Here is a 72,089-nt window from a genome sequence, read left to right as displayed (position 1 = left end):
TCATTCCTCGATACTTCGCACGCCCCTGCCACCTAAATAATTCTACACTGTCACCCTTTTTGTTGTGTTAAACCATATCATAGAGTGCCATGAGTGAAGGCGCTCGCTCTACACATGAACATATACATGAGATGACGCTGGTGATGTTTGGTTCTACAGGCAGGGCCCCGCACTCTATTCACAGTCTCCGTAGCAGTAGCAGCAGGAGCAGCAGAAGAGACGTCCGAAGAATGCGCCCACCGCTTTCCGCAGGCCGCCAGCTGGCGGCTCCTCTCCTACGCCAGTTACCCGGCCCTGCCACCCACTGCCCATCTCGGCAGCGGCGGCGGCCGCTCCCTCCGCGTGGCCCGGCTCGGCTCGGCAGGAGCCGGATCTGGCCGTCTCCCGGTAGGGGTGGAGCAGCTTGGCCGGCAGGGGGGTCACGGGGACAGCTCCCGGATCCGGCGCCGGGGACATCTCCCGCCTCTCAACTGCCGGCCGGGGCAGGGTGGTGTCCCTAACCATGGCTGTCGCTGAGCGGGGGCCAATGACGTCCGCCAGAACAGCATCTGAGGTCACTGCCGCCGCTGCTGGTGGTGATGGTGGTGATGGTTCCGCCTTGCTGGACTTCTTCCGACGGGCCTTATCCCCGCTCTTGGAGGAAGGCGGTCGTTGCCGGCAGTCGGATGGGACACCCGGTTCTGGACGTTCGGCTTCTGTAATCGCCCCTGGGGCGAGGGTAGCGGGAGAGTTGGCAGCTGCTGCTGCTGTCTCCTCCGAAGTCATCCAGGGGTGCATGAGAGCATCTTGTGGAGTAATTCTCTCGTCCGGGCTCCAGCTAAACAAACGAGATGAACGAAGTGCAGTGGACACTGACAATACATTTCTGTGGGATGCTAATTTGCTGGTATCAAGATGATGAAAAATAATAAAAAGGCGTCAACCTTTCTGGCAATACAAGTGTTGAGATGTTCAAACACCAAATAAATAAGGCATCAAGTCTAAATAATGTTGTATATATAGGGCTTTGTCCATTTTTTATATTAACAATGATTTTGCCAATTTTTTTTTATCAATCGTGGTGTCACTTGGGGCAAAAGGGGGTGATTCAAAGCCCCTCCCCTCACAAACAACCAGGCAACCGGAGTCAAGCCATGAAAGGTAATAAAACCCAAAACAAAGAGGAAAAGGGGGGGGAAATCTACATGACTTCAAAGGCCCCTTTTTTAAGAGACAACCAGGTGCCACGAGCACAGGCGAATTCTAAAATAATTTTCCCTTTCGTTGCTCTTAATCCAACGGTTAAATTTCAGAACTTAGCGACAACTGAGTCGACATCATAGACTGTCAACACACTCACGATTTAAAAAAAAACACCAGACTATAATCTACCTAGTGGGTTACCACTTCTCATACATATCATATTAATACTAACGTTATTCACGTAAATTATATTACATCTTGTCGTTTACGTGACTTTACAAAAAAACAAGGAATATGAATTCCAGCAGTCAAGAAGCTTAACCGAAACTTAGTTACAGTGAGGGAAAAAAGTATTTGATCCCTGCTGATTTTGTATGTTTGCCCACTGACAAAGAAATGATCAGTCTATAAATTTAATGGTAGGTTTATTTGAACAGTGAGAGACAGAATAACAACAAAAAAATCCAGAAAAAAGCATGTCAAAAATGTTATGAATTGATTTATATTTGAATGAGGGAAATAAGTATTTGACCCCTTTGCAAAACATGACTTAGTACTTGGTGGCAAAACCCTTGTTGGCAATCACAGAGGTCAGACGTTTATTGTAGTTGGCTACCAGGTTTGCACACATCTCAGGAGGGATTTTGTCCCACTCCTCTTTGCAGATCTTCTCCAAGTCATTAAGGTTTCGAGGCTGACGTTTGGAAACTCGAACCTTCAGCTCCCTCCACAGATTTTCTATGGGATTAAGGTCTGGAGACTGGCTAGGCCACTCCAGGACCTTAATGTGCTTCTTCTTGAGCCACTCCTTTGTTGCCTTGGCCGTGTGTTTTGGGTCATTGTCATGCTGGAATACCCATCCACGACCCATTTTCAATGCCCTGGCTGAGGGAAGGAGGTTCTCACCCAAGATTTGACGGTACATTGCCCCGTCCATCGTCCCTTTGATGCGGTGAAGTTGTCCTGTCCCCTTAGCAGAAAAACACCCCCAAAGCATAATGTTTCCACCTCCATGTTTGACGGTGGGGATGGTGTTCCTGGGGTCATAGGCAGCATTCCTCCTCCTCCAAACACGGCGAGTGGAGTTGATGCCAAAGAGCTCCATTTTGGTCTCATCTGACCACAACACTTTCACCCAGTTGTCCTCTGAATCATTCAGATGTTCATTGGCAAACTTCAGACGGGCATGTATATGTGCTTTGTTGAGCAGGGGGACCTTGCGGGCGCTGCAGGATTTCAGTCCTTCACGGCATAGTGTGTTACCAATTTTTTTCTTGGTGACTATGGTCCCAGCTGCCTTGAGATCATTGACAGGATCCTCCCGTGTAGTTCTGGGCTATGATCATTGCAACTCCACGAGGTGAGATCTTGCATGGAGCCCCAGGCCGAGGGAGATTGACAGTTATTTTGTGTTTCTTCCATTTGCGAATAATCGCACCAACTGTTGTCACCTTCTCACCAAGTTGCTTGGCAATGGTCTTGTAGCCCATTCCAGCCTTGTGTAGGTCTACAATCTTGTCCCTGACATCCTTGGAGAGCTCTTTGGTCTTGGCCATGGCGGAGAGTTTGGAATCTGATTGATTGATTGCTTCTGTGGACAGGTGTCTTTTATACAGGTAACAAGCTGAGATTAGGAGCACTCCCTTTAAGAGTGTGCTCCTAATCTCAGCTCGTTACCTGTATAAAAGACACCTGGGAGACAGAAATCTTTCTGATTGAGAGGGGGTCAAATACTTATTTCCCTCATTAAAATGCAAATTTTTGACATGCGTTTTTCTGGATTTTGTTGTTGTTATTCTGTCTCTCACTGTTGAAATAAACCTACTATTAAAATTATAGACTGATCATTTCTTTGTCAGTGGGCAAACGTACACAAACTCAGGACGTAAAAATATTACTCTAGTATAACAGCACGGATCCCCGGATACAGACGGGGGGACGAAATTAATAAACCCTAAGAAATACGTGGTGATGATAATGTTAAATCACAAATCTTGGGAACTATAAACCAAATAATAATTATGCAGTATTAAACTGGGGGGGCAGCCAGAAGAGATGAGGCGAGGTGGGTCGATCACGTGACCAAGATAAATGTATCCTAGAGAGAAAGAGAGCCGCCTTTGTCTTCCAGCAGCACGTGATAAGAATTTGCATATGCAGGCAGAGGGAATCTCCTCTTAAAAATAAAAATCAAACACCACGATGGAAACACTACTGCAACATACCTTGCGTCACGTACAGAATCATAACTACAGGTGGTACGGTATCAAACTATGAGGTAAAATAAATGTTTAACTTCAAAAGCCTCCACACACCCTTTGTGTGAGGCAATAGACCGGGAGGGAAGAGCAGGGGGGAGAGGACTCGACCGGACAGGGGGAACCCCCCTCCCTCCAGATTAATTAGTGCAGAGGGTGAGAAAGGACGCACTCGGGGGCAATCAGGAGCATCTGTTTCCTTTTGATGGCGGGATGGCTTGAGGAAGACGACAGGGAACCATGCCTTGATGAAACTCATTACCTCAATAAACATGACCCACACACGGACACAAGTACAACCCCCCCACAACACAGCGAAAGCAAAGGAAGTTCCGGTCGTTTGTGAGAAGGCGAGCCGAGGTGGGCGAAATTCCACATATAACCAGGGACAAGAAGACACACAGCAGCTCGGAAGAGGACAGCAAGCCATCTCCAGGGCATTGCCTCGAGATCAACAATGTGTGTGGTGCATCGCAGAGAAGAGGGGCGAGGTGATGCTCTGTGCTGAGTTCGGCATGGACCGACAGAATATTGCTGAAAATTATTCTCAGCATCAAGCAATCAACCTCGAGAAAGGGCGGAGAGGGCCAAGCATCGACCAAGCCAGCAGTGCAGAAGACCAGCTGCACGCGCAATCGGCACCGCCAGAGAGAAACGGAGCAAGAGAGAGTGCGCAGCAGCGCCACCAGCGCCACCAAGCAAGGGTGCCAGCTGCCAGCGGACAAGCGTTGTGCCGACTCGGCTCATCCAGCAGGGGAAAGTTTCAGTTTTCAGTTTCATTTATTTTGTATAGCCCTGCGAGCCATTCTGCTCTTGAATCGGGTGCAACCGCAACAAACAAAAAACATAAACAAGAAAACATCTTAAAGAGCCTGACCAGCTGCCCATGAGCAAGAGTGTCAGCGCCAGCGAGTGCACCGTGGGTTCGACCCACACGCACACCGTCCAGCACCAGTTGGGAACCAAGACAAGAGTGAGGAACTGCAGCCAGCGGACGAGCTGCGGATCATCGCGCACCAATGGCGAGCGTCGTGCCGACTCTTCCACCCAGCTGTGGACAGAACTGTGGCTGCCCGTGTGAAAGAAAGAGTGCTAAGCTGCCCGTATGATACACACACCCTCACACCCTCACCGCTCCGCAGGGAACAAACACATTTTTGATACAAGGGATGCCCAACCCCGGCGTCTGCTTAATGCAAAGAATTAACGCAAGAAGACCAACAACACTCACACATTAACACATACAAGAAGACTCACGATAAGTGCGTCAACTATTAGCTGATAATGAAGAACATTGCGGCCCATTGAGTTACGTGGATATGGTCATTTAGAAGTATTTTAGTCGTTCGTTTTGTTTTATTGCATAATCTTACCAAGAATTACTTGATAACTACTCTTGCCTTCGGGACATGTTTCTTTATTGCCGCTCGTATGAATATCGTTGTATGAATTTTTAAGGACTTTTCCTCTCGCCTTGTATGCTCGCGTACTCTGAGGAATAATCAATTGTACTGTTACCCACTTAACAACGTGATCATTGAGGGTTAAATGTATGGATCAATGAAGGGAACAGCTCCTGGAGTACTGTGTTGACAATTTCAAGCATAAGAATTTGCATATTAGAGTGTTAAGGTTTTGTTTGGAAATTAAAATTGCTTAACACAGAAGTCTTCTTTGGTTCTTCGGTAAAGTCACGTAGAATGAGAATAAAATAATAAAATAAAATAACACAATAAAATTATCATGACGTTTCGGCCACAACACAAGTGGCCTTCTTCAGGTGAAAGGAACAAACCTGTCGGGACGACAGAGCTTCAATGAATGCTGTTAAGATTCGCAGCGTCTTTTAAGCTGGTTGAGAGAAGTGAGGCACCTGGACAAAGGGGTTTACATATCAAATAGGAGAATTTAGCATTGAAATAGCTGAGGGATTAGCTTGTGACTGGTCACAGAAATGGCTATGTTAAAGTCAAAGCCTACACATCCACAGAGGCACCTAGTACAAATCAAACAGGAGAATTTAGCATTGAAATAGCTGAGGCATTAGCTTGTGACTGGTCACAGAAATAGATGTTAAAGTCAAAGCCTACACATCCACAGAGGCACCTCGTACATGGACGCCAAAGGGGCTGCAACAACTCAACTATCATACTGTAAACCTATGTGAAAAAACCTAAGTCTAAATTACATCAATATAATAAATGTACTCAACATATTCTTCAATAAGCTGAGCTATTAACAGCAACTGGGTATACACTACACTATATAATGAATACCATATAGTAAACCAATAAAAACTAAAATATAAACTACCTCAATGTTATCAATAAACTCTATATATTCTCCAAACAGCTAAGCTACCAACAATAAGTCGTTATATATCACAATGCTATATGGCGAAAAAATGGGTGGATTCTTACCCTCAACTTCAGCACTACGGACAGCTACGAGCCCCCCGTTCAGACGGAATTCTAGCTAGAACTAGCTTCGCTCTTATCTCAGAAAAAATCAGACTTACACGCACCGAACTAGATCAGTTAGACAAGATACTCTACAAATCACACTTAACATTGACAGCAACAATGTCCACATCGGATTGGGAACATGTAGACAATATGACTACCTCTTTGGCTGCCACTATGTTGACCAAATGTAGGGACAATTTGATTTCCAAATTCAATCACCTCTCCAACAAAAAATCGGATCCACACACCGAAAAGATAGACGTTAACAAAGTCGTAATTAATCGCAGTAATAGTTCCATTTCTTTTTGATTTAAAGCTTTCGTGACTGCAGTAATTCATATTCTTAGCTCTTTCGGTAAAGTCACGTTGAAGGGAAACAATAAAATAATATATATTTTATTATTTTATTATTTTATTGTTTCCCTTCAACGTGACTTTACCGAAAGAGCTAAGAATATAGTTCCATTTCTGATGGCCTGAAATCCGTTTTAGCTAAAGGTCTAAACTTTGCTGTCACGCCGAGACACATACCGGTTAATGATATCATTGCCCATGTCGACGTTGCACTCAAGGGCTTGAGTCACATCTCTGCAGATGTAGCAAGATCTGAAATCGCTGCAACCCTCAAAAACGCTAAGATTCCACCTAGCAACATCAGTAAAGATGAACGCTTTTAATTATCTCAATTATAAAAGAGAGATGATATTGTCGTCCTCTCAACCGACAAGGGCAATGCCACTGTCATCATGGACAAAACAGAATATAACAACAAAATTCGAGAACTACTCAACGATGGCAGCTATACAAAAATAAAAAGAGATCCCACCAACAGCCTGGTTACCAAAACGAACAAAATAATTTCTGATTCAACAGCATTAATTGATCAGACCAAACAGTTCTCGTTGAAACCCTCTGCTGCCAGACCACCAAGATTATATGGCCTTCCAAAGATACACAAGGAAGATACACCCCTTCGTCCCATCGTCTCTACTATCAACTCCCCCACCTATAAACTGGCACGTTTTCTTGCTGATATACTGCGACCTTTCACTGGAAAAACCACCTCTGTGGTACTAAATTCTACTCACCTGGTATTGACAATCAAAGGCATTACCCTGTCCCCAGACGACCTGCTTGTCAGTTTTGATGTGGTGTCCTTGATCACCAAAGTTTTGGTACCTGACACCATCGCTATCATTGAAGACCTGGTTCATCAAGGACTGCATACTGATGTACCCCCCCTGGTGAGACATTGCTTAACCAACACATACTTCACCTGGAATGGAACTTTCTACAAACAAACTGAGGGCACCCCAATGGGCTCCCCCCTGTCTCCGGTTGTAGCCAACGTGTTCATGGAAAAATTTGAAACTGACGCCATCCAGACTGCCACTCCACGCCCGACCTTATGGAAGAGGTACGTGGATGACACTATTGTCATCTGGCCACATGGCCAGCCTGCTCTAGACCAATTCTGCGACCACATCAATTCCATACACCCAGCCATCAGATTTACCATGGAGGTCGAAAAAGATGGCAAGCTACCCTTTTTGGATGTCTTAATTAAAAGGAGACCTGATGGTTCAATGAGCCACTCTGTCTACAGGAAAGCTACCCATACGGATGCTTACTTGAAACCGGATTCCCACCACCATCCGTCCCAGAAGAACTCCCTCATCAAGACTCTATACCATAGAGCCCAATGCATTTCTGACCAGGAACACATTACCAGTGAACTCAAGCAAGTACACCAGGCTCTCAGGGCTAATGGTTACTCCGACTACACAATCTGCAAAGCCATCACTCCAGTCATGAAGAAGGATCCTCTTGTGGAGCCACTCAAAACCATCACCTTACCCTACATTGCAGGGGTCACTAAAAAGATCTCCAAAATCCTGAATAAACACAAGATCCAGGTCCGATTCAACACAGTACATAAAATCCGTGATCTGGTTCCATCTGTAAAAGATGCTGTTCCAGACATACAGTACCCGGGCGTTTACAAACTAAAGTGCCTCTGTGGTAGTAGCTACATTAGAGAAACCAAACGACATATCTCGGACCGCATCCGCGAACATAAAGCAGACTTGGGAATAGGTTTTACCCTTTTAACTGGCACAAAAAACTGACACCTTTATTCAAGGCATCATGTTTGCAATAACCACAACACAAGCAGTCAAAATGCAAACAAAAAAGACAACTCTGATAATAATATGCACTGTCCTTGAAATTGATTGGTCCACACCCGAGACAGCTTTTCTTAGAGCCTAGTCTCCATTGGTGTTGGACCAGAAGACGCCAAAAGGCGTACAACTCAAAAACAGCGCACTATCAGAGGATTGAGGGCTCGGGGTGAGCATTAACATTATGAGACCTCCTTTGCCAGAAACAAGATATAGGAATAGGTTTTACCCTTTTAACTGGCACAAAAACTGACACCTTTATTCAAGGCATCATGTTTGCAATAACCACAACACAAGCAGTCAAAATGCAAACAAAAAAGACAACTCTGATAATAATATGCACTGTCCTTGAATTTGATTGGTCCACACCCGAGACAGCTTTTCTTAGAGCCTAGTCTCCATTGGTGTTGGACCAGAAGACGCCAAAAGGCGTACAACTCAAAAACAGCGCACTATCAGAGTATTGAGGGCTCGGGGTGAGCATTAACATTATGAGACCTCCTTTGCCAGAAACAAGATATAGGAATAGGTTTTACCCTTTTAACTGGCACAAAAACTGACACCTTTATTCAAGGCATCATGTTTGCAATAACCACAACACAAGCAGTCAAAATGCAAACAAAAAAGACAACTCTGATAATAATATGCACTGTCCTTGAAATTGATTGGTCCACACCCGAGACAGCTTTTCTTAGAGCCTAGTCTCCATTGGTGTTGGACCAGAAGACGCCAAAAGGCGTACAACTCAAAAACAGCGCACTATCAGAGTATTGAGGGCTCGGGGTGAGCATTAACATTATGAGACCTCCTTTGCCAGAAACAAGATATAGGAATAGGTTTTACCCTTTTAACTGGCACAAAAACTGACACCTTTATTCAAGGCATCATGTTTGCAATAACCACAACACAAGCAGTCAAAATGCAAACAAAAAAGACAACTCTGATAATAATATGCACTGTCCTTGAAATTGATTGGTCCACACCCGAGACAGCTTTTCTTAGAGCCTAGTCTCCATTGGTGTTGGACCAGAAGACGCCAAAAGGCGTACAACTCAAAAACAGCGCACTATCAGAGTATTGAGGGCTCGGGGTGAGCATTAACATTATGAGACCTCCTTTGCCAGAAACAAGATATAGGAATAGGTTTTACCCTTTTAACTGGCACAAAAACTGACACCTTTATTCAAGGCATCATGTTTGCAATAACCACAACACAAGCAGTCAAAATGCAAACAAAAAAGACAACTCTGATAATAATATGCACTGTCCTTGAATTTGATTGGTCCACACCCGAGACAGCTTTTCTTAGAGCCTAGTCTCCATTGGTGTTGGACCAGAAGACGCCAAAAGGCGTACAACTCAAAAACAGCGCACTATCAGACTTGAAACACGGTAGAACGAACTCCTCTGCCGTGGCAGATCACTGTTATAATTCAGTGGGCTCACATGACATTGACTTCTCCAAGACGGATGTTCTTTGCAAGCCAACTGGCTACCATGAGAGATTCGTTCATGAGGCCATCCACATATACAAGCACAGAGACAATTTCAACCGACAAGCTGGATTCTGGCTTAGTAACCATTGGAAAGATGTTTTAAACCATTTCGGTTCTTAATTAATTGTATTTTACGATGACCTTCAGACCGCAGCTCTTTCGCTGGCATTGACTCTTAATACCTCTCACATCACGGTTAATGGTATGGTTTATAACATGGAGTATAACAGCGCCTCGCAGCTGTCTCTCTCCTCCCCCGTTCCGACCATGGATGGACTCGTCCGTCTGAACGGGGCTCGTAGCTGTCCGTGGTGCTGAAGTTTAGTGTAAAAATCCACCCATTTTTTTGCCATATAGCATTGTGAAATATAACGACTTATTGTTGGTAGCTCAGCTGTTTGGAGATAATATAGAGTTTATTGATAATATTGAGGTAGTTTATATTTTAGTTTTTATTGGTTTACTATATGGTATTCATTATATAGTGTAGTGTATACCCCGTTGCTGTTAATAGCTCAGCTTATTGAAGAATATATTGAGTACATTTATTATATTGATGTAATTTAGACTTAGGTTTTTTCACATCGGTTTACTGTATGATAGTTGAGTTGTTGCAGCCCCTTTGGCGTCCATGTACGAGATGCCTCTGTGGATGTGTAGGCTTTGACTTTAACATCTATTTCTGTGACCAGTCACAAGCTAATCCCTCAGCTATTTCAATGCTAAATTCTCCTATTTGATTTGTACTAGGTGCCTCTGTGGATGTGTAGGCTTTGACTTTAACATAACTATTTCTGTGACCAGTCACACGCTAATCCCTCAGCTATTTCAATGCTAAATTATCCTGTTTGATTTGTACTAGGTGCGTCTGTGCATGTGTAGGCTTTGACTTTAACATAGCCATTTCTGTGACCAGTCACAAGCTAATCCCTCAGCTATTTCAATGCTAAATTCTCCTATTTGATATGTAAACCCCTTTGTCAAGGTGCCTCACTTCTCTCAACCAGCTTAAAAGACGCTGCAAATCTTAACAGCATTCATTGAAGCTCTGTCGTCCCGACAGGTTTGTTCCTTTCACCTGAAGAAGGCCACTTGTGTTGTGGCCGAAACGTCGTGAGAATTTTATTGTGTTATTTTATTTTATTATTTTATTCTCATTCTACGTGACTTTACCGAAAGAACCAAAGAAGATGAATCCTTGCAGTCACGAAAGCTTTAAATCGAAATTTAACACAGAAGTGTTTGAGTGTTTCTTTCCTGAGTTTATGCGTAATAATCTTAATTATAAGAACTGTATCCTGCGGTGAGATTTGAATTTGGAGACCTGACATAAACACACTGAGACAACGAAGCCGAGCTTAATCTGGCATACTTACAGCACACCTGCATAACTTCATACAATTAATTGTATTATCCCGATTGATAATACTACCCTCATCAGCGAGGCAGGACCTAATTATCATAACGATGTGCATTAGCATAATTTCGGATAATTACACATTTTTCCTAATTTATTTAATTTGTATTATTATCATTACAATACTTAAAGATGTAACTTCTCGACCCAAGCTATTAATGCTCTGATATTGGCATTACCTTTGTCTTTTGCCATTGTTTTCTGGTCTAACACTGGTGAGACAAGGCCATACATATGAGCTGTAGCTCTGGTGTAGGCCAATCAGTTTAAACGACAATGTATACATTGTTACCAGAGCGTGTTTTACCACAAGCATGATGATGCATGGTCATTTCAGACATGATGATGCCTTGTAGTGATAATTATCGGTGTCTTTTGGCATCTGTACATCTTAATACCTCGTGAATTCTTTCCAGAAAGGATAAAGCCTTTTTTGGTTTCATCACCAATCAGAATGGTTGTCAACCAAGACAGATGGACACACAGGTACGTCTGCCGTTGCTGCCCAAAAGTCAAAACACATAGGGTTATTGTACAAGGTGGCCCAAAAGTCAGGACACATGGTTATTTTACAGGGTGGCCCAAAAGTCAAAAGACATAGGGTTATTATACAGGGTGGTCAAAAAGTAATAATACATTGGGTTATTATACAGGTTGGCCCAAAAGTCAAAACACACGGATGTTATGCAGGGTGACCAAAAAGTCAGAAGACATTGGGTTATTATATAGGGTGGCCCAAGAGTCAGAACACAGGGTTATATCGGGTGGCCCAAAAATAGGGACACAAGATTATTGTACAGGGTGGCCCAAAACTCATGACACATAGGGTTAATTCGGGTGGTCCAAAAGTCAAGACCCATAGCATTATTGTACATGGTGGCCCAAAAGTCAGAAGATATAGGGCTGTTATACAGGGTGTCCCAAAAGTCATGACCTATAGGGTTATTGTACAGGGTGGCCCAAGTCAGGACACGTAGGGTTGTTATACAGGGTGGCCCAAAAGTCAGAACACAGGGTTATTATACAGGGTGGCCCAAAAGTCAGGACCCATAGGGTTATTTTACAGGGTGGCCCAAAAGTCAGGATACATACGGTTATTATACAGGGTGGCCCCAAAAGTCAGAACACATAGGGATGTTATACAGGGTAGCCCAAAAGTTAGAATACATGGGGTTATTATACAGGGTGCAACAAAAGTCAGGAGACATACGGTTATTATACAGGGTGGCCTAATAGTCCGGGCACATAGGGTTGTTATACAGGGTGGCCCAAAGTCAGAATACATGGGGTTATTATACAGGGTGTACCAAAAGTCAGCACACGTCATGTTGTTATACAGGGTGGCCTAGAAGGCAGGACACACAGGGTTGTTATACTGGGTGGCCCAAAATTCAGAACACAAAGGGCTGTTATGCAGAGTGGCCCAAAAGTCAAGGGTAGCCCAAAAGTCAGGGCACATAGTGTTGTTATACAGGGTGGCCCAAAAGTCAGGAGACATAGGGATAATATACAGGGTGGTCCAAAAATCAGGACCCATAGCATTATTGCACAGGGTGGCCCAAAATTCAGAACACTTAAGGTTGTTATACTGGGTGGCCCAAAGGTCAGGACACTTAGGGTTGTTATATTGGGTGGCCCAAAAGTCAGGACACTTAGGGTTGCTAAAGTGGGTGGCCCAAAAGTCAGGACACAGGGTTCTTATACAGGGTAGCCCAAAAGTCAGGACACGTAGGGTTATTGTACAGGGTGGCCCAAAAGCCAGAATCCATAGGGTTATTATATAGGGTGGCCCAAAATTCAGGGCCCAAAATTCAGGACCCAAAGGGTTAATATACAGGATAGCCCAAAAGTCAAGACCCATAGGGTAACTGTATAGGGTGGCCGGAAATCAGGACACGTAGGGTTGTCATACAGGGTGGCATAAAAGTCAGAGCACAAAGGGTTTGTTATAAAGGGTGGCTCAAACGTCAGGACACACAGTATTATTATACAGGGTTGCCCTAATGCCATGACACATAGGGTAATTATATTTAACAATGTAGGGTGAGAACTAAAGAGAATAGGATAGGCATTAAATTTGCAAGAGTGACCATGGGGCAGTAGTCTGCTTTCAGTTGGGAGCGATGATTGCCATGTGAGTCTATGGATCTTTATATAGCTCCATGTGAGTCTAGGTATCTGTATATGAGTCTATAAGAGTCTATGTGAGTCTATCTTTACATTAATCTCGGTGTCTCTACGTGAGTCTATATATCTCCATGTATGTGTAGTGACATAGCGCTGACTGTTGGACAGCAGGAGCAACTGCAGGTGGGCACTTAGTGCACACGCCGGTGAGCATATACGCGGGTGTGCCGGCAGGGCAGAGGAACTGGGGCAAGGGTCATGATAGACCCCGTGTGGAAGTCCCTGGAACCCTCTAGAGGGTTCGAGAAGGGAGGCGTGGCTTGGGCAGAGCCAAGCCTTGCCGAGGGGAATATAAGCAGCGGAGAGCAATAGCTCTGGGCTGCCGGTTCTGGGATTGGACTCGTCTCGTCGTTGCTGTCGTCGTCGTCGCCCTCGTTGCTGCCGCCTTCACCCGATCATTGCGTGGCCCAAGGTGGTGGCGTGAGATCGGCAACAACGAATAAGAGGGCAGAGCGGTGCCTCGTGCGATCACCTCGTATCCGGCTGACTGTGTGTGCAACACACGCCACCCGCACGCGCAGACGACACTACATATGTCTATGTGGGTATATGTGTCTCTGTGTGAGTGTATGGGCATGAGTCTGCTGCCAGTGGTAATAACCCCAACTGCTCTCCCCAATTGTAGTACCGCCCTCTGGCAGTACTTGTGGCGAAATATTAACTCTCTCGCCTAGTATTCAGGAGGTTGTTGGTTCGACGCCGACTGGGACGGCTGTTTATTTGGAGTTTGAATGTTCTCCCCATGGTCGCGTAGATTTTATCCGGGTCCTCCGGTTTCTCCCTCAACATTTAGAATCAACATGTGTTTCGAGTATTTGGCTGCTATAAATGTCCACATAAGCTACTTTGTTGAGTATTCATTTGTGATAGCCAGGTCGCTTCTCAAAAAGAGCTACAGTGAGGGAAAAAAAATATTTGATCCCCTGCTGATTTTGTACGTTTGCCCACTGACAAATAAATGATCAGTCTATAATTTTAATAGTAGCTTTATTTCAACAGTCAGAGACAGAATAACAACAAAAAAATCCAGAAAAACGCATGTTAAAAATGTTATAAATTGCTTTGCATTTGAATGAGGGAAATAAGAATTTGACCCCCTCTCAATCAGAAAGATTTCTGGATCCCAGGTGTCTTTTGTACAGGTAACGAGCTGAGATTAGGAGCACACTCTTAAAGGGAGTGCTCCTAATCTCAGCTTGTTACCTGTATGAAAGACACCTGTCCACAGAAGCAATCAATCAGATTCCAAACTCTCCACCATGGCCAAGACCAAAGAGCTCTCCAAGGATGTCAGGGACAAGATCGTAGACCTACACAAGGCTGGAATGGACTACAAGACCATTGCCAAGCAGCTTGTTGAGAAGGTGACAACAGTTGGTGCGATTATTTGCAAATGGAAGAAACACAAAAGAACTGTCAATCTCCCTTGGCCTGGGGCTCCATGCAAGATCTCACCTCGTGGAGTTGCAATGATCATGAGAACGGTGAGGAATCAGCCCAGAACTACACGGGAGGATCTTATCAATGATCTCAAGGCAGCTGGGACCAGAGTCACCAAGAAAATAATTGGTAACACACTACGCCGTGAAGGACTGAAATCCTGCAGCGCCCGCAAGGTCCCCCTGCTCAAGAAAGCACATATACATGCCCGTCTGAAGTTTGCCAATGAACATCTGAATGATTCAGAGGACATCTGGGTGAAAGTGTTGTGGTCAGATGAGACCAAAATGGAGCTCTTTGGCATCAACTCAACTCACCGTGTTTGGAGGAGGAGAAATGCTGCCTATGACCCCAAGAACACCATCCCCACCGTCAAACATGGAGGTGGAAACATTATGCTTTGGGGGTGTTTTTCTGCTAAGGGGACAGGACAACTTCACCGCATCAAAGGGACGATGGACGGGGCCATGTACTGTCAAATCTTGGGTGATAAGCTCCTTCCCTCAGCCAGGGCATTGAAAATGGGTCGTGGATGGGTATTCCAGCATGACAATGACCCAAAACACACGGCCAAGGCAACAAAGGAGTGGCTCAAGAAGAAGCACATTAAGGTCCTGAAATGGCCTAGCCAGTCTCCAGACCTTAATCCCATAGAAAATCTGTGGAGGGAGCTGAAGGTTCGAGTTGCCAAACGTCAGCCTCGAAACCTTAATGACTTGGAGAAGATCTGCAAAGAGGAGTGGGACAAAATTCCTCCTGAGATGTGTGCAAACCTGGTAGCCAACTACAAAAAAAAACGTCTGACCTCTGTGATTGCCAACAAGGGTTTTGCCACCAAGTACTAAGTCATGTTTTGCAAAGGGGTCAAATACTTATTTCCCTTAATTAAAATGCAAATCAATTTATAACATTTTTTACATGCGTTTTTCTGGATTTTTTTTGTTATTCTGTCTCACTGTTCAAATAAACCTACCATTAAAATTATAGACTGATAATTTCTTCGTCAGTGGGCAAACGTACAAAATCAGCAGGAATCAAATACTTTTTTCCTCACTGTATATAGCTCAGTTGGTCTTACGTACCTGGTAAATAAAATAGTTTCATAGTTTAGTTTTTAATAGTTTCATTGTATCAGCAGTACCACCTTCTGCCCCCCCCCCCCCCCCCAATTTGTATTAATAACAAAGGGGACTCTGTTGGAGTTGCTGAAGGGAAGTTCAGTGAGTAGGAGACTCACCACAGGAAGCACTTGACAAACTCCTGGAATGCAGTCTCCTTGTCCTGCAGAAATGTTCCGAGCGAGCAGAGGCCAGGCATCTGCTCAGCGCAGGTCTTCTTCAGCGTCCCAGATTCAGCTATGGTGGAGGGATGGAGAGGGAGGGGAGCTCCATAGACATTCGTAGCTGACGAATGCAGATTTAAGCAATGAGTTCTGATTCAAAACAGAGTATTAAACAAGATGCTTTAACAACCTCTACGCAAGAAAGAGCAGAGGATGTTTTTCACAGGAGAGCCCGAATTGGGCTGTGTAAACTATTCTTCTTTATAGTATATATAAAATGTTGTTTGTCTCTTAACTGTGATTCTTAAATACATTAATGCTAGATTATAAATACTTTGTGCTGCTCTCCAGTTGCCTGGCTCAACAAAGTTAATACACGATAATTATTGTTGTTAGCCAGTGAGGAGGAGAGCGCGATTGCTCAGATGAATCGTGCAGCTGAAGAAACTCTGACACCCTGGCTCTCCACAAGACTCATGAGCAACCCGATGACTCTTCTGCTCTCCCCACTCGCACCACCTCATCTCACCAACTCCACAGAGCTTCTCGAAGGATTCAACCATCTTCATTATAACTGGCTTCTATTCCTACCCCAACCCCTATCACTACCCCAACCCCTATCACTACCCCTAGTGTTGCCGCTTGTTCGAAGTGGAGAGACCAAGTACTACGAAAGCACTTGCAAATGGCAACATCACCTCTCGCACTTTCCTGTTTTTTCGCCAGCCAGCCCAGGTCTCCCGGCATATTGGAGCTGGCTTCTCATTATTGCTGGGGACGTCGAATTAAATCCAGGCCCGTTTTTCCCTTGTGGTGGCTGCGGCAAGAACGTCAATGCAAATTCTATCCAATGTAACGGTTGTAAAGCTTGGTATCACAAACGCTGCACTATTTTAGCCCGCATCCCCAGTTCAAATTCCGGCTGGTTCTGCAAATATTGTACATCATCCACTTCAACAACTCCAACTTGCACAACCACACTAGCACCACCACCTCATCCATTGCAACCACCGTTTCAACCACAACAAAACGTCCACAACAAAAACGACCTAAAAATCCTTCAACTAAACATCAATGGCATCAACAACAAATCTCTTGAACTCAGCACCTTGCAACAACAACATTCCATTAATATAGCCGCCATCCAAGAAACAAAATTAAAATCCACTTCTCGCCTGCCCAACTTTCAAAATTTCACTTTTCTCCGTTGAGACCGACCAACAGATGGTGGCGGTCTAGCTTTCCTCATCCATAACAGCATTCAATTTGAAGAAATTAAATCCCAATGCCTCCTTCTGATATCACCACAGAAGTCTTAAGCGTCTGTATCAAATGCCATCTCGGCCCATTCACTATAATCAACGTCTACATCCCACTGACCAGTTCTTGCCCTCGCAACTATCAGTTAAATAAACTTTTACCAAACAACGACTCAATTGTTATTGGAGATTTCAACGCCCACAACAAACTTTGGCACTCTTCCCTTTCAGATGCACGTGGCGACCTCATTGCCGATATCTTGAACGGCTCCCCCTATGGGGTACTCAATGAAAATAATCAAACCAGAGTTCCGTCATCTGGCCATTCATCCTCACCAGATATCTCAATAGCGTCAGGAAACCTCTTTTCATCAATCGACTGGCAAGTCTTTACGGCCCTTGGATCCGACCAACTACCTATTGTGTTGACCCTCAATGCTGCCAAGCCTTCACAAACTCCTAAAAACCGCTTGTATTACAACTTTTAAAAAGTTAACTGGCCACGTTTTACTTCAGAATCAGAAGCATTATTCGCCAACAACATCAACTATATCCACACATCCGCACATAACTCTGAAAATATTTTCAGAAACATCATCGCAACTACCACCAAGCACACCATCCCGGCGGGTTGCTACAAGCAACACCTTCCCTGCCTCCCTAAAGAAGCCTCGATGCTAATAAACCAACGAAACATTATTAGAACTAAAAATCCTACTTCACCACAAATCCCAGCCTTCAATATTAAAATCACAAAGCTAATCAATCGAGCCAAAACAGAACGCTGGCACGAGTTTGTTTAATATTTTGACCACCGCCAAAGCTCATCAAAACTTTGGAAGACCATCAAAGCATTAGACAGACACTCCAAACCGCCACCCAATTGCACAATCAATTTCAACAACAAATCCGTCATAAACAACAATGACATCACCAACCACTTCAACAGACTTTTCTCATCAGTTGTCCCACCCGTCATAAAATCCCTCAAATCAAGGAACTCCCTCTACACGACGCCCCCCAATTTAGCCTTGTAGAGGTGAAACTAGCTATCAAAAAGCCAAAAATTATTCCGCAATTGGCTCTAATGGCATAACTATGCCCGACCTCAAACACCTCGGCCCCCTTGGCATAAAGTTTCTCGCCTCCACCATTAATGCCTCACTTCAGTGCAACTTCATTCTGGCCATCTGGAAATCATCGACAATCATCCCACTTCCAAAACCCGGCAAATACCTAAATCAAGCAACGTCCTACAGGCCGATTTCCATACTTTGCCCATCAATCAAGATTTTAGAGGCCTTCATCCTTCCAATCATCACCACCAACTTACCTCCTTCATCTCACCAACATGGCTTTTGCCCTGCACACTCAACAATAGCTCTTGTCAACCAAACCACCCAAATTGAAAAGTTTCAATGAGAAAAAGCCCCCATCCTGCACTATTGTCGCTTCCCTTGACCACCTCACGCTCATCAACATCATCCAGGGTTCTACGCTACCATCAGGCCTTGTTTGCTGGCTTACAAATTACCTAAGGGGCCACCAATCACGCACTCTCTTTCATGATATTCAATCCTCCTCACAAAACATTCATGCAGGAGCACCACAAGGTTCCATAATATCCCCAGCGCTGTTCAACACCTACCTCCACGATCTACCAACTCCTCTAAAAGGAGAATAGTCAGCTAAGCCGACAACATCACAATTTACACTTCTAATCAAAATATACCCAAAATGGAAAACTCCATCAACTCCGATCTAAAACGGCTAAGCACTTTCCTAGCCAATAGATTGCTTCAACCCTCAACATCCAAATCAACAGTCACCCTTTTCACACCTGATCCTCATCAAGCCAACTGACATCCCAACATCATAATAAACAACCAATGCCTCCCACTAGCAAAACCCCCCAAAAATATAGGTGTAACCTTTGACACCATGTTCAGCTTCGCTCAACACGGCAGAAACATCCATGCAAAAGTTAACAAACGAAATAACATCTTACGAGCTTTAGCCAGCACATCTTGGGGTCAACAAAAGGAGACTTTACTCCTAACCTACAAAGCCATTGGACGTCCCATCATCAATTATGCCAGTCCCATTTGGTGCCGAAACCTCTCCTCTACAGGTTACCAAAAGCTCCAAACCGCCCAAAACTAAGCACTTCGCCTAGCCACAGAATGCCACCTCATGGCGCCCATTGATCATCTCCACCAAGAAACCAAAGTTCTTCCGATTCAAGAACACTGCAAGCTTCTCACCGATCAATATCTGGCTTCATGCAACTCGACAACGCATCCTTGCACAAAGCTACTCAACGCTCCTGCACCTGCTAGGAAAATGAAATTCCCCTTTGTTTTCCTTCAGTTCTGCCAACGTGCAATCTACTTTAAATGCTCTTCCACCAAATAGCACCACCAAATAAATGTTGAACCACTTGCACACCACTGCTACCATGCACTGCCTAAACGCCTACAAGCCCAATGTCGTGCTAGGGGGTTGGCCCCCACCCATAGCAGATGACGAAAAATCCCTGACCTGGGCAACTCGTTCAGGTTACTGCTCCATGCTAGCCACTAACCAAAATCGAATCGACCCAAACGCTCCAAACTGCTGCCCTTTGTGCCAAGCAATGCCAGAAGACGTCTCCCATTTTCTCAGTTGCCCAAAACGCGGACCAAAAATTAAATCGATTTATCTCTGGCTAAACCCTTCCAAAGTGGCGACACAATGCCACCTATAAACAGAAAGTGTGAGGAAAACAGCAACAACCCCAACCCCTACCCCAACCCCTATCACTACCCCATCACTACCCCTATCAGTACCCTAGGCCCTACCACTACCCCCATCACTACCACAACCCCTATCACTACCCCTAACCCAACCCCTATCAATGCTCCTACCCCTTTTTAACCTCTCCCACCTGTTCTCCCATCACCATCACTAACACCACCACTTGTAATAACCCCCACTTACTTTGTATTAAACCAACGACTATCGTCTTACGTACAATTTCATGATCGTTGCGAAGCACCTTGGAACAGGGGAGCTTTGCGTATGAATCTACATAAGATGACAAGAGGAGAAGATTAGACTCTCCACTTGGAAGCCTTTGGCCCAAAACACCTCGCCGCAAATCAAACGATAACAATCTAAAGTACGAGAATTCTTCACTCACAGAAATACTTGGCACGACGCGGAGCGGCCTGCAGCAGCTTTGGCGGAGGATAATCCAGGATGTGAGAAAAATTGAAATAAAACGTTGGTAATTATATCAGTTCGGAGAGTTCGGAGGCTCCCGTATTCACGGTTCAATATACAGCATCAATGACCACTGTTTGATTCTCGAAAACGATGCGTCAGGCAGTCAAATAATTAAAAATAAAATTAATAATAAGTTTTTCCCCTTTTTTCTGGTAACAAAACAGGTGTTAAGATTTTGATTTAAAGCTTTCGTGACTGCAGTAATTCATATTCTTAGTTTTTTCGGTAAAGTCACGTTGAAGGGAAACAACAAAATAATAAAATATATATAAAACAATAAAACATTTCTCACGACGTTTCGACCGTTTGAGTTATGGTCGAAACGTCGTGAGAATTTTTTTTATTGTTTTATATATATATTTCATTATTTTGTTGTTTCCCTTCAACGTGACTTTACCGAAAAAAACTAAGCATATAGGTGTTAAGATGTTAAAACACCAAACTGAAACCGTTTACAAGGAATCATGTCTGCATTAACCACAATGCTTGTGGTCAGAATGCAAACAAAAAACATACTCTGATAATATATGCATTGTCCTTGAAACTGATTGGTCCACACCAGAGACAGCTTTCTTTTGAGCCTCGTCTCAAACGGTGTTAGACCAGAGGACGTCAAAAGGCGTAAGCCCAAAAACAGTGCATTATTAGATTAATGAGAGCTTGGGGTGAGCATCTACATCATGGGACTTCCTTTGCCAGTACCAAAATATGATAATAGGTTTTTTCCCCTTTTTCTGGCAACAAAACAGGTGTTAAGATGTTAAAACACCAAACTGAAACCTCATTACTCTGATAGTGCAGAGTAATCTGCTGCTACTGCTACTGCCTGAACCTAATCCCAAGCTAAGACCAGGCCTACCCTTACTTCTACCCATACTCCTGTAGTGAGTCCAACTGAGTCGCAGACGTTAATCTTAGAGGCAACACATTTATTATATCAACACGTAAAACACAAAGGGGTAACTGCCCCTTTACCAGATACAGGCTAGGGTGTTGACCATCCAGCTAACTACACTATACGGAGGAGTTACAGCTACAAAGGGTCGCACCCTCACTCGGGTCTCGGCCACATGTTGATGCCTTGTAGAACGTAGAGCTTCCAGCTTGTAGGACGTGGAGCTTCCAGCCTGTAGAACGAAGCGACCCCGGTCCCTCTCAAGGACCCACCTTATATGCTCCCGTGTCAGGGCTTCATAGCATCGAGCTGTCCCGGCTGCCAACTCCCCCTCTAAATGAACAAATTATTGAAATACAAAAAAAACAGTGTGCCTCAACTATAACAATAACAGCAATAAATACCCAAACCCACCTGTACAAAATTACACTATGCACAAATGTACAAAACCCACAGGGAGAAGGGTGTAAATCCAGCGAACCCACAACAACAACACAACAACAAAAAACGCGTGAACCACGGGATCCCCTCCACCACGACACCTCCCACCTTCACCGTGTAACGACGCTCGTGAGCTCAATGACGGCCAGGATCAGCCAATGGCCGCCACGACTCAATGAGTGCGACAAGCAACTGACAACGTGGGAGCGTGTGTGCAAGGGGATCACAAAAAACGAGTCTTTAAGCGAGTCTGTGATGCCGGGCTCCCAGGGGAGGTGGGCTCGCTCACCCTGAAGGTCCCGGGGGGAATGTGCAATTGTTCTGCCGAACCCGGCTCCTCACAAAAAGCAGTAGGCCGGCCGACGGGTTCTCCGCGCTCGTCAGTCGCGCAGCACCTGGGGGCGGAACAGAATCGCTCCGCTGAGGAACAACCTCAGTGAGCACACACCCCGGCTCGTCGGACACATTCGACACTCGACCCCTGCAATGTGGAGATAAAACGAATTCGCGCGGCGCAATAAACGGTTTCAAGCGAGATGGATGTGTAGTGACTGTGGTTGTCATGGTGCCGGGGCTTACGAAGCCACGGCGGATAATGTGTTGTCATTGTGGGCAGCCCGGGTTACGGGGTGTAGTACCAGCCCTAGTGGGGCTTGGCTGAGCGCTGGTTAGCACGGAGGCGCTGCGAGCGGTGTGCGGTGCGTGGTTCCCGGTGAGGGAGCGAGAGGGAGTGTCAGCCAGCCAGGGTTACGTTGGGGCATAAATACGCTGGTTGACCTGCTGACACGTGACCGGATGATATTGGAGGGGGGTAGCCGGTGGACGGGGGCCGTGGGGTGGTCACGTGGTCCAAAAGAGCTCTCGGGAACCTTGAGAAAGGGCTTGAGAGACTCAGTTGGACTCACTACAACTGGTGTCAGAAGTGGCCAACTTGCTAGCCTGTAGCTAGCGGTAGACGAGTCATGTCTACACATTTCAGAGTTCGTGTATGTGCGTCAGACGATGAAGACGACGAGGAGTTGAATCCGCCCATGGCCGCAGAGAAAGGAGCGGAGACGCTGCCCGCGGAGCAGGGCGCAGTCGGGGGGCGGAGCGCCTTGCCTTCGGTGGAGGAGCTCGTCAGGGACGTGCACGGCCGTCTCGCTGACCTCCAAGCAGCGTCCTCCATCCTCGTCGAGATGCGGTCCCTACCCTCGACGGCGAAGGAGGGGGCGGCAGAGCCGTCGGGACGGGGCGACTCGGCCGCCATTTCACAAAAGGCAGGAACGCTATCGCCGCTGCCCGCGCTCGCGGGCGCCATTTTGCTGGCGGTGGGAAGCGCGGAGCCCGCCAAGCTTGAAGCAAGGACGTCCTCATCATTCGCTCCGCCGTCAGCTGCCCTTCATTAAAAAATTTGTTGCCGCCAGCGGCGATTGGGTAGCATTTAAACACCTCTGACCACCCCGACATGGCGGGGTGGTCAGAGGCGGACGCGCTGAGAGGTCCACCGTCACGCAGGCATTTGACCAGATGGCCGCCACTTTCGAGCCTCCACTGAACACCCGTCAGAAGTTCCCCGTGAGGCGAAGAGGGGATGGTGAGTCGGCTCTCGCCTACAGGAGTGCGCTTTTGGCGCTGGCGAAGGCCGCCTTCCCGAGAATGGATCACGATGGCCTTGACGCCTTGGTCCTCGATAAAATGGTGTAACTCGCCAAGGATCTCCGTATTGTGCTTCCCGCCGACGGGGAGGTGTCTTCGCTCAAGATCGCCAGGTGCATACAGGCGTAGTAGACCCTGCAACATGACAGGGTGTTGGTGGCGTGCTCCGCATCTCCCGCGGAGCCCAAGGCCCACGCGGACAGAGAGCTTGGTTCCGCATGCTCACCTGCATCAGCGGAGCGCCAATCGTTGGGGTGATGGAGATCGGCAGCGGGACGACCGGCGGCGGGCGAGGTCTGCTTCGTCCCGAACCAGCGGTGAACGGGTCACCTGCTACAACTGTGGCCTGCCAGAGCACGTCCAGTCGGGCTAACGGGTTCCTCGACGGCGGGCCCCAGGACGTCCGCCTTCCTACGACTCCCTGCCCCCTAATGCGAGTCGCGGTGCACCTCACACTCGGCCCCAGGGTTTATTTCACTCATCGGGGGGGGTCCGATTTGTGTCGGGGTCACGTGCGAGTTCGGGGGGAGTCAGTTCATGTTCGCGACGCACGGCCGCTCCGACCAGATCAGTGGTCGGACCTGGTTGGTCACGTGGTCGCGGCGACCGCGGGGTCGTCGGCCGTGCTTGGCTTCATTGAGGGGGTTGAAATGTGCATGCTTGTTGATACCTGCACGTCTTCAACCATTATCTCCGAGCTAATTTACAATATTTTGCCCCCCCGCTAACGGCGGATCGTTGGGGATAATCGGTCGGATATCCATTGCGTTGCGCATTGCCGATGTCCAATTGTCCGGCCATGTTTTGGTTTCCACGGCCCTGGCTGTCCCGTGCTTGCTAGGGACTGATTTTCTTGGCAAGAGGCTCCTGAACATTTGTATGCCATACGCCGTCGGGACGGCGTATGGCATACGTCCCCGACCTGCATGTATTCAACTAACGCCACGGTGCAGGCACTTGTGTGCCAAACCGTGCGGATTCCACCCGGCGCGCAAATGCTGGTGCCTCTTCGATTGCGTAAACCGCTCGATGCGCGCGCTGTGGGGGACAGTATTGTATTGGGTCCCTCGAATAAATATAGTCAGGGGATGTCGCTCGTAGCAGCTCAGACGCTGGTCTCCTGGGACCAGGCACTTTTTATACAACTTTGGGGCTGGACTATGAGGTATGGGGACGCCGGCCGGCCGGGGACGTCGACCGGCGGAGGACACGTCCCTCCTTAAGTTGCGCCGGCGTGTCAGGGAGACCACCGATGGTACGGCTCCACGGGGTGTCAACTCGTTTGTGCTGCGGGGAGGATTGCTCATGTATTGGGATGGAGGATTGCGCCGTTATGCTATTGTTGTCCCTACCTCCCTGCGTGGCGAGGTTGTGTGGGCTGTGCATAGACGGCTGTTGCACCTCAGAGTGCAGAAGACGCTGGCCGCGCTTAAATTAGATTTTTATTGGCCAGCCATGGCCTCTGACGTTGAGGATCTACTGAAAGGCTGCGTGCCATTGTGTCCGGCGGAAGCCGCCGGCGAGATCCTGTTGTCCTCTGCTGCAATCCTTCCAGGTGTCACGGGTAAATTAAATTGTTGCCCTCGATATTCTCAGGCCGTTTCCCGCTTCTGCGCGTGGCAACAAATACTTACTCATGGGCGTTGAGTATTTCTGATGCTGGCCTATGGCTTGGCCGCTTCTAAATGAATCGGCTGTGGCTATTACCGAGGCATTCCTTAATGGCCATGTTCTGGGCCCTGAGCGCCTCTTGACGGATCAGGGCAAAAAAATGTCCTCTAAGCTGCTGCGTGATGTTTGCGATCTGCTGGGAATGAAAAGGGTACGCACGTCGCCGTACCACCAGCAAACGGATGGCATGGTCGAACGCCTACACCGGACTCTGACCTCCATGTTAAGTCACTTGGTCAGCGAGTCACAGGTCGATTGGGATTTGCATATCCCTTCGGTTCTTGCCGCAAATAGGATGACCCCTTACACGTCCACTGGCTACACTCCCTTCTTTTTGATGTATGTGAGAGAGTATGATCCTCCCATTGATGTCCAGTTGCAGGCTGCGCCCGCCTCAAACTTGTCCAAAATTTCTGACTCGATTCGGTTCACGATGGGGAAACTTTCCAAGGCGCGGGAAGCTGCCAGTGTTAACTCTCGGGCCAGGCAGCTGGCCAACGAGCGGCTCAAAGGTGCCCGTGTTTTCCTATGCGATCGGTCGCCGGGGGACAGGGCCTGGTTGCATTGTCCGCAGGTGGCAGTGGGCACATCTCCTAAATTGCTGCAACCTTGGAGAGGGCCAGTTGATGTGGTTCGGGTCGTACGGCTGCAGTGTATCCAGGTTCGGTCTTAAACCGTTTATCACGTCGTATGAATTATTTTCATCTCCATATCGAAGGGGTCGAGTGTCGGGTGTGCCCGACGAGCTGGGGCGTGCGTCTGCCAACGCGGGTCCTCATGAGAGTGTTTCTGTTCCGCCCCCAGGCGCCACGCGACTGATGCCTCGCACGCGGACGCTCGTGTCGGCCTCGCGTGCTCGGGACGCTAAGGACCCGACGACTGGCCTACTGCTCTTTGTGAGGAGCCGGCTTCGTCGGGTCGATTTCTTGCCCCCCCCCCCCCCAGCCCTCCCAAAGCGGTCGAGCCCAACCCGTCTGGAGGACTGGCGTCACGGACTCATTCAAAGACTTAAATTGCGTGATCCCCGCGCATTGCACACTCCCACACCGTTATGGGCTGTCGCGCTCGCGTGAGTCGTGGCGAATAATTGGCTGATCCTACTCGCCATCGAGCATGTTGTGGGTGGGAGATGTTAATTGTGGGGATCTCGTGCGGCACGATTATTGGTTCGACCGTTCATTTTTTTTCCGTGTATATATGTATATATTGTACAGTTAGGTTGGGTAATTTATTGTTTTTTTACGTTGTCGGATCACACTTGTTGTTATGTTCTGTTTGACTATTTGTCGGTTGCTTACTTGGGGGGGAGTTGGCAGCCGGGACGGCTGGAAGCTACGGGGGGGGGGGGGGGGGGTGATGTAGTGGCTGTGGATGTCACTGTATGGTGCCGGGGCTTACGAAGCCACAGCGGATAATGTGTTGTCATTATGGGCAGCCCGGGTTATGGGGTGTAGTACCAGCCCTAGCGTGGCTTGGGTGAGCGCTGGTTAGCGCGGAGGCGCCGCGAGCGGTGTGCGGTGCGGGCTCCCGGTGAGGGAGCGAGAGGAAGCGTCAGCCAGCCAGGGTTCGTTGGGGCATGATACGCTGGTTGACCTGCTGACACGTGACCGGATGCTATTGGACCAAGGTACTCTGCAAACCTTCGGGCAACTATCAAAGGTTTGTTCATGAAGCCATCCAGATATATAAACATCGACATAACTTCAACCGAGAAGATGATACAAATTTAACAATCATTGGAAGGATATTCATATTCTTGGTTCTTTCGGTAAAGTCACGTTGAAGGGAAATAATAAAATAATAACACAAATGTACTTGCCGTTGGTTTTCACACCTGATGATGACTGTTTGTGTTACAGTCGAAACGTCGTGAGAATTTTATTGTGTTATATATATTTTATTATTTTATTGCTTCCCTTCAACGTGACTTTACCGAAAGAACCAAGAATATGAATCACTGCAGTCACGAAAGATTTAAATCAAAATTAATTGGAAGGATGTTATTAACCAGGTAATGCCTTAACTGATTGTGGTTGTTTCCATTGTACCTGCCGTTTACTAGTACATTCCCCCGCCCCCCCCCCCCGTGTCCCACACTCAGTTTCCCACTTCTAGCCCCGCCCACTTCCCCCCCCCAGCCTCACGTCCTTTTCCCCTTGCGATCACGCAGCCCCCCCTACCCCACACCCCTCTCTCTCTCTCCCCCCTTGCCTCCCCCCTTTCTTACCAATATAACCTCTTGCCACGGCAGCTCTCTCCCCTACTTCAGCATTTTCTTGCTATGGTTGTTCTACGTGATGAGGATTGCTTGTGTTGCGATCGAAACGTCACGATTTTTTAAATTTTATTTCTACCTACGTGACTTTACCAAAAGAATCAAAGAGTATGGATTCTTGCAGTCACGAAAGCTTCAAATCAAGATTGAGCCACGGTCAATGCGGATTTTCAGAGGCATCCTACCAAGAAAATCGGTTCCAAGTAAACATGGAACAGCCAGGGACGTGGAGACAAGAATATGTCTTGACAATTTAACATCAGCGATGCATACCTCAGCCGTTATCCGATCAATAATACCCAATGAGCTGCCATTAGTTGCGAAACACGGTGCATCAACAGGGTCTAGAACCCAACACTTAAGGGGCAACATATTGTAAATCAACCCAGAGATGATAGTTGCCGACGCACCCGTGCCAACTAGCATCTTTATTTCCACACTCTCGATAAACCCAAGCATGGCAGATGAACCCGCGGCCGCAGCTACCACTCGATGGGCCAGCTCTGACCACTGATCCGGTTGAAGTTGGCGAATCTCACGATCATGCGTAGGACTCCCCCGTATGGAAACGTGACCGGGACGTGAACCGAAATACCTAGATGGGTGAGGTGAGGTCAGGGGTCGAGTGTGGAGTGCGTCGCGACTCGCCTTAGGGTGTAGGGAAGCGTAAGATAGCGGCGATGCTGGGAGGTGCCGTCGTGGTTTGCAGCAGCCCGATCACACGTGCCCCGGCAGGCCACAATTGTAGCAGGTGACACGGCCGCCTCCGGAACAAGAGGACGACCTTGGCCGCCGCTGCTTGTCCGTCCGTCGCGCCCCATCATCACGCCGGTCGCCTCCACCCCGAGTCGACGCGCATGCCGAAAGGGGCTCCCCTCCATCAGGTGGCCCCAGCTCTGTGCGGGACACGGCACATGTCACCAGCGCCCTGTCCCGTTGTAGAAGTTGCTGGGCTTGGATGCAGTTAGTGACCTTGAGAGAGGAGACGTCATCATCTTCAGCTGGAAGAATGGTGTGGAGGGATTTCGCCAAGGCCAGCAGTCTCTCGAGGACCAATGCGTCGATCCCATCGTGGTCCATTTTGGGGAAGGCGGCTCTCACCAGCACCAAAAGCGTGCTACAGAAGGCGAGGGCTGACTCGGTCTCCCCCTTCCGCCGCGTGGCAAATTTGTGGCGCGTGTTCGCCGGAGGCTCATAGATGGATGCCATCTGGCCGAAAGCCTGCGTGAGTGTGGACCTTTCCAGCGGAGGGATAGCGAGGAACGCCGCAAGGGTGTCGTCCTCGAGGGCGGCAGGCAACGCCCACAGCGCCTCCTCCTCCGGCCATCCCGCCAAGTCGGCGTTCGTGAGGAACCGCTGCTTAAAAGCCACCAGTTGCCATTGCTAGCCGCGAACTCTTTAATAAAGGGAAGCCGTCGTCGGAGAGCCGGGATGTCCACCAGCGCCAACGGCGCGTCTTCAATCTTGGCGGGCTGCGCGCTCTGCGCTGGTGACAAAATGGCATCCGAAAGCGTGGGCTGCGCCGCCTAGTTTCTCGCCTGCTGCGGAATGGCGGCGGAGTCGTCGTCCCTGAGCGGCATCACCGCTCCCTCCTTCACCGGCGAGACCATGGGACTGATCTCCGTGAGGAGTGAAGCCGCAGCATGGAGGAGCTCCGCGAGGCAACTGTGCGCCTCCCGGAGGGTCACCTCCGCCGACAGCAAAGCGTCGAGCACTCAAACGGTGCCCTGCTCCACCGGCAGCGTCTCTCCCGCATCTTCCGGAGCTGTAGGCGGTACGAGGTCCTCGTCCTTGCTGTCCGACATCCTGGTACGTGGTCTGCGATGTGTAGACATAGTCTACTGCTAGCTTTATAGACTAGCGTGTTGGCCACTTCCGACACCAGTTGCTGTGAGTCCAACTGAGTCGCAGATGTTATTCTTAGAGGCAACAAATTTATTATATCAACACGTAATACACAAAGGGGTAACTGCCCCTTTACCAGATACAGCCTAGGGTGGTGATCACCCAGCTAACTACACTATACGGAGGAGTTACAGCTATGAAGGGTCGGACCCTCAATCGGGTCCTGGCCACGTGTTGATGCCTTGTAGAACGTAGAGCTTCCAGCTTGTAGGCCGTGGAGCTTCCAGCTTGTAGAACGAAGCGACCCCGGTCCCTCTCTGGGACCCACCTTATATGCTCCTGGGTCAGGGCTGGTATTCTAGCTCCCTCTCGATCCCTTTCGAGAGCTCTCCCGGACATGTGATCACCCCGTAGCACCCCCCACCCCCACCTGGGGCCATCTGTGGACACTCCGGATCACATGTCTATGGGGTCAACTAGAGTGCCATGGCCCAGGGCAACCCTGTCCCTTGGCTGGCACTCTCCCGCTCCCCCTTGTGGCAGCCCGCACTACACACTATGCACGGTACCCGCGCTATCTCAGCACTCACCAAGCCCCATTTGGGCTGGTACTACACCCATCTACGGGGTGTACGCGATGACGGTGCATCGCACGCCGTGCTATAGTAAAGCCAACATCACACAGCAACCCATCCAGTGCTGTCCGCAACGTAGGAACATCGCACGCCACAACCCTCCCAGGCCGGCACCATACAGTGACATCCCCGATGTCACTACACTCCTATCACTACCCCTATCACTACCCCTACCACTACCCCTATCACTACCCCAATCACTACTCCTATCACTACCCCACCCTTATCACCACCCCAACCCCTATCACTACCCCTATCACTACTCCAACCCCGATAACTACCCCAATCCCTATCACTACTCCTATCACAACCCCTATCAGAATCACTACACCTATAACTACCCCTATCACTACCCCTACCCCAAACACTATCCCTATAACTACCCTATAACTTCCCAACCCCTATCACTACCTCTGTCATGATCACGACCCCTATCACTACCCCTATCACTACTCCAACCCCGATAACTACCCCAATCCCTATCACTACTCATATCACTACTCCTATCACAACCGTTATCAGAATCACTACACCTATAACTACCCCTATCACTACTCCTACCCCAAACACTATCCCTATAACTACCCCTATAACTTCCCCAACCCCTATCACTATCCCTATCACCATCCCAACCCCTATAACTACCCCTACTCCTACCCCAACCCCTCATTAATCTATCCTACCTGTTTTCATGTCTCCATAACTACACCACCACTTTTAAGAACCCCACTACTTAATAAAGTATTAAAGCTTTCGTGACTGCATAAAATTACTCATTTTTTGTATTTACCTCCGTGATTTGTTCTTGACACCTGATGAAGATCGCTTGCGTTGTGATCGAAACGTCGTGATTGTTTTTTGTTTTAATATAATTTTATTGTATTTCTACATACGTGACTTTACCGAAAAAACCAATGAGTAATTTTATGCAGTCACGAAAGCTTTAATACTTTATTATCACACTTCTACGGGGAAGTTATCATTGTAATTATGTGTAAGATGTGCCCTATTTTGAGCTTCCGTTTTGTATTTACAAGAGGTGGTCCTTTTTTGAGCTGCCGTTTTGTATGTGTAAGATGTGCGTGTTTGAGCTGCCGCTCTCGCTCTGGCCCCTCCCCCCCTCCAACCGTATTTCCTATTTAAGCTTCTGTTCATCCCTCCGCCCCCCCCCCCCCCTCTCTGCCTCCCTGTCCGTGTTTCCTCCCTCCTTACCTCTTCGTGGACTTGTATATGTATTTCTACTGACCGTGTACCTCGTATTTTTCATTCTATCTATGCTGGTATGTGCAATCCAAAGGTTGAACACGAAATTTAACACTCTTCTGAAATTCGTGGTCCGCCAGGAAGTGTCTGTGTTGTTGGCCTGACTGGATGTGCTTCACATAATGTTTTTTCAGATTTGTTGAATTCTCGTCTCTCATCTTTTTGTTGTATTTACCTCCGTGATTTGTTCTTGACACCTGCTGAAGATCGCTTGCGTTGTGATCGAAACGTCGTGATTGTTTTTTGTTTTTATATAATTTTATTGTATTTCTACATACGTTACTTTACCGAAAAAAAAACAATGAGTACCCCACTACTTTTAACATCTCAACCACTATCATATTACGTACCATTTTTTGCATAATTGTTGTAAAAAGTACCTTGGAATAAGGCACAGCTATATATGTGTTGTGGCGTAACACACGGTGTTAGCAAAGAGAAGGTGCAACTGAGGTCGTGCAGAGGTAAGTGGGGAGAAGCATTAATTGAGCCGGTGCATTTGGGGATGGGCAGGTGCGAGCGTTGGAACACGGGATAGACGATGGAGAGGTGGGAGATGGAGGCGATAAGAGAGAGCGTGCTGGAGGCGCCGTAGAAGCGCCAGCTTAATGGGGCATAAATGAGGACCCATAATGAGGAAGGATATATAAGGGAGTGTGCAGAGCAACACGGGGTGGTTGTTGGTGGGAGCTCAAGGGATGAAGAACACAAGAGTTGGGGAGAAGACGCCTGGAACCTCGCCCTCCTCACCTCGTCCTCCCCAGCAGTGTTGGCTGATCCCCTGCTGGGGGCAGGGACAAGCGTGGAGGTGTGAGGGAAGCAGGACAGGTTAGCGGAGTATAGAGTGAAAGAGATAGCGAAGCGGGGAGTTCAGAACAAGGGTGTATGTTAGTGTAAGTGAGGAGCATCCACACTGGATGCAAGGTAAATAAAGTGACAGGAGAAAAGCTAAGAGTGTCTGTGTGAGTACTTCACTATATATATAAAAACTAACTTTTTTGCCAGGTAAGGGCGACTGAGCTGTATAGCTCTTTTTCAGAAGCAACCTGGGCACAAATGATAGCCCAATGCAAGTGGCTTATCATGTAGTTATGTATAGCAGCAAAATACTCTAAACGCGTGATGTTGATTATAAATGTGGAGGGAAAACTGGAAAATCCGGAGAAAAATCCAAGTGACCGCGGGGATAGAGAGACACGCAAACTCCAAATGTACAGCAGGCAGCAGGGTCGGGATTGAACCCACAACCTCCTGCATACCAGCCGAGGTATTTAACATCTCCGAGCCACCGTGACACCCGAAATCTGTATAAGATAGAAGCTAAGGAAACGGCTAAGGGAAGTGCACCGCGGTGAGGCCTGGGATGATCTGTGAGAACCTCTTCGTGGGCAGAAGCCGTTAGCCCCCCATGGACATCTCAGCCAGGACGCAGCCCAGAGCCAGACTGAACTCTCCATCTCGGGGTTCCTCCAGGAATAGGAGACCACTGAAATTGGCCACATGGAATATTCGGACTCTCGTTGCGGAGGAGAGGCTCCACTCCTCTCTCGGAAGATAGACGGGTACCGCCTAGACCTCTCTGAAATACAGGAGGTCTGGTGGACCAGTTCTAGCTCCTGCCATCATGAGGGCTGGACAGTTCTCCACTCGGGGCAGGAAACTACCATTCAACAGGGAGTGGCACTTCTTTTGAACAAAAGAATGAAAGGGTGTGGTAGTGTGGTGGTGAGGTGTGGGAAGCTGCATGTTCCAGGCTGCTGTGGGCTCGCCTCCCCATAAACAAAACGCGAGGAATAGTGGTGGTTGCTTAAGCCTCCATTTAAGATTAACATCAGTGGAGGGATGCAGACAAGGCTGAAGAGTCAGATGTCTTCTAAAGCCTCCTGTCCCAGGTGCTAGCTAAAGTAGCCCCTCGGGATAGAGTCATCCTGTTGGGTGACTTTAATGCCCGAGTGGGTCATGACGCAGACACCTGGGTCAGAGTGATTGGAAGGCATGGGCCAGATCAGCTGAATAACAGTAGGAGGCTGCTAGATATCTGTGCAGCCCATGGGTTTGTAATTACCAAAACACTTTTCCGGCATCGGTGTATCCACACGTCATGGATGCACGCCAGGTCCAAGCAAGAACATCTGCTGGACTATATAGTGACAGACCAGCGGATGTGGGCCCATGTCCTTGACACCAGGACCTACCGTGAAGGTGGTCTGCCCACTGACCATTAGCTAGTCATCTGTAAGATGTGCCTGCCAATCTTCCACTCCGTTGGTTGGTGTCCAATCAGGATCCCATTAAAACCCACAGTGGACTGGTCTCAGCAAGCTGAGTATAGTTGCAAGCTGGAATTTCAACATCGCTTGCAGCTGGGGTTGCCATCTTCCCCTCCTCCTCCTGATGCTGAGGGGAAATGGGTGAGGTTCAGGACTGTGGCCCATGCAACTGCAATGGCTGCATTGGGTATACAGTCCAGACCTCCACAGAGACCCTGGCTGAAGGAGGTGTTCGAAAGATAGACGGTACCAGTGATGCCAAGATCAGCTCCTGAGGAGCCTCGTGAAGGACGTTTCTGGTCAATCGAAGGCAATCGCCCTCCAACAACGGAGGGCAGAGGAGCAACGCTCACAACAACGAGCGGAGCACCAGCCGGCTAAAATGCAACGAGTTGGCACAGCAGGGGGTACAGCTGGTGCATCTGCCAGTCATCTCAGTCAGTCAACCCATGGCACCTAGGTCTGTCTCGTGACCTCCTGTCAGGGATGCCTTCGACACTTCATGTGGCCTCAAAGTGTACCTGGCCTTGCACATGCACGGTAGTGACATCACCGCCATTTAGTGGTACATGGTACACGGGGGAGTCAGTATGCTTCGGTGCCTTGCATTGCAGACCAGAATCAGAAGAATCAGAAGTGTATCTCCTCTTTGCATGATGAGCCTGTGGATGTATATAGCGTCTGACTACAAACGGCATCTCGGTGCTTGCTATGTGTGACGGATTATGTGCATCAAACGGAGCTCACACGGCTCGTTCTCAACGAAGCTGCACCCAAAATTCACCAGCTGGATTGATCCTGTGGCGTTGTTCTTCACCATGATGTTTGCCTGGACATGACAAAAAATATTAAACGATAACATTCCCTTCACAGACTAAAAACTAGAAACTATTTTTTATTTTACCAGGTAAGGTCCACTGAGAAAAATAGCTCTTTTTTCAGAAGTGACCTGGCCACATATTATAGCCCAACAAAGTGGCTAATCATTGTGGACATTTATAGCAGCTAAACACTCAAAACGTGTGATGTTGTTTCTAAATGTGGAGGGAAAACCCGGAGGACCCAGAGAAAAATCCGCGCAACCACGAGGAGAGAGACACCGCAAACTCCAAATATACAGCAAGCATCAGGGTCGGGATCGAACCCACGACCTCCTGTATACCAGGCGAGGTAGTTAACATCTCACCACCACGCGCCCTTATTGGGGTATGAGCTGTGAGTAGCAGTAGCGCTTATGAAGGCCGGCACGGCAGACGAGGGGGTGGTGTGGCCAGCATCACGCCCGGTTGGCTGCCTTGGTGTGATGTGGTGTGTTTGGCGTGTTCACACACAACACGTTTTCGCTATAATGCGGTTGTTATTCTTCTATGAGGGAACACTTTTCACACGATGCGGAATGCGCCCCGTTATACCGTGGAGCGCGCACCATTTTAACGTGGTATCTGTACTGTGTGGGAATTCTGGGTACACCCACGGAACAATATAGTACGCGGAACGAAACAATGCATGGAATGATAGTGCATGGAAAAATGTAAGTATGTGGAACGATACAGTACGCGAAATGATACAGTACATGAAGCAATAGAGTACGCAGGATACAGTATGCAGAATGATACAGTGCGTCATGATACGGTACACGGAACAATGCATACACGGCAGCGTACCCTCATCTCAGTTTTCTGTACAGCCTCTACGCCTTACCCCCTGCCCAACCAATAATAACTCCACCGCTCGTCCTTCCAACCCCCCGCCTTTATTACATTTCACACATCTACCTCGCACCGCGTTAACCGAAGGGATCACTCCTGCACTATGTAACGGTGAGCATTTACCGGCTTGATATCTCCATGAACAACCTTCTTCTTCTTGAGGAAAGACAGAACCTCCAGCATGGACCGTGCATAGAGTTTAACTCGGCCCATCTCGAAGGCACCATCCTCCTTCATGAGATCACAAAGACTCCCCCCCCTGCAGAGAACAAACAACAACAGCTGCCATTCGCCACTTCCTCTTATTTCGTATGGCTGCTGATGTAGATGCAGAGCAACAACTACAATTTAACATTGAGGTGGCCAAGCCCAGACAACCGCGTCAAGAGCAGCGGAGTGTATCATCGCTGTGACGTCTCCTTCGTATTTGTGGATCGGGGCATTGCGTCGTTACACGTTATACTGCGGTCTGTTCTGGATGACCAGAGTCACACACTACTGAAGGGTTTTTTTAACTTTGTATTTGTGCATCAGGTACCCGCATCTACTGCCGTAGTTTGTGCAGTGGATGCAGTTTAGGGTGAACCATGAGCTTCGTGAAAGATCAAATCCAGAGATCATCTGCGTTGGGTCTTTCACAACAAGGCGGTGTTTGTGAGTTCTTTTGAACTCCATTTAGCTCTCCATGCTTCATTCGGGTTGAATTCGCAGTTATATTAACGTTACGTTATATTAACATGATGTCACCAAGGTTCTTGTCCCAGGCTAGGTGCACCTGGAGTCTGCGCGAAGTGTTCAAGGCTCGCTGTCAGATCACGGTACAGACCCAGGTGCGATGAGTTGGCTCCTGTACCAGGCTAGGTGCAGGTCACAGACAGACCCAGTTGCCATGAATTGACTGACCGAGATGACTGGCAGATGCACTATCTGTGCACCCTACTGTGCAAACCCACAGAGCCCACCCCCACACACATAATATACAGGGTGGCCCAAAAGTCAGGACACAGGGTTATTGTACAGGGTGGCCCAAACGTCAGGACACATAATTATTTCATTCATGTAAACTCTCACATTTTAATACAGTAGTCCACCGGTTAACTTTTTTAATCCACTCCACGAAAACTACTGTTAAACGACATAACTGTTTATTGAACATAGGAATTACATGTTAAAAGCATTAATCCGTTCGAAGATGATTAAATGAAGTTTAAGGCTAATTATGTTCGACTCTTTTCCTTTTTGCGAATTCACATTAGGGGCCATTGCATATACTATTGATTCACTTTTCTAAGTTGAACATTAAGTAAAAATCACCGAGTCTGCCAAAACAGAAAACGCTCTGTGGGTTTGCACAATATTATCATAGTATGTTTTTTGTTTGCATTTTGACTGCAGGTATTGTGGTTAATGCAGACATGAATCCTTGTAAAAAGGTTTCAGTTTTGTTGCCAGAAAAAAGGGGAAAACCCCTATTATATTTTGGTACTGGCAAAGGAGGTTTAATGATGTAGATGCTCACCCCACGCCCTCATTAGTTTGATAGTGCATTGTCTTTGAGCTGTACGCTTTTTGGCGTCATCTGGTCGAGCACCAATTGGGTCGAGACTCAAAGGAAAGCCATCCCTTGGTGTGGACCAATCAGTTTCAAGGACAATGCATATATTATCATAGTATGTTTTTTGTTTGCATTTTTACTGCAGGTATTGTGGTTAATGCAGACATGAATCCTCGTAAAAAGGTTTCAGTTTTGTTGCCAGAAAAAAGGGGAAAAACCCTATTATTAAACAAAGCCAGTCGAGGTCTAAACGCACACAAATGGGCATCGCTGATTGGCTGAGGCAGCATGTGCTCAACCCCACTTACGAGCGCTCATATTGGCCGAAATTGGCGACCCGCGTGTATAACATAAACACGTTACCGTTACATCACAATGTTAACATCAGTCGAAACCATGGGTTCACTATGGGAGGTGAAACGTTAACCGCAAAAACTGTTAAACGATGTCACGGGAAACTGAGGAACTACTGTATTTGTTTAATTCGTAACGTTAATGTTATCTATGATCAATATTAATATATATTTTCCTCCGTCTTCCTTTTCAGATGATGTCTGCAAAATTCCATCAAAAACCATGAATTAACACATTACGTAATTTATGGATGTTCAAAGATGGTGATGCTGGTGGTTGTGGTGGAAATAATGGTCCAGCAGCAGCAGCAGGAGTCCCAGCAGCAGCAGGAGTCCCAGCAGCAGCAGCAGGAGTCCCAGCAGCAGCAGGAGTCCCAGCAGCAGCAGCAGGAGTCCCAGCAGCAGCAGCAGGAGTCCCAGCAGCAGCAGGAGTCCCAGCAGCAGCAGCAGCAGGAGTCCCAGCAGCAGCAGGAGTCCAGCAGCAGCGGCGCCTTACCGCTGCTCTTCCTCCATTCGGGAACACTTTTGGCACAACTTAGAGCGCACCCCATGATGAAGGCGGCACGCGCCCGTTTCTTACGCCACTCCCGAGCGGTCGACGACGAACTACTTTCCTTGAGCTGCGCACCTGAGCGGAGTGATACAGAAACGCGGATTGATGCAGTAACGCGGCGGTGCTGTCTCACGGCGTGTGCGTAGTACAGTGCTGGCGCACTGTATCGGCACTAAAGTATTCATAGCGACGTTAGGCGCTCAGCGCGGCGCTTACCGCGGAACGCGTCCACTGCATTCGACGGGGAATTACCGACGTTGCAAAGCCAAGAGGTGCGATGATGTTTAGGTCTTGAATGAGGAGGGATGTTATTTCGTCCGTTTGCGGTTGTTCGGGATCTGGGCGAGCTTCAAGGATGGTGATACCAGCAACAGCGAACCCAGAAGGGGCATTCGGGACTTGAGTCGACAGCGAGGTAACAACCGTAACGTTGTGGATACAATGCTTAAAGTTGGCACAGTAGGGGGAACAGTTGGTGCATCAGCCAGTCATCTCAATCGGTCAACCCATGGCACCTGGGTCTGTCCCGTGACCAGTCATCGAGGCTTCGACACTTCACGTGGCCTCAGTGCACCTTGCCTGGCACTAGCGCCATGACGACGTCACCGCCACTTAGTGGCGAGCGGCGGCTATTGCTGTGTGTGGTTGATTGACTGGGCGGGTATCTCACCGTCTAACCCCCCTCCTTGACACGGCCGTCGCTTCTCCCAAGGCGGCGCGTCGCCATCCCGGTCTCCCCGTGCCCTCCGCATCCTCATGGTCAACCACCATCTCATCCACCTCATCAACCATCCTCCGCCGCGCCGCCAGGAGACACCGAGACAGGAGACGGGTTCAGGAGCGATGTGCTTACGATGATTCCGCTTGTTTACCCAAGAGAGCATCGCTGAGCCTCAAGACTTTGTCAAGAGGGTCGTGCCAAGTAGGGGGGCGATGTTGCTGCGCTGTGATCCCAGGTGAGTGATCTTAAGCTGATTTATCAGCATTGAGATGATTGACCAATACCGTTTACACTCGCTCACTTAAACACTCTCACAATTGCACACTCTCACTGCAGTACAGGTAGAGAACATACAAGCTGAAACAGCTGCCGCTCGCCACTAAGGGGCCGTCCATAAATGACGTCACGCACCTAGGGGGGGTTTGAGAAATGTCACATCAAAATTTGCAATTTGAAAAAAATATAGACAACACGTTCTACTTAATTAAATAGACTTTTTAATAAAAAAATTCTACAACAGAGTGCAGCGCCATATTAAATACGCACTACAATGACAATAGTTTAAAGCGATTTGGAGCATTTCTAGATTTAAAGCTTTCGTGACTGCTAGGATCCATACTCTTTGGTTCTATTGGGTAAAGTCACGTAGGTGAAAATAAAATAAAAAATCACGACGTTTCGGCCACAACACAAGCGGCCTTCATCAGGTGAAGGGACGAGACTGTCTGGAGTCTCGTCCCTTCACCTGATGAAGGGACGAGACTGTCTTTTATTTTCACCTACGTGACTTTACCCAATAAAACCAACGATTTGGAGCATGTTTTATTTTTTTCGGGGGGGGGGGGGGCAGAGCTCTGTGACGTCATATTTGAGGGGGGTCTGACTTTGTGACGCCGTGTGATGGGGGGGGTCAAAAATCGCGTGACGCCATTTATGGACGGCCCCTAAGTGGCAGTGACGTCACTTCGGTGCTTGTGCCAAGGTAGGTGCACCTTGAGGCCGTGCAAAATTTGTGGAAGGTGCGCTGACAGGAGGCTACGGGACAGGCCCAGGTACCATAGGTTGACTGAGGCGACTGGCAGATGCCACACCTGTGCCCCCTACTGTGCCAACTTGCAGCATTTTAACTGCCTGGCGCCTCCACTCGTGAGCGTCTCTCCTTCACCCTGCGCTGTTACTGGAGGGCGACTGCCTCCAACTGCCCAACAGTGAGTGTCCTTCATGAACCTCCTCTACAGATACCTTTAGCTCGTTGTGAGCATCTTCCACTCACCGTGGTGTAGGACAGGGGTGAGATCGTACAAATTCCACTCGCTCACTACAGAACAGGTGAACGTGATACAAACTCCACTAACCCTCACTCTGTAGAACAGGGGGAGAACATACAAACTCCACTCGCTCACATTACAGAGCAGGGGGAGAGCATACAAACTCGACTCACCCTCTGTAGAATAGGGGGAAAACGTACAATCTCAACTCACTCATACTACATACAGGAGGAGATCATACAAACTCAACTCACTCACACTGCAGAACGAAGGGAGATTATACAAACTCCACTCCTTCACACTTTATAACAAGGAGACATCATACAAACTCCACTCAATTACTCTCACTCTATAAAAAAGGGGTAGAACATACAAAGTCCACTCATACTAGAGAACAGGGAGAGATTACACACTCTATTCACGGACTTTGTAGAACAGGGGGAGATCATACCAACTACACTCACTTGTTCTAAAGCAGGGGGAGATCATAAAAACTCAACTTACCCTCACTCTGTAGAATAGGGGGAGAACATACAATCTCCACTCACTCATACTACAGAACATGGGGAGAACATACAATATCCACTCACTAGCTACATAACGGGGAGATAACAAGCTCCACTCACGGACAGACACAGAGACACACGGAGAGACACGATCAGACACGGACAGGCGCGAACACACATGGACAGACACGGAGAGACATAGAGAAACACGGAGAGACACGACCAGACACCAAGTGACACGGACTGGTACAGACAAACACGGAGAGACACGGACAGACGCGGACAGACATACGAAGTTAGATGGAGAGACATGAACAGACATGGAAACACACGGATACAGAGGCACACTGGGAGACACGAACAGACACAGAGACGTGGAGACATACAAACAGACACAGAGACACAGAGACGTGATGACAAACTTGGAGACACATGGAGAGACACAGAGACACGTACAGACACGGAGCTATGGAGACGCACTGAAAGACACGGAAAATACAGACAAACACGGAAAAACACAGACAAACACGGAGAGACACGCAGAGAGACACAGACAAATGAGACAAGAAGAGTTACAGACAGACACGGAGAGACACGCATAAAAACAGTGTCTCCCCGTGTGTCTTCATGCGTCTTCTTGTCTCTGTGTTTCCCCGTGTGTTTCCCCTTGTTATGTGGCAGCAACAACAGCAGGAGGAGGATGAGGCAACTCTCAGGGTTAAGAGACACAGATAGACACAGATAGACACGGGGAGACACACGGAGAGACACGAACCAACAGAGAGACAAGGAGACACATATACACTGAGACACATGGAGATACATGAAGACACGGACAAACACAGAGACACGAACAGACACAGAAAGACACAGATGCACAGAGACACACGGACACATGAAGAGACAGAAAGACACAGAGACACCCGGAGAGATACGGACAGACACGGGGAGACATGGAGAGGCACTGAGACACACAGATAGACACGAAGAGACACGGAGAGACACAGACCAGTGGAGAACCAAAAATACACGACACACGGAGAGACACACGGAGAGACATGAAGAGACACGAAGACACATGCAGACAGATGGAGAGATACGGCCACACTTAGACATATGGAGATACACAGAGAGACATGAACAGAAATGGAGAGACACGGAAAAACTCGGAGACACACAGAGAGACATGGTCAGACATGGACAAACACGGAGAGACACGGAGAAATAAGGACAGGCACGGATATACAGGGATAGACTCGGGGAGACACGGATAGACACAGTGTCTCCCGATGTTTCTCCTGCTGTGTATCCCCGTGTCTCAGATTTGTCGATGGAGTTTGGGAGCTTTGAGGGCTCCCATATGGCAGCAGCAGCAACAGCAGGAGGAGGATGAGGGAACACACAGGGGTAAGAGACGCGAATTGACAGGCAGACACAGAAACACACGGAGACACACTGACAGACATGGAGAGACGATGAGATAAACTTACAGACATGGAGACACACGGAGAGGCACGGAGACACACAGAGGCATGGAGACACACGAACAGACACAAAAAGACGTAGAGACACTGAGAGACACTGAAACACAAGGACAGACACGGAGGGACGTAGAGAAACAAGGAGACACCAAGACACAGAGATAAATTGAAAGACACGGAGATACAAGAACACACATGGAGACGCATAGATGCGGACAGCCATACGAAGTTACACGGAGAGACATGAACAGACACAGAGAGACACGGAGACAAAGAGGCACACTGAGAGACACGGACAAACACGGAGACACACGGAGACACACGGAGAGACACAAACAGACACGGAGACATACGGAGATATGGAGAGGCACAAATAGACACAGAGGGACATGGAGACGTGATGCCACATGAACAGACGTGATGACAAATTGGAGACACACGAAGAGACACAGACACACATACAGACATGGAGATATGGAGACACACAGACACACTGAAAGAAACGGAGACACAAGAACACATATGGAGACACACAGAGAGATGCGGACAGACATACGAAGTTACACGGAGAGACATGAACAGACACAGACACGGAGACAAAGAGGCACACTGAGAGACACAGACAAACACGGAGACACACGGAGAGACACAAACAGGCAAGGAGACATACGGAGATATGGAGAGGCACAAACAGACACAGAGGGACATGGAGCGTGATGACACATGAACAGACGTGATGACAAACTTGGAGACACACGGAGAGACACAGACACACATACAGACACGGAGATATGGAGACACACAGACACACTGAAAGAAACGGAGAGACATGGAGAGACTCGGAGGGACTCAGTTTCATTTTTTCGATTTTCAGTTTCATTTATTAGGTATAACCCTGTGAGCCATGCGGCTCTTAACTCGGGTGAAACCGCAACAGAAACATAAACAAGAAACATCTTAAAATGACTACACGCAACAGAAAAATCCAGGAAAAAACAGCAAAGTCTTCCAGAAAAAACACCATATATCAACGCTGTGTGCAAAAATCCCAGTGGGATGCACAATAACAACCGTAAGACAATTTAGGTTAAAGTTATCAGGCTAACTCTGTACTGCAACAAACATGGCTAAACCAAAACGTTTTCACAATCACCAAAATAAAGCTATAAAAACAATGTAACAGTGATCATAGGAACTGTGAATCAAATTTTACAATAAAAGATATACATAACATGTCCGACCAAACTTTGCAGCCATAGCTGGCTGCATGAGTCACTCCATAACAGCAGGAGTATCAGTCTAAAAAAATTTCAATATACCTTTAAAGTTGATTTGACGCTTTCGTGACTGCAGGAATCCATACTCTTTGGTTTCTTCGGTAAAGTCACTTAGGTATAAAATAAAATAAATCACGATGTTTTGATCGCAACACAAGCGGTTGTCCTCAGGCGGAAAAAATAAAATCGTGCAGTGGAACTGCTGAACCAGCGACAGAGCAGTTACAACAAGGCTATATATGTGGCGATGGGCAAGCAAGCGGGGTCGGAGCTGGAAAGGAATTCCATCCACGGACGTAAGCACGTCAGTTGTGTTAATGGGGGAGATTAGGGAGAGGGATTAGGGAGGGAGATTAGGATGAATGAGCTTCCATCGCTGCATAAGAGTATCATGCCCGCATATGCACACAACAGCAGTGTTAATGAGAGATTAGCACCATGAGAGTGCAATCCAAAGAGCATGTGAGCATGATAGTGCAATCCAAAGGGCATGTGAGCATGAGAGTGCAATCCAAAGGGCATGTGAGCATGAGAGTGCAATCCAAAGGACATGTGAGCATGAGAGTGCAATCCAAAGTTAACGTGATCGCTAAATTCAACCTGTCAAAAAATAAGCCAGAGCCACACGTTAAAAAGTTAGATGTTAACAAGATTGTCATCAATCAGAGTAACATCCCAATTTCCGACAGCCTAAAAGCGGTACCATCCAAAGGGTTAAATTTCGCAGTCACCCCTAAACATATCCCAGTGGATGATATAATTGCCCAGGTTGACATAGCCCTCAAAGGCTTGGGACACATCACGGCAGACGTTGCTAGATCTGAAATCGCTGCTATCCTCAAAAACGTTAAGAAACCCATTAGCAACATCAGCAAGGACGAGCGTTTTGAACTCTCTAAATTAAAAAATCGAGATGACATTGTCATCCTCTCAGCCGACAAGGGCAATGCCACTGTCATCATGGATGAAACCACTTACAACACCAAAATTCAGGACCTTCTAATGATGGCAGCTATCTTGATTTTAAGCTTTCGTGACTGCAGGAATCCATACTCTTTGGTTCTTTCGGTAAAGTCACATAGGTAGAAATAAAATAAAACAAATGCCGACGTTTCGATCGCAACACAAGCGAACTTCATCAGGTGGGACAACCACAGCAAGAAAATGCTGAAGTCGGTGGAAGAGCTGCCGTGGTAGAGGTTATATAGGTAAGAGAGGGGGGAGGAGGCAAGAGGGGAGAGAGAGAGGGGGGGATGGGGGGGCGTTAGCGCTCGAGGAAGAGGATGTGAGGTGGGGGGGGGAAAGTGGGCGGGGCTAGAAGTGGGAAGGTGGTGGAAGAACAGATAGAGGACGTGTGGCTGGGGGGGACGTGGGCGGGGCTAGCAGTAAACCGGCAGGTACGATGGAAACAACAACATTCAGGACCTTCTCAATGATGCTATACCAAAATTAAGAGACCCTACCAATAGCCTGGCTACTAAAACCAACAAAATCATCACTAATTCGACTTCCCTAATCGAACCCACCAAACAGCTTTCTCTAAAACCTTCAGCTGCTAGACCACCCAGATTTTACAGCCTTCCAAAAATCCATAAAGAGGGCACTCCACTCCGTTCTATCGTCTCCACCATCAACTCTCCCACTTACAGACTGGCACGATTTATGTCTGAGACTCTGTTTCCCTTCACGGGCAAGACTGCCTCAGCTGTACTTAATTCGGAGGATTTGCTTGTCAGTTTCGATGTAGTCTCCCTCTTCACCAAGGTACCCGTACCTGATACTATTGCAATCATTGAAGACCTAGTCCAACAAGGACTGAATCCTGATGTACCTTCGTTGGTAAGGCACTGCCTTACCAACACTTATTTCACCTGTAATGGTACTTTGTACAAACATAATAAAGGTATCCCAATGGGCTCTCCCCTATCACCAGTGGTAGTGAATGTTTTCATGGAGAAATTTGAGACATGCCATCCAGACATCCACCTGACAGTCCTTCCTTGTGGAAGAGATACATAGAGGACACGTTCGTCATCTGGCCACATGGCCTGCCGGTACTGTACCAATTTCTCAACCACATCAATTTCATACACCCATTTATCAAATTCACCATGGAAGTGGAAAATGATGGCAAGCTACCATTCCTGGATGTTTTGATCGAGAAGAGACCTGATGGCTCGTTGGGACACTCTATAGGAAAGCCACCCACACGGATTTCAATCTAATGCCTGACTCCCACCACTATCCAGCCCAGAAGAATTCCCTCATCAAAACACTCCACCATAGGGCTCGTTGCATCTCCGACCAGCACCACCTAACCAGTGAGTTTGAGCACGTACGCTAGGCTCTCAGGAGGAATGGAAATTCTGACCGCACAATCCGCAAAGCTGCATCTCCAACCATGGGTAGAGATCCATCTGAGGACCCAATCAAAACCATCACCTTGCCATACATAGCAGGGGTCAACAAAAGGATTTCCCAAATCTTGAACAAACACAAGATCCAAGTTCGGTTCAATACAGTACACAAAATCCGTGATTTGATCCCATCGGTGAAGGATGTGATTCTGGACATGCAATGTCCTGGTGTCTATAAGCTGAGTTGTGTCTGCGGCAGCAGTTACATTGGTGAAACGAAGCGACATGTCTCAGACCGGGTTCGCGAACACAAAGCGGATTTGAAACACTGTAGAACCAACACCTTGGCGGTGGCGGATCATTGTTTCAATGCTGTGGGCACACGTAACATTGTTTTTTCTGAGACCAAGGTGCTCTGCAAACCCTCGGGCTACCATCAGAGATTTGTTCATGAAGCCATCCAGATATACAAACAGACAAAACTTGAATCGAGAAGATGGATTCAGATTGAGCAATCATTGAAAGGACATGATAAACCACGTCAAGTTTTAACTGCTGTGATTCTCACTCTTACACCCATGCTGTTTTCGTTTACTAATTCAAGCTCATTGACATACTAATTTCTCCAGCCCCCACCCGACCCTGCACGCCACAAACCCTCCCCCCTCTCCCCCCCCATGAACTCCTGCAGCCATGACTCTACAATAACATCGTCAAGGTAAATCAAACATGAGTCCCACTGGAGGCCAGCTAGGACCAATTGAATCAACCGTTGAAATGTAGCTGGTGCGGAGTAGAGCCCCATCAGAAGCCAAGGTGTACGAAAGGCTGTCTTTGGCTTAGTGGCTTCATCCAGTGGCAATTGCCAAAATCCGGATAGAGAAGTAATGCGCGTCGGCTAGGGCGTCTAGGGAATCGTCCATCCTTGGGAGAGGGTACGCATCCGCAACGGATATCTTGTTAAGCTTCCGGAAGTCCATGCAGAAGTGCAAGCTACCATCATGTTTCTTAACAAGAACGATCGGGGCTCCCCACGGACTGGTAGACAGATGATATCTGCTGCTCGCATTTCGTCAACCGCTAGCCAAACGTGCTCCTCCACAGGGCTCAGCCGGTAGGGATTCTGCCAGATGGGAGCAGCGTCGCCCGTATCGATATGATGGCTTAAAAGTGTGGTGTGGCCAATGTCGAACTTCCCCTTAGGTGACGCTTGGGCTAACACGGTGCCCTTTTGCACAATGGACATATCCAAACCAGCGTTCAGAACCTGAATGAAATGTTCCTGGTCGTTGAACACCAGAGTCTGTGCTCCGACTAATGTCAATCCCTTGGCGGCCACATTGAAAGGTCCCAAGAGGATCCCTCCCGCGGTCGCTGCCCGATTTAGTGGTTTGCGCAACCGTAAGGGGACCAACATTTGCGCGCCAGGGGGAATCCGAACCGTTTTTGAAGCCAGCGCTTACACGGTGGCGTAGGCCGTACATATCTGAGAAATAAGAGGGTATTAACGCCATACGACGGCCCGATGGCAGCTCAATCCACCCTTGATCAATTACAATTTTGACATGTATTTCACCCAAAAAATCAGTCCCGAACAAGCATGGGACGTTGATACGAGAAACGGTCCTGTTAATTTAGCATCGGCAATGCACACCTGTGCCATTATTTTACCAATTATGCCCAATGAACCGTCATTTGCGGCGAAGCACAGAATATCAACTAAGCACAGGGAGCGACATTTAGCGGGTAGAATTTTATAAATGAGTTCGGAAATGATGGTCACCGACGCGCCAGTTTCGACAAGAATCTCGACCCCTTCGATCTAACCCACAATGACTGATGAACCTGTGGTCATGGCAACTACCCTGTGGGCCAGCTCCGACCACTGACCCGGTCGGAGCGGTCAGTCGGCCCGCTCACAATCCGAACCCCCTCTCACCGACGCCCGTTGCGAACGAAACCTGGCAGAACGGGATGAGTGAGGTGGAATCGGGGGCTGAGTGTGATGCGTCGCGACTTGCCTTAGGGTGCGATGTAGAGGAGGACGGCCAGGCAGACAATGGCTGTGGTCCGGAGGGGCGTCGTCGTGGTGCCAGGCACCCCGACGAGATGTGGCCAGGCAGGCCGCAATTAAAGCATGCGGCGAGGTCACTCCCTGGATGAGGCAATGTCTTCCGATGTTGCAGGTCGTCCTGTCGCGCCCCGCCATCCCTCCGCCAACCTCCGCCTTGGGTTGACGCACACGGCTGGATCGGCTTCATCTCTTTGGGTGTGCTCTGCGCTTCACAGGCAGCGGGACACGCCGCCAACCCCTTATTCCGCTGCAAGAGCAGGTGTGCTTGGATGCCAGTCGCCACTTTGAGGGAGCACAAGTCGATATCGTCAATTCCTTGGACGACAATATGGAGGTCTGTCGCCAGCGCCAGCAACTTTTCTAGGGGTTGCATTTAAGGGTTGGTGTTTAAGGGTTAGTGTTTAATGGTTTGCGTTTAGGGTGGGCCCTTAAACGCAAACTGTTAAACACAATGATTTGCGTTTTAGGGTTGGCGTTTAAGGGTCGGTGTTTAAGGGTTGGAGTTCAAGGTTTGGTGTTTAAGGGTTGGAGTTTAACGGTTGGCGTTTAAGAGTTGGTGTTTAAGGGTTGGTGTTTAAGGGTTAGCTTTAAAGAGTTGGTGTTTACGGGTTGACGTTTAAGGCTTAGCGATTTAATTTGGCGTTTAAGGGTTGACGTTTAATGTTTGGCGTTTAAGTGTTGGCGTTTAAGGGTTAAGGGTTGGTATTTATGGGTTGGCGTTTAAGAGTTGGTGTTTAAGGGTTGGCGTTTAAAGGGTTGGTGTTTGATTGTTGGCGTTTAAGGGTTTGGTTGTTATGGGTTGGCGTTAAAGGGTAGGCGTTTAAGGGTTTGGCTTTAAAGGTTTGGCTTTAAAGGGTTGGTGTTTATAAGGTTTGGGGTTTAAGGGTTGGTGTTTAAGGGTTGGTGTTATAAGGGTTGGTGTTTAAGGGTTGGCGTATAAGGGTTCACGTTTAAGAGTTGGCGTTTAAGGGTTGTGTTCAAGGGTTTGTGTTTAAGGAGTGGCCCTTAAATGCAAACCCTTAAACACAATATTGCGTTTAAGGGTTGGCGAAAAGGGGTTGGTGTTTATAAGGGTTGGCGTTTAAGGATTGGTGTTCAAGGATTGGTGTTCAAGTATTGGTGTTCATGGGTTGGTGTTTAAGGGTTGGTGTTTAAGGGTTGGCGTTTTAGGGTTGGCGTTTAAGGGTTTGTGTTTAAGGGTAGGCTTTTAGGGGTTGGCGTTTAAGAGTTGGAGTTTAAGGGTTGTGTTTAAGGATTTGCGTTAAAAGGGTGGGCGTTAAAGGTTTGAAGTTGAATGGTTGGTGTTTAAGGGGTTGGTGTTTCAGGTTTGGCGTTTAAGGGTTGGTGTTTAAGCGTTGGCGTTAAATGTTCGGTGTTTAAGGGTTATGTTTAAAGGTTTGTGTTTAAGGGCCAACTCTTTAACGTAAACCCTTAAACTCAAGTATATGCGTTTAAGGGTTGTGTTTAAAGGTTTCCCTTTAAGGGCCATCCCTTCAACACAAATTCTTAACACAAGAAATATGCGTTTAAGGGTTGGCGTGTAAAGGTTGTGTTTAAAAATTTGCGTTTAAGGGCCAACCATAAAACACAAACCCTTAACACAAGAAATATGCATTGAAGGGTTGGCGTGTAACGGTTACTGTGTAAGGTTTGGCGATTAAGGGATGGTGTTTAAGAGTTGTGTTAAAGGGTTGGTTTTATGGGTTGGCGTTAAAGTGTTGGTGTTTCATGGTTGGCTTTTAAGGGTTGGCGTTTCACGGTTGGCGTTTAAGAGTTGGCGTTTAACGGTTGTGTTTAAAGGTTTGCGTTTAAGGGCCATCCCTTCAACGCAAATCCGTAACATAAGAAATATCCGTTTAAGGGTTGGCGTGTAAGGGTTGCTATGTCAGCCTTGGCGTTAAAGGTTTGGTGTTTAAGGGTTATGTTTAAAGTTTGCGTTTAAGGGCCGACTCTTTAACGCAAAACCCTTAAACTCATGAAAATGCGTTTTACGGTTTGCATTTAAGGGCCAACCCTTAAACGTATATGCTGAAACAATGGGTTGCATTTAATGGTTGAAGTTTACGAGTTGGCGTTTAAGGGTTGTGCTTAAAGGTTTGCGTTTAAGGGCCAACCTTTAAACGCAAACCCTTAACACAAGAAATATGCATTTAAGGGTTGGCGTGTAACAATTGCTGCGTAAGGTTTGGCAATTAAGGGTTGGTGTTTAAGGGTTGTGTTTCAGGGTTGGTTTTATGGTTTGGCGTTTAAGAGTTGGCGTTTAAGGGTTGTATTTAAAGGTTTGCGTTTAAGGGCCATCCCTTCAACGCAAATCCTTAAACTCAAGTATGCGTTTTAGGGTTTGCATTTAAGGGCCAACCTTTCAACGTAAATGCCAAAACACAATGGTTTACTTTTAAGGGTTATAGTTTATGGGTTGGTGTTTAAGGGTTGGCGTTTAAGATTTTTTTTAAAGGTTTGTGTTTAAGGGCCAACCATAAAACGCAAACCCTGAACACAAGAAATATGCGCTTAAGGGTTGGCGTGTAACAGTTACTGTTTAAGGTTTGGCGATTAAGGGTTGGTGTTTAAGTGTTGAGTTTATGGGTTGTCATTAAATTGTTGGTGTTTGATGGTTGGCTTTTAAGGGTTGGCGTTTAAGGGTTGGCATTAAGGAGTTGGCCTTTAAAGGTTGGCGTTTAAGGGTTGTGTTTAAAGCTTTGTGTTTAAGGGCCAACCCTTCAATGCAAATCCTTAACACAAGAAATAGCATTTAAGGGTTGGCGTGTAAAGGTTGGAGTTAAAGGTTTGGTGTTTAAGGGTTATGTTTAAAGGTTTGCGTTTAAGGGCCAACTCTTTAACGCAAACCCTTAAATTCAAGTTTATGCGTTTTGGGTTTTACATTGAAGGGCCAACCCTTAAATGTAAATGCTGAAACACAATGGTTTGCGTTTAAGGGTTGGAGTTTAAGGGTTGGTGTTTTAAGAGTTGGCGTTTAAGGGTTGTTTGGTTAAAGGTTTGCGTTTAAAGGTTAGAAATATGCGTTTAAGGGTTGGCGTGTAACGCTTGCTGTTTAAGTACTCTTTGGTTCTATTGGGTAAAGTCACGTAGGTGAAAATAAAATAACAAAAAATCACGACGTTTCGGCCACAACACAAGCGGCCTTCATCAGGTGAAGGGACGAGACTGTCTGGAGGACAGCACTGGAGTGAGAAAAGCCACGCTTAGATCACGACCTTTAAGCTTTTTCAGGAAGGTCAGCGTCTCGATGAGCTGTGACTTCTTGTCCCGTTGTCTGTTAAAAGCTCTAACAGATAGGTGAAAGCCCTCCCCATAGAGGTTATCAATTCTAGATTTAAAGCTTTCGTGACTGCTAGGATCCATACTTCTTTGGTTCTTTCGGTAAAGTCACGTAGAATGAGAATAAAATAATAAATTGATAAAATAAAATAACACAATAATATTCTCACAACGTTTCGGCCACAACACAAGCGGCCTTCATCAGGTGAAGGGGCGAGACTGTCTGGTAGAACAGCGCTGGAGTGAAAGAGTCACGTTCAGATCACGGCCTTTAAGCTGTGTGAGAGGAACAAAGCGCCTTGACAAAGGAATTAGCATATAATTTAGCATTGAAATGGCTGAATGATTAGCTTGTGACTGGTCACAGAAATAGCTATGTTAAAAGTTAAAGCATACACATCCGCAGAGGCACCCATTGTTAAAGGAATTAGCATAGAATTTAGCATTGAAATAGCTAAGTTAAGGCATACACATCCGCAGAGGTACCCCTTGACAATGGAATTAGCATAGAATTTAGCATTGAAATAGTTGAGTGATTAGCTTGTAACTGCTCACAGAAATAGCTACGTTAAAGTCAGAGCATACACATTCACCGAGGCACTTAGTACAAATCAAACAGGAGAATTTAGCATTGAAATAACTAGGCGAATTTAGCATTGAAATAACTGAGTGATTAGCTAGTGACTGGTCACAGAAATGACTACACATCTGAGCTATTCACAGTACTATATAGTGAACCAATAAAAACTAAAATATAAATTACCTTCATGTTATCAATAAACTCTATATTCTCCAATCAGCTAAGCTACCAACAATAAGTCGTTATATATCACAATGCTATATGGCGAAAAAATGGGTGGATTCTTACCCTCAAATTTCAGCACCACGGATAGCTACGGGCCCCGTTCAGACGGACGAGTTCGTCCATGGTCGGAACAGAGGAGGGGGAGAGAGACAGCTGCGAGGCCCTAGTATACTCCATGTTGTAAAACTATACCATTAACCGTGGTGTGAGAGGTATTAAGAGGCAATGCTGGCGAAAGAGCTGCGGTCTGAAGGTCATCGTAAAAATACAATTAATTAAGAACAGAAATGATTTAAAACATCTTTCCAGTGGTTACTAAGCCTGAATCCATCTTCTCGGTTGAAATTGTCTCTGTGCTTGTATATGTGAATGGCCTCATGAACGAATCTCTCATGGTAGCCAGTTGGTTTGCAAAGAACCTCCGTCTTGGAGAAGTCAATGTCATGTGAGCCCACTGAATTATAACAGTGATCTGCCACGGCAGAGGAGTTCGTCCTACCGTGTTTCAAGTCTGCTTTATGTTCGCGGATGCGGTCCGAGATATGTCTTTTGGTTTCTCCAATGTAGCTACTACCACAGAGGCACTTTAGTTTGTAAACGCCCGGGTACTGTATGTCTGGAACAGCATCTTTTACAGATGGAACTAAATCACGGATTTTATGTACTGTGTTGAATCGGACCTGGATCTTGTGTTTATTCAGGATTTTGGAGATCTTTTTAGTGACCCCTGCAATGTAGGGTAAGGTGATGGTTTTGAGTTGCTCCACAAGAGGATCTTTCTTCATGACTGGAGTGATGGCTTTGCGGATTGTGTAGTCGGAGTAGCCATTAGCCCTGAGAGCCTGGTGTACGTGCTTGAGTTCACTGGTAATGTGTTCCTGGTCGGAAATGCATTGGGCTCTATGGTATAGAGTCTTGATGAGGGAGTTCTTCTGGGATGGATGGTGGTGGGAATCCGGTTTCAAGTAAGCATCTGTATGGGTAGCTTTCCTGTAGACAGAGTGGCTCATTGAACCATCATGTCTCTTTTTAATTAAGACATCCAAAAAGGGTAGTTTGCCATCTTTTTCGACCTCCATGGTAAATCTGATGGCTGGGTGTATGGAATTGATGTGGTCACGGAATTGGTCTAGAGCAGGCTGGCCATGTGGCCAGATGACAAAGGTGTCATCAACGTACCACTTCCATAAGGTCGGGCGTAGAGTGGCAGTCTGGATGGCGTCAGTTTCAAATTTTTCCATGAATACGTTGGCTACAACCGGAGATAGGGGGGAGCCCATTGGGGTGCCCTCAGTTTGTTTGTAGAAAGTTCCATTCCAGGTGAAGTATGTGTTGGTTAAGCAATGTCTCACCAGGGGGGGTACATCAGTATGCAGTCCTTGATGAACCAGGTCTTCAATGATAGCGATGGTGTCAGGTACCGGGACTTTGGTGAACAAGGACACCACATCAAAACTGACAAGCAGGTCGTTTGGGGACAGGGAAATGCCTTTGATTGTCGATACCAGGTGAGTAGAATTTAGTACCGCAGAGGTGGTTTTTCTAGTGAAAGGTCGCAGTATATCAGCAAGAAAACGTGCCAGTTTGTAGGTGGGGGAGCTGATAGTAGAGACGATGGGACGAAGGGGTGTATCTACTTTGTGTATCTTTGGAAGGCCATATAATCTGGGTGGTCTGGCAGCAGAGGGTTTCAACGAGAACTGTTTGATCTCATCAATTAATGCTGTTGAATCAGAGATGATTTTGTTCGTTTTGGTGACCAGGCTGTTGGTGGGATCTCTTTTTATTTTTGTATAGCTGCCATCGTTGAGTAGTTCTTGAATTTTGTTGTTATATTCTGTTTTGTCCTTGATGACAGTGGCATTGCCTTTGTCGGCTGAGAGGACGACAATATCATCCCTCTTTTTTAATTGAGATAATTCAAAACGTTCGTCTTTGTTGATGTTGCTGGGTGGCAACTTAGCGTTTTTGAGGGTTGCAGCGATTTCAGATCTTGCTACGTCTGCAGAGATGTGACTCAAGCCCTTGAGTGCAACGTCGACATGGGCAATGATATCATTAACCGGTAAGTGTCTCGGTGTGACAGCAAAGTTTAGACCTTTAGCTAAAACGGATTTCAGACCATCAGAAATGGAACTGTTACTGCGATTAATTACGACTTTGTTGACGTCTATCTTTTCGGTGTGTGGATCCGATTTTTTGCTGGAGAGGTGATTGAATTTGGAAATCAAATTGTCCCTACATTTGTTCGACATAGTGGCAGCCGAAGAGGTAGTCATATTGTCTACATGTTCCCAATCCGATGTAGACATTGTTGCTGTCAATTTTAAGTGTGATTTGTAGAGTGTCTTGTCTAACTGATCGAGTTCGGTGCGTGTAAGTCTGATTTTTTCCGAGATAAGAGCGAAGCTAGTTCTAGCTAGAATTCGTTTTGCATTGAGAGAAGTTGCAACAGCAGAGGTCAGTGTAAATGCGGTTGGTTTTACCTTAGGGTCGCGGCATCTCTTCAGAAAGGTGAGAGACTCGATTAGTTGAGCCTTCTTATCCCGAAGTCTGTTGAATGATCTTAAGGATGTGTGGAATCCCTCCCCGTAGAGGCGGTTAAATTTCGATTTAAAGCTTTCGTGACTGCAATGATTCATCTTCTTTGGTTCTTTCGGTAAAGTCACGTAGAATGAGAATAAAATAATAAATTGATAAAATAAAATAACAATAATATTCTCACGACGTTTCGGCCACAACACAAGCGGCCTTCATCAGGTCAAGGGGCGAGACTGTCTGGTAGGACAGCGAGAGTCACGTTCAGATCACGGCCTTTAAGCTGTGTGAGAGGAACAAAGCGCCTTGACAAAGGAATTAGCATATAATTTAGCATTGAAATGGCTGAATGATTAGCTTGTGACTGGTCACAGAAATAGCTATGTTAAAAGTTAAAGCATACACATCCGCAGAGGCACCCATTGTTAAAGGAATTAGCATAGAATTTAGCATTGAAAATAGCAATGGGTGCCTCTGCGGATGTGTATGCTTTAACTTTTAACATACCTATTTCTGTTACCAGTCACAAGCTAATCATTCAGCCATTTCAATGCTAAATTATATGCTAATTCCTTTGTCAAGGCGCTTTGTTCCTCTCACACAGCTTAAAGGCCGTGATCTGAACGTGACTCTTTCACTCCAGCGCTGTCCTACCAGACAGTCTCGCCCCTTCACCTGATGAAGGCCGCTTGTGTTGTGGCCGAAACGTCGTGAGAATATTATTGTGTTATTTTATTTTATCAATTTATTATTTTATTCTCATGCTACGTGACTTTACCGAAAGAACCAAAGAAGATGAATCATTGCAGTCACGAAAGCTTTAAATCGAAATTTAGGATCCATACTCTTTGGTTCTATTGGGTAAAGTCACGTAGGTGAAAATAAAATAACAAAAAATCACGACGTTTCGGCCACAACACAAGCGGCCTTACCCAATAAAACCAAAGAGTATGGATCCTAGCAGTCACGAAAGCTTTAAATCTAGAATTGATAACCTCTATGGGGAGGACTTTCACCTATCTGTTAGAGCTTTTAACAGACAACGGGACAAGAAGTCACAGCTCATCGAGACGCTGACCTTCCTCAAAAAGCTTAAAGGTCGTGATCTAAGCGTGGCTTTTCTCACTCCAGCGCTGTCCTCCAGACAGTCTCGTCCCTTCACCTGATGAAGGCCGCTTGTGTTGTGGCCGAAACGTCGTGATTTTTTGTTATTTTATTTTCACCTACGTGACTTTACCCAATAGAACCAAAGAGTATGGATCCTAGCAGTCACGAAAGCTTTAAATCTAGACTTGCTGTTTAAGGTTTGGCGACTAAGGGTTGGTGTTTAAAAGGGTTATATTTAAGGGCTTGTTTTATGGGTTGGCATTACATTTTTGGTGTTTCATGTTTGGCTTTTAAGGGTTGGCGTTTAAGAGTTGGCTTTTAAGAGTTGTTGTTAAAGGTTTGCGTTTAAGGGCTATCCCTTCAACGCAAATCCTTAACACAAGACATAAGCGTTTAAGGGTTGGCGTGTGAGGGTTGCTATTTAAGGGTTGGCGTTAATGGTTTGCGTTTAAGGGCCAACTCTTTAACTCAAACCCCGTTTTAGGGTTTGCATTTAAGGGCCAACCCTTAAACATAAATGCTGAAACACAATGGTTTGCGTTTAAGGGTTGGCTTTTAAGAGTTGGCGTTTTAAGAGTTGGTGTCTAAGGGTTTTTGTTTAAAGGTTTGCGTTTAAGGGCCAACCTTTAAATGCAAACCCTTAAACTCAAGTATTTGCGTTTTAGGGTTTGCATGTTGCTATGTAAGGGTTGGCGTTAATAAAGGTTTGGTGTGTAAGGGTTATGTTTTAAGGTTTGCGTTTAAGGGCCATCCCTTCAACGAATATCCTTAACACAAGAAATATGCGTTTAAGGGTTACCATTTAAGGGCCATACCTTAAACGTAAATGCTGAAACACAATGGTTTGCGTTAAAGGGTTGCCTTTAAGGGTTGGTGTTCAAGAGTTGGCGTTTAAGGGTTATCTTTAAACTCAAGTAAAACAAACAACTCTTTAACTCAAGGAAATGCGTTTAAGGGTTGGCGTTTAAGAGTTGGCATTTAAGAGTTGTTTTTAAAGGTTTGCGTTTAAGGTCCATCCATTCAACGCAAATCCTTTGGCGATTTAAATGGTGTTTAAGGGTTGTGTATAAGGGTTTGTTTTATGGGTTTGCGTAAATTTTTTTGCGTTTCATGTTTGTCTTTTAACGGTTGGCTTTTAAGGGTTGGCGTTTAAGAGTTGGCGTTTAAGGGTTTTGGTTAAAGGTTTGCGTTTAACGGTCAACCTTTAAACGTAAACCCTTATAACACAAGAAATATGCGTTTGTTGGCGTGTTACAGTTGCTGTGTATGGTTTGGCGATTAAGGGTTGGTGTTTAAAAGGGTTGTGTTTAAGGGTTGGTTTTATAGGTTGGCGGTAAATTGTTGGCGTTAAAGGGTTGTGGTCGAAGTTTTGCGTTTAAGGGCCAACCTTTAAACGCAAGCCCTTAACACAAGAAATATTCGTTTGTTGGCGTGTAACGGTTGCTGTGTAAGGTTTGGCGATTAATTGGTGTTTAAGGGTTATGTTTAATGGTTTGTTTTATGGGTTTGCATTACATTTTTGGTGTTTCATGTTTGGCTTTTAAGGGTTGGCATTTAAGTGTTGGCGTTCGTTAAAGGTTTGCGTTTAAGGGCCAACCTTTAAACGCAAACCCTTATAACACAAGAAATATGTGTTTAAGGGATGGCATGTAACGGTTGCTGTGTACGGTTTGGCGATTAAGGGTTGGTGTTTAAGGGTTGTGTTTACGGGTTGGTTTTATGGGTTGGCGTCAAATTGATGGTGCTTGATGGTTGGCTTCTTTTTTAAGGGTTGGCGTTTAAGAGTTGATGTTTAAGATTTGCGTTTAAGGGCCGACTCTTTAACGCAAACCCTTAAACTCAAGTGTATGCGTTTTAGGGTTTGCATGTTCCTATGTAAGGGTTGGCGTTAATAAAGGTTTGGTGTGTAACGGTTATGTTTTAAGGTTTGCGTCTAAGGGCCAATCCTTAAACGTAAATGCAGATACACAATGGTTTGCGTTTAAGGGTTGCCTTTAAGGGTTGGTGTTTAAGAGTTGGCGTTTAAGGGTTCTCTTTAAACTCAAGTAAAAAAAACTCTTTAACTCAAGGAAATGCATTTAAGGGTTGGCGTTTAAGGAATGGCGTTCAAGGTTTATGTTTAAAGTTTTGCGTCTTTAACGCAAACCTTAAACTCAAGTATATGCGTTTTAGGGTTTGGATTTAAGGGCCAACCCTGAAACGTAAATGCTGAAACACAATGGTTGGCGTTTAAGGGTTGTGTTTAAAGGTTTGTTTTATGGGTTGGCATTACATTTTTGGTGTTTCATGTTTGGCTTTTAAGGGTTGGCGTTTAAGGGTTGGCGTTTAAGAGTTGGCGTTTAAGAGCTTTCGTTAAGGGTTTGCGTTTAAGGGCCAACCTTTAAACGCAAACCCTTATAACAGAAGAAATATGCGTTTAAGGGATGGCGTGTAACGGTTGCTGTGTACGGTTTGGCGATTAAGGGTTGGTGTTTAAGGGTTGGTGTTTAAGGGTTGTGTTTTAGGGTTGGTTTTATTGGTTGGCGTCAAATTAATGGTGCTTGATGGTTGGCTTCTTTTTTAAGGGTTGGCGTTTAAGAGTTGATGTTTAAGATTTGCGTTTAAGGGCCGACTCTTTAACGCAAACCCTTAAACTCAAGTATATGCGTTTTAGGATTTGCATGTTGCTGTGTAAGGGTTGGCGTTAATAAAGGTTTGGTGTGTAAGGGTTATGTCTTAAGGATTGCGTCTAAGGGCCAATCCTTAAACGTAAATGCTGAAACACAATGGTTTGCGTTTAAGGGTTGCCTTTAATGGTTGGTGTTTAAGAGTTGGCGTTTAAGGGTTATCTTTAAACTAAAGTGAAAAAACTCTTTAACTCAAGGAAATGCATTTAAGCGTTGGCGTTTAAGGAATGGCGTTCAAAGTTTATGTTTAAAGTTTTGCGTCTTTAACGCAAACCTTAAACTCAAGTATATGCGTTTTAGGGTTTGGATTTAAGGGCCAACCCTGAAACGTAAATCCTGAAACACAATGGTTGGCGTTTAAGGGTTGTGTTTAAAGGTTTGTTTTATGGGTTGGCATTACATTTTTGGTGTTTCATGTTTGGCTTTTAAGGGTTGGCGTTAAAAGGTTGGCGTATTAAGAGTTGATGTTTAAGGGTTGTGTTTAAAGGTTTGCGTTTAAGGGCCATCCTTTAACGCAAACCCTTAATCTCAAGTATATGCGTTTTAGGGTTTGCATTTAAGGGCCAACCCTGAAACGTAAATGCTGAAACACAATGGTATGCGTTTAAGGGTTGAAAGTTTGAGGGTTTGTGTTTAAGAGTTGGCGTTTAAGGGTTATGGTTAAAGGTTTGCGTTTAAGGGCCAACCTTTAAACGCAAACCCTTAACACAAGAAATATGCGTTTAAGGGTTGGCGTGTAACAGTTGCTGTGTACGGTTTGGCGATTAATTGGTGTTTAAGGATTGTGTTTAAGGGTTTGTTTTATGGGTTGGCGTTAAATTGTTGGTGTTCCATGTGTGAAAGGGATGGTTTTATGGGTTGGCGTTAAATTGTTGGTGTTCCATGTGTGAAAGGGATGGTTTTATGGGTTGGCGTTAAATTGATGGTGCTTGATGGTTGGCTTTTAAGGGTTGGCGTTTAAGAGTTGATGTTTAAGGGTTGTGTTTAAAGGTTTGCATTTAAGGGCCAACCTTTAAATGCAAGCCCTTAAACTCAAGTATATGCGTTTTAGGGTTTGCATGTTGCTATGTAAGGGTTGGCGTTAATAAAGGTTTGGTGTGTAAGGGTTATGTTTTAAGGTTTGCGTTTTAGGGCCTTCCCTTCAACGCAAATCCTTAACACAAGCAAATGCGTTTTAGGGTTGCCATTTAAGGAATGGCGTTCAAGGGTTATGTTTAAAGTTTTGCGTCTTTAACGCAAACCTTAAACTCAAGTATATGCATTTTAGGGTTTTGATTTAAGGACCAACCCTGAAACGTAAATGCTTAAACACAATGGTTGGCGTTTAAGGGTTGTGGTTAAAGGTTTGCGTTTAAGGGCCATCCTTTAAACACAAGCCCTTAACATAAGAAATATGCGTTTAAGGGATGGCGTGTAACGGTTGCTGTGTAAGGTTTGGCGATTAATTGGTGTTTAAGGGTTGTGTTTAAGGGTTTGTTTTATGGGTTGGCGTAAAATTTTTGGTGTTTCATGTTTGGCTTTTAAGGGTTGGCGTTTCAGGGTTGGCGTTTAAGGGTTGACGTTTAAGGGTTGATGTTTAATGGTTGGCGTTTAAGGGTTTGAGTTTTAAGGGTTGGCGTTTAAAGGTTGGTGTTTAAGGGTTGGCGTTTAAGGGTTGGCGTTTAAGGGTTGGCGTTTAAGGGTTGGCGTTTATGGGTTCGTGTTTAAGGGTTGGTGTTTAAAAATTGGCGTTTAAGTGTTGGTGTTTAAGGGTCGATTTGTAAGGGTTGGCTTTCAAGGGTTGTTGTTTAAGGATTGGTGGTTAAGCGTTGGTGTTTAAGGGTTGGCTTTCAATGGTTGGTGTTTATGGGTTGGTGTTTAAGGTTTGGCGTTTAAGGGTTGGTGTTTAAGGGTTGGTGTTTAAGGGTTGGTGTTTAAGGGTTGGCGTTTAAGAGTTAGTGTTTAAGAGTTTCCGTTTAAGCTTTGCCGTATGAGGGTTGATGTTTAATGGTTGGCGTTTAAGAGTTGACGTTTAGTGATTGGCGTTTAAGGGTTTGAGTTTTAAGCTTTGCCCTATGAGGGTTGATGTTTAAGGGTTGGCGTTTAAAGGTTGGCGTTTAAGGGTTGGCGTTTAAGAGTTGGCATTTAAGGATTGGTGCTAAAGGGTTGGTGTGTAAGGGATGGCGTTTAAGGGTTGGCATTTAAGGGTTGGCGTTTATGCGTTGGTGTTTAAGGGTTGGCGTTTAAGGGTTAGCGTTTAAGGGTTGGTGTTTAAGGGTTGGTGTTTAAAAGTTGGCGTTTAAGGGTTGGTGTTTAAAAGTTGGCGTTTAAGTGTTGGTGTTTAAGGGTCGGTTTGTAAGGGTTGGCTTTCAAGGGTTGGTGTTTAAGGATTGGTGTTTAAGCGATGGTGTTTAAGGGTTGGCTTTCAATGGTTGGTGTTTAAGGGTTGGTGTTTAAGGGTTGGCGTTTAAGGGTTGGCGTTTAAGGGTTGGTGTTCAAGGGTTGGTGTTTAAGGGTTGGTGCTAAAGGGTTGGTGTTTAAGGGATGGCGTTTAAGGGTTGGCATTTAAGGGTTGCCGTTTATGCGTTGGTGTTTAAGGGTTGGTGTTTAAGGGTTGGCGTTTAAGGGTTGGCGTTTAAGGGTTGGTGTTTAAGGGTTGGTGTTTAAATGTTGGTGTTTAAGGGTCGGTTTGTAAGGGTTGGCTTTCAAGGGTTGGAGTTTAAGGGTTGGTGTTTAAGCGTTGGTGTTTAAGGGTTGGCTTTCAATGGTTGGTGTTTACGGGTTGGTGTTTAAGGGTTGGCATTTAAGGGTTGGTGTTTAAGGCTTGATGTTAAATGTTTGGGGTTTGAGGGTTGGTGTTTAACGGTTGGTGTTTAAGGGTTGGCGTTTAAGAGTTGGTGTTTAAGAGTTTGCGTTTAAGCTTTGCCGTATGAGGGTGGACGTTTAATGGTTGGCGTTTAAGGGTTGGCGTTTAAGGGTTGACGTTTAATGATTGGCGTTTAAGGGTTGGCGTTTAAGGGTTGGCGTTTAAAGGTTGGTGTTTAAGGGTTGGCGTTTAAGTGTTGGCATTTAAGGGTTGGTGCTAAAGGGTTTCTGTTTAAGGGATGGTGTTTAAGGGATGGCGTTTAAGGGTTGGCATTTAAGGGTTGGCGTTTATGCGTTGGTGTTTAAGGGTTGGCGTTTAAGGGTTGGCGTTTAAGGGTTGGTGTTTAAAAGTTGTCGTTTAAGGGTTGGTGTTTAAGGGTTGGTGTTTAAAAGTTGGCGTTTAAGTGTTGGTGTTTAAGGGTCGGTTTGTAAGGGTTGGCTTTCAAGGGTTGGTGTTTAAGGATTGGTGTTTAAGCGTTGGTGTTTAAGGGTTGGCTTTCAATGGTTGGTGTTTAAGGGTTGGTGTTTAAGGGTTGGCGTTTAAGGGTTGGCGTTTAAGGGTTGGTGTTCAAGGGTTGGTGTTTAAGGCTTGGTGTTAAATGTTTGGGGTTTGAGGGTTGGTGTTTAACGGTTGATGTTTAAGGGTCGGCGTTTAAGAGTTGGTGTTTAAGAGTTTCCATTTAAGCTTTGTCGTATGAGGGTTGACGTTTAATGGTTGGCGTTTAAGGGTTTGAGTTTTAAGGGTTGGCGTTTAAGGGTTGGCGTTTAAGGGTTGGCGATTAAGAGTTGGCATTTAAGGGTTGGTGCTAAAGGGTTGGTGTTTAAGGGATGGCGTTTAAGGCTTGGCATTTAAGGATTGCCGTTTATGCGTTGGTGTTTAAGGGTTGGTGTTTAAGGGTTGGCGTTTAAGGGTTGGCGGTTAAGGGTTGGTGTTTAAGGGTTGGTGTTTAAATGTTGGCGTTTAAGGGTCGGTTTGTAAGGGTTGGCTTTCAAGGGTTTGTGTTTAAGCGTTGGTGTTTAAGGGTTGGCATTTAAGGGTTGGTGTTTAAAGGGTTGGTGTTTAAGCGTTGGTGTTTAAGGGTTCGCTTTCAATGGTTGGTGTTTAAGGGTTGGTGTTTAAGGGTTCGCGTTTAAGGGTTGGTGTTCAAGGGTTGGTGTTTAAGGCTTGGTGTTAAATGTTTGGGGTTTGAGGGTTGGTGTTTAACGGTTGATGTTTAAGTGTTGGCATTTAAGGGTTGGTGCTAAAGGGTTGCTGTTTAAGGGATGGCGTTTAAGGGTTGGCATTTAAGAATTGGCATTTAAGGGTTGGCGTTTATGCGTTGGTGTTTAAGGGTTGGCGTTTAAGAGTTGGCATTTAAGGGTTGGTGCTAAAGGGTTGGTGTTTAAGGGATGGCGTTTAAGGGTTGGTGTTCAAGGGTTGTTGTTTAAGGCTTGGTGTTAAATGTTTGGGGTTTGAGGGTTGGTGTTTAACGGTTGATGTTTAAGGGTTGGGTTTAAGAGTTGGTGTTTAAGAGTTTCCGTTTAAGCTTTGCCGTATGAGGATTAACGTTTAATGGTTGGCGTTTAAGGGTTTGAGTTTTAAGGGTTGGCGTTGAAGGGTTGGCGTTTAAAGTTTGGTGTTTAAGGGTAGGCGTTTAAGAGTTGGCATTTAAGGGTTGGCGTTTATGCGTTTGTGTTTAATGGTTGGCCTTTAAGGGTTGGCGTTTATGGGTTGGCGTTTAAGGGTTGGTGTTTAAGGGTTGGCGTTTAAGGGTTGGCGTTAATGGGTTGGCGTTTAAGGGTTGGCGTTTAAGGGTTGGCGTTCATGGGTTGGCGTTTAAGGGTTGGTGTTTAAGGTTTGGCGATTAAGAGTTGGCATTTAAGGGTTGGTGCTAAAGGGTTGGTGTTTAAATGTTGGCGTTTAAGGGTCGGTTTGTAAGGGTTGGCTTTCAAGGGTTGGAGTTTAAGGGTTGGTGTTTAAGCGTTGGTGTTTAAGGGTTGGCTTTCAATGGTTGGTGTTTACGGGTTGGTGTTTAAGGGTTGGCTTTTAAGGCTTGGTGTTTAAGGCTTGATGTAAAATGTTTGGGGTTTGAGGGTTGGTGTTTAACAGTTGGTGTTTAAGGGTTGGCGTTTAAGAGTTGGTGTTTAAGAGTTTGCGTTTAAGCTTTGCCGTATGAGGGTGGACGTTTAATGGTTGGCGTTTAAGGGTTGGCGTTTAAGGGTTGACGTTTAATGATTGGCGTTTAAGGGTTGGCGTTTAAGGGTTGGCGTTTAAAGGTTGGTGTTTAAGGGTTGGCGTTTAAGTGTTGGCATTTAAGGGTTGGTGCTAAAGGGTTTCTGTTTAAGGGATGGTGTTTAAGGGATGGCGTTTAAGGGTTGGCATTTAAGGGTTGGCGTTTATGCGTTGGTGTTTAAGGGTTGGCGTTTAAGGGTTGGCGTTTAAGGGTTGGTGTTTAAAAGTTGTCGTTTAAGGGTTGGTGTTTAAGGGTTGGTGTTTAAAAGTTGGCGTTTAAGTGTTGGTGTTTAAGGGTCGGTTTGTAAGGGTTGGCTTTCAAGGGTTGGTGTTTAAGGATTGGTGTTTAAGCGTTGGTGTTTAAGGGTTGGCTTTCAATGGTTGGTGTTTAAGGGTTGGTGTTTAAGGGTTGGCGTTTAAGGGTTGGCGTTTAAGGGTTGGTGTTCAAGGGTTGGTGTTTAAGGCTTGGTGTTAAATGTTTGGGGTTTGAGGGTTGGTGTTTAACGGTTGATGTTTAAGGGTCGGCGTTTAAGAGTTGGTGTTTAAGAGTTTCCATTTAAGCTTTGTCGTATGAGGGTTGACGTTTAATGGTTGGCGTTTAAGGGTTTGAGTTTTAAGGGTTGGCGTTTAAGGGTTGGCGTTTAAGGGTTGGCGATTAAGAGTTGGCATTTAAGGGTTGGTGCTAAAGGGTTGGTGTTTAAGGGATGGCGTTTAAGGCTTGGCATTTAAGGGTTGCCGTTTATGCGTTGGTGTTTAAGGGTTGGTGTTTAAGGGTTGGCGTTTAAGGGTTGGCGTTTAAGGGTTGGTGTTTAAGGGTTGGTGTTTAAATGTTGGCGTTTAAGGGTCGGTTTGTAAGGGTTGGCTTTCAAGGGTTTGTGTTTAAGCGTTGGTGTTTAAGGGTTGGCATTTAAGGGTTGGTGTTTAAAGGGTTGGTGTTTAAGCGTTGGTGTTTAAGGGTTCGCTTTCAATGGTTGGTGTTTAAGGGTTGGTGTTTAAGGGTTCGCGTTTAAGGGTTGGTGTTCAAGGGTTGGTGTTTAAGGCTTGGTGTTAAATGTTTGGGGTTTGAGGGTTGGTGTTTAACGGTTGATGTTTAAGTGTTGGCATTTAAGGGTTGGTGCTAAAGGGTTGCTGTTTAAGGGATGGCGTTTAAGGGTTGGCATTTAAGAATTGGCATTTAAGGGTTGGCGTTTATGCGTTGGTGTTTAAGGGTTGGCGTTTAAGAGTTGGCATTTAAGGGTTGGTGCTAAAGGGTTGGTGTTTAAGGGATGGCGTTTAAGGGTTGGTGTTCAAGGGTTGTTGTTTAAGGCTTGGTGTTAAATGTTTGGGGTTTGAGGGTTGGTGTTTAACGGTTGATGTTTTAGGGTTGGGTTTAAGAGTTGGTGTTTAAGACTTTCCGTTTAAGCTTTGCCGTATGAGGATTAACGTTTAATGGTTGGCGTTTAAGGGTTTGAGTTTTAAGGGTTGGCGTTGAAAGGTTGGCGTTTAAAGTTTGGTGTTTAAGGGTAGGCGTTTAAGAGTTGGCATTTAAGGGTTGGCGTTTATGCGTTTGTGTTTAATGGTTGGCCTTTAAGGGTTGGCGTTTATGGGTTGGCGTTTAAGGGTTGGTGTTTAAGGGTTGGCGTTTAAGGGTTGGCGTTAATGGGTTGGCGTTTAAGGGTTGGCGTTTAAGGGTTGGCGTTCATGGGTTGGCGTTTAAGGGTTGGTGTTTAAGGTTTGGCGATTAAGAGTTGGCATTTAAGGGTTGGTGCTAAAGGGTTGGTGTTTAAATGTTGGCGTTTAAGGGTCGGTTTGTAAGGGTTGGCTTTCAAGGGTTGGAGTTTAAGGGTTGGTGTTTAAGCGTTGGTGTTTAAGGGTTGGCTTTCAATGGTTGGTGTTTACGGGTTGGTGTTTAAGGGTTGGCTTTTAAGGCTTGGTGTTTAAGGCTTGATGTAAAATGTTTGGGGTTTGAGGGTTGGTGTTTAACAGTTGGTGTTTAAGGGTTGGCGTTTAAGAGTTGGTGTTTAAGAGTTTGCGTTTAAGCTTTGCCGTATGAGGGTTGACGTTTAATGGTTGGCGTTTCAGGGTTTGAGTTTTAAGGGTTGACGTTTAAGGGTTGACGTTTAAACGTTGGTGTTTAAGGGTTGGTGTTTAAGGGTTGGCGTTTAAGAGTTGGCATTTAAGGGTTGGTGCTAAAGCAGGGGTCTCAAACTCAACTTACCTGGGGGCCGCTGGAGGTTGAGTCTGGGTGAGGCTGAGCCGCATCAAGTATTCCAAAAAAACGGACAACTGATCCAAGGAATAGGAAGCTACGAAGGATTGAGATGAAAGTTCGGGAAGTAGAAGAGATGAAGGTTAACGAGATTGAGAGAGAGGGGAATGATGGAGAGCCCAAGAAGGGAGTGGCGAGTGAGCTAGAGGCGAATGAGTTAGAGGTAGCGGTGATTGAGGTAGATGCAGTAGTCACACAGGAATATGTGAAAGAGATAGTGGCCAATGTCGTAGAAGGGATTGAGAGAGATGCCAAGGAGGACTTAGGGAAAGAGGTAGAGGCAAGTGAGGTAAATGGGAATGAGGGAATAGCCAAACAGGAAGTGGCTAAGAAAGTTGATAATGTTGTGGAGACAAAGAAAGAGGGAGAGGATGGTGTTCAGAGGAAACATAGGAATAGGAAGAAACACAAGAACAAGAAGAAAGTTCTGGAGACAGTGAAAGAAGAGGTGGCTGAGAGAGAGGGGAGTGAGGGAGAGCCCATGCAGGAAGTGGTGGAGGTTGGGACGATTGAGGTAGAGATGATTGAGGCAGTGGCTTTGGAGGATGTGATGAATGAGGTAGAGTTGAATAAGGTAGAGGTATTAGAAGGAGATGGCAAGCGAGAATTAGCGAATGAGGTAGAGGTAGCGCGGATTGAGGTAGAAGCAGTGGCCAAGCAGGAAGTGGTAAAAGATATAGCAGCCAATGTCGTAGAGGGGGTTGAGAGAGATGCAAAACAGGTATTAGCAGAAGAGGTAGAGCCAAATGAGGTCGATCGGAATGAGGGAATGGCCAAACAGGAAGTGGCGGAGAAAGTTGAGAATATTGTGGAAACAAAGAGAGAGGATTGTGTTCAGAGGAAACGTAGGAATAGGAAGCTACGAAGGATTTAGATGAAAGTTCGGGAAGTAGAAGAGATGAAGGTTAACGAGATTGAGAGAGAGGGGAATGATGGAGAGCCCAAGAAGGGAGTGGCGAGTGAGCTAGAGGCGAATGAGGTAGAGGTAGCGGTGATTGAGGTAGATGCAGTAGTCACACAGGAATATGTGAAAGAGATAGTGGCCAATGTTGTAGAAGGGATTGAGAGAGATGCCAAGGAGGACTTAGGGAAAGAGGTAGAGGCAAGTGAGATAGATGGGAATGAGGGAATAGCCAAACAGGAAGTGGCTAAGAAAGTTGATAATGTTGTGGAGACAAAGAAAGAGGGAGAGGATGGTGTTCAGAGGAAACGTAGTAATAGGAAGAAACAAAAGAACAAGAAGAAAATTCTGGAGGAGACAGTGAAAGAAGAGGTGGCTGAGAGAGAGGGGAGTGAGGGAGAGCCCATGCAGGAAGTGGTGGAGGTTGGGACGATTGAGGTAGAGATGATTGAGGCAGTGGCTTTGGAGGATGTGATGAATGAGGTAGAGTTGAATAAGGTAGAGGTGTTAGAAGGAGATGGCAAGTGGGAATTAGCGAATGAGGCAGAGGTAGCGGTGATTGAGGTAGAAGCAGTGGCCAAGCAGGAAGTGGTGAAAGATATAGCGGCCAATGTCATAGAGGGGATTGAGAGAGATGCAAAACAGGTATTAGCAGAAGAGATAGAGCCAAATGAGGTCGATGGGAATGAGGGAATGGCCAAACAGGAAGTGGCGGAGAAAGTTGAGAATGTTTTGGAGACAAAGAAAGAGGGAGAGGATTGTGTTCAGAGGAAACATAGGAATAGGAAGCTACGAAGGATTGAGATGAAAGTTCGGGAAGTAGGAGAGATGAAGGTAAACGAGATTGAGAGAGAGCGGAATGATGTAGAGCTCAAGAAGGAAGTGGCGAGTGAGGTAGAGGTGAATGAGGTAGAGGTAGCGGTGATTGAGGTAGATGCAGTAGCCACACAGGAATTTGTGAAAGAGGTAGTGGCCAATGTCATAGAAGGGATTGAGAGAGATGCCAAGGAGGACTTAGGGAAAGAGGTAGAGGCAAGTGAGGTAGATGGGAATGAGGGAATGGCCAAACAGGAAGTGGCTAAGAAAGTTGATAATGTTGTGGAGACAAAGAAAGAGGGAGAGGATGGTGTTCAGAGGAAACGTAGGAATAGGAAGCTACGAAGGACTGAGATGAAAGTGCGGGAAGTAGAAGAGATGAAGGAAAACGAGATTGAGGGAGAGGGGAATGATGGAGAGCCCAAGAAGGAAGTGGCGAGTGAGGTAGAGGTAGCGGTGATTGAGGTAGATGCAGTGGCCACACAGGAATTTGTGAAAGAGGTAGTGGCCAATGTCGTAGAAGTGATTGAGAGAGATGCCAAGGAGAACTTAGGTGAAGAGGTAGAGGCAAGTGAGGTAAATGGGAATAAGGGAATAGCCAAACCGGAAGTGGCTAAGAAAGTTGATAATGTTGTGGAGACAAAGAAAGAGGGAGAGGATGGTGTTCAGAGGAAACGTAGTAATAGGAAGAAACACAAGAACAAGAAGAAAGTTCTGGAGACAGTGAAAGAAGAGGTGGCTGAGAGAGAGGGGAGTGAGGGAGAGCCCATGCAGGAAGTGGTGGAGGTTGGGACGATTGAGGAAGAGATGATTGAGGCAGTGGCTTTGGAGGATGTGATGAATGAGGTAGAGTTGAATAAGGTAGAGGTATTAGAAGGAGATGACAAGCGGGAATTAGCGAATGAGGCAGAGGTAGCGGTGATTGAGGTAGAAGCAGTGGCCAAGCAGGAAGTGGTGAAAGATATAGCAGCCAATGTCATAGAGGGGATTGAGAGAGATGCAAAACAGGTATTAGCAGAAGAGATAGAGCCAAATGAGGTCGATGGGAATGAGGGAATGGCCAAACAGGAAGTGGCGGAGAAAGTTGAGAATGTTTTGGAGACAAAGAAAGAGGGAGAGGATTGTGTTCAGAGGAAACATAGGAATAGGAAGCTACGAAGGATTGAGATGAAAGTTCGGGAAGTAGGAGAGATGAAGGTAAACGAGATTGAGAGAGAGCGGAATGATGTAGAGCTCAAGAAGGAAGTGGCGAGTGAGGTAGAGGTGAATGAGGTAGAGGTAGCGGTGATTGAGGTAGATGCAGTAGCCACACAGGAATTTGTGAAAGAGGTAGTGGCCAATGTCATATAAGGGATTGAGAGAGATGCCAAGGAGGACTTAGGGAAAGAGGTAGAGGCAAGTGAGGTAGATGGGAATGAGGGAATGGCCAAACAGGAAGTGGCTAAGAAAGTTGATAATGTTGTGGAGACAAAGAAAGAGGGAGAGGATGGTGTTCAGAGGAAACGTAGGAATAGGAAGCTACGAAGGACTGAGATGAAAGTGCGGGAAGTAGAAGAGATGAAGGAAAACGAGATTGAGGGAGAGGGGAATGATGGAGAGCCCAAGAAGGAAGTGGCGAGTGAGGTAGAGGTAGCGGTGATTGAGGTAGATGCAGTGGCCACACAGGAATTTGTGAAAGAGGTAGTGGCCAATGTCGTAGAAGTGATTGAGAGAGATGCCAAGGAGAACTTAGGTGAAGAGGTAGAGGCAAGTGAGGTAAATGGGAATAAGGGAATAGCCAAACCGGAAGTGGCTAAGAAAGTTGATAATGTTGTGGAGACAAAGAAAGAGGGAGAGGATGGTGTTCAGAGGAAACGTAGTAATAGGAAGAAACACAAGAACAAGAAGAAAGTTCTGGAGACAGTGAAAGAAGAGGTGGCTGAGAGAGAGGGGAGTGAGGGAGAGCCCATGCAGGAAGTGGTGGAGGTTGGGACGATTGAGGAAGAGATGATTGAGGCAGTGGCTTTGGAGGATGTGATGAATGAGGTAGAGTTGAATAAGGTAGAGGTATTAGAAGGAGATGACAAGCGGGAATTAGCGAATGAGGCAGAGGTAGCGGTGATTGAGGTAGAAGCAGTGGCCAAGCAGGAAGTGGTGAAAGATATAGCAGCCAATGTCATAGAGGGGATTGAGAGAGATGCAAAACAGGTATTAGCAGAAGAGGTAGAGCCAAATGAGGTCGATCGGAATGAGGGAATGGCCAAACAGGAAGTGGCGGAGAAAGTTGAGAATATTGTGGAGACAAAGAAAGAGGGAGAGGATTGTGTTCAGAGGAAACGTAGGAATAGGAAGCTACGAAGGATTGAGATGAAAGTTCGGGAAGTAGAAGAGATGAAGGAAAACGAGATTGAGAGAGAGGGGAATGATGGAGAACCCAAGAAGGAAGTGGCGAGTGAGGTAGAGGCAAATTTGGTAGAGGTACCGGTGATTGAGGTAGATGCAGTGGCCACACAGGAATTTGTGAAAGAGGTAGAGGCCAATGTCGTAGAAGGGATTGAGAGAGATGCCAAGGAGGACTTAGGGAAAGAGGTAGAGGCAAGTGAGGTAGATGGGAATGAGGGAATAGCCAAACAGGAAGTGGCTAAGAAAGTTGATAATGTTGTGGAGACAAAGAAAGAAGGAGAGGATGGTGTTCAGAGGAAACGTAGGAATAGGAAGCTACGAAGGACTGAGATGAAATTTCGGGAAGTAGAAGAGATGAAGGTAAACGAGATTGAGGGAGAGGGGAATGATGTAGAGCCCAAGAAGGAAGTGGCGAGTGAGGTAGAGGTAGCGGTGATTGAGGTAGATGCAGTGGCCAAGCAGGAAGTGGTGAAAGAGGTTGTGGCCAATGTCGTAGAAGGGATTGAGAGAGATACAAAGCAGGAATTGGTGAAACAGGTCGAGGCAATTCAGGTTGACATGATCGAAGAAAAGGTCATGCAGGTCTTGATCAATGAGGTAGACACGAATGAGCTAAAGGCCAAACAGGAAATGGCAAAAAAGTTGAGAACGTGGTGGAGGAGATAAAGCAGGAAGGGGCAAATGAAGTTGAGGCATATGAAGTAGATGCCATCCAGGAAGTGGCAAAAGAGGTAGAGGAGATTGAGGGAGAGGCCAAGCAGGAGGTGGTTATGGAGTTAGAGCCGAATGAGTTAGAGGCGAATGACGTAGAGGTGATTGAGGTAGAAGTGGAGGTGGGGGATATTGAGGTGGAGGAGAGTGAGGCGATTTTGGTAGAGGCGAATGATGTAGAGGCAATAGAGGTAGACGCAAAAGAAGTAGGAGCTATTGAGTTAGAGGCAAATGAGGTAGAGCTGAAGGAGGTCGACACGATTGAAGATGATACAAAGCAGGAAGTGTTGAATGAGGAAGGAAGATGTGAGCAACCTTGGAGGGCAGAGAGTGTTCAGGAAGAGAAGAAAGAGATTAAGCACATCCCATCTTCTAAGGGAGAGAGAAAGAACAGTTTCTGGCGTTGGGCAATTTGGAGCTTCATGTGCTGCACACGGCAGCTGGAGAAAGATGAAGAGGAGAATGAACGAGGAGGAGACAGAGGGAAGGAGCACCAAGACGAGGAGCTGGGAAACAAGAAGAAAGAAAAGTGGTGGAGACTCCACAGAGGGAGAAACTAGCGTGCTCTCCCATACATAGACATTGAGACGTGGTTGTATGGACATGTATATTTATATATGTATATATACATTTCAGTTGAAATAAAAACGTACTTATGTTTCTTGAACTCGACTTCTGGTATAAAATATGTATTACCTAAGCTATCAACAGAAGGTTTGTACAGGATTAACTGCACTTGTGGCAAATGTTATGTTGGGCAAACAGGACGAATGATCAGCACGAGACTAAAAGAACATCAGAGAAATATTAAATACACACGTTTCAACAAGAACACTCAATCCACTGCTGGATGAAGCCCTCTCCATTCTGCGATTCCTCACATCCCTGTGATGTGGCAATCCATTAAACTCCTGTGAGCAACCTATTTTTATTTGACCAGGTAAGGCCCACTGAGATATATAGCTCTTTTCCAGAAGCAGCCTGGCCACATATGATTGCTCAACGAGGTGGCTTATGTGAAAATTCATAGCAGTCATTATCTCAACGTGACCATGGGGAGAACATGCAAACTCCAAATACGGGAGACCCTTGAATATCACGAGTTCATAGTTCGTGGTTTAGACCTATCGCCGGCAAGCTCTATGTATATCAATTTACCTATCATGGGGATTAGATTTGGTCTTTATTGGGTATACTGTACAAGGAAGTACTATATCATTGTGTGATATCGTGGTGGGGAGCGGGCGAGGGGATTATTTGTTTACTAGCCTTTTGCCCGTCCAAGCATGGGTGTATTGCAGTAAATCTGAAACTTGCAAGCGCAAAGCAGACCGCGAAGTGATATTCATTGCATCCATTTGTGTGCAATTTGTAAGGCCGCGGTGACAGACCTATTTCATTTGAAGGTTATAATCCCTTGTTCATCATGACGTTCTTTTTACTTAGATGTCTCAATAGCGTTATGGAGATCGCGTTACGTGAGGGTTCTGCCTTTGTAGTGAGTTTGTAAGTTGACGCTTAGGAGAGGAGGCACCTCGCCCCCCCCCCCCCCCCCCCCATGTGGAGTGATGTCACCCGCTAATTATTATCAATGGAGGGGGGTGTCCATTTGGAGGACGTCACCTGCTCATGATTAATAATGAGGGGTGGTCCATGTAGAGGACGTAACCTGTTTATGATTATATTCTATGGGTCCTTTGGTAAAGCCACGTAAATAAAAAATAATAAAAATATCACGACGTTTCGATCGCAACACAAGCAATCGTCTTCAGGTCAGGTGAGAGAGAAAGTTGCTGAGACAAGGTCTTATATAGGCCTGAGATAGGTGCATCAAGGTAGGTGGGTGGAGCTAGAGATGGTCCAACCACAGAGGCTGGGACAGTGGCCTTTGTATTGTGAGTTTAGCAAACTCCTCCGCCATCTCAGTTGAGTACTCTCTATTAACTTATTAAATATTTAAACTTATTATACAATAGAACCCCTCTTAACGACCACCCCATGTTAACGAGTAATCCCTTAATGACAGGCCTCCATAGAGCCCAATGTTTACTGTATAGTAGTTGTGTATAATAGTGGAGTGCCTCTGTAGAGCCCAATGTGTTCCCTTACCGATCATTCCCATTGCTAACGACGGGCTGCTGGTTTATTCTCCTTGACACGAGATCAGCAAGGTATAATGGTTCATGTGTGGCAGTTTCACCACCTGTACACGATCACGACAGTCGACGCGGCTGACCGGGCCCCACGTTTGTGGTGAGGCACCACGGGGGCCAACGTTTTCATGGAGAAATTTGAAACTGATGCCATCCAGACTGCCACTCTACGCCCGACGTTATGGAAGAGGTACGTGGATGACA

Source organism: Petromyzon marinus, chromosome 55 (genome assembly GCF_048934315.1).
Source record: "Petromyzon marinus isolate PM22_M1 ecotype Great Lakes invasive population chromosome 55, UKy_Petmar_22M1.pri1.0, whole genome shotgun sequence".
In the NCBI taxonomy this organism is placed as follows: Eukaryota; Metazoa; Chordata; class Hyperoartia; order Petromyzontiformes; family Petromyzontidae; genus Petromyzon; species Petromyzon marinus.
The sequence above is the reverse complement of the archived record's forward strand: the minus strand, read 5'-3'. Positions refer to the sequence as shown.